The sequence below is a fragment of the Coffea arabica genome, chromosome 4e (assembly GCF_036785885.1).
Source record: "Coffea arabica cultivar ET-39 chromosome 4e, Coffea Arabica ET-39 HiFi, whole genome shotgun sequence".
NCBI lineage: Eukaryota > Viridiplantae > Streptophyta > Magnoliopsida > Gentianales > Rubiaceae > Coffea > Coffea arabica.
Window position 1 is genome coordinate 14,718,873 of NC_092317.1, and position 72,089 is coordinate 14,790,961.

The following is a 72,089-nucleotide window of genomic DNA, read 5'->3' on the forward strand; positions in this document are numbered from 1 at the left end:
AGTCAATTGCCTAACAAATATTGCTAACTCAGTCAACTGTTGTTAGATAGAGGATGTCTCTACCTCATTCACTTCCTCTAGCGCCAAAAAATTTGACGTGCGCGTGGTATACATATACAATAAGTTTATCCACAATCAAGTTTTACATTTATAATTCCTAAATACCCCACATGCGATTTATTGCAAGTATACGAATCGTGAGCGAGTATAGGGTATTAAGGATCGATCCCACAGGGAAGATTGCAATTACTGGTATTTTTCAAACTCCTTTATTATCTAGACTACTATAAACATGAAAGTAATGAAAATTAGCACTAGAAAACTCCTAGAAATATGGAATTCCTCACTACTCTTGCAAATGAAATTACCGATTAAGTGAATGCTATTATCTTGGTTAGTTATGACGTAATTTCTTAATGTATGTGAAATCTACTCTCGTAGTGAATCAACTATACTTATAGCTAAACCATACCTACTCTTGTGGTTATGAATTAACTACAAGTTCATTTCTTCTATGAAATTACATGAAATAAGTCACTTAAGCCATATAGGTGCACCTCTACTTTCGTGAGTGTACTCCCTAAGTTTATCACTTTTTTGAATTAGTGTTAAATTTCAATTCTCATTGTAAACTTAACACCTTTAGATAATCACAACTAATGGCCGATTAATCACGATTAGAAAAGCAAAAGTGATAAATAATTTGCTCAAAATAATATCATCAAATAATCAAGTAAACATCACTAACAAGATATAGCAAGTTCAACCATAACTCTAAACATAAACTTTAACTAAACATGTTGAAACACACCAAACTTGTATTATAGTTAAACATGAAATCAAATACAAAAGAGAAAGTGATAGGAGAGAAGTTACCCTTGTCACATGAGCTCTAACTCTCCATCTTTACTCCTCCAATCTTCATCCAAATCTAACTACAAATACAAGAAGAAAACACTACACTAATTACTATATACTACCCTAACTAATGAACTAAGGAAACTCTAGTGAAGACTGTATTTTTAGTGAGTTTCTATAGCTTTCCAAAGTTTTCAAAATATCCTTCAAAGGCTGCTATTTATATAGGAATTTAAGCCACAAGTGAGTTGTTTCTTAGTTGGCAAAGTTGGGTTTTGAACTCTCAGAGATTGCTTCTCAAAGTTTCCATGCTCATCTGATAATTTCCAGCTGGAATCTTTTCAAAAAAAGTGGTAAAAAGGTTGTGTGAAAAGAGCACAAGTTGCAAAGTAAGTTGCAGCTGGAATCCACTAAAATGTGGTTAGAAAACGCGGCCTGTGCCCTTGTTTTGACCCCCCGTTTTAGTCTTTGCAGGTTTGCACTTTTTTGGGCTGAATTCATCTTAGCTCTGTTTTTTGTCTAATTTAAATTGATATTTTATTGATGTTAGAGGATGAACTAACTCTTATGCAAAACATAAAAGTTGTAGCCCTTTGAGTTAGCTTTCCAATGCATCAAGACTCATCCAATTTGGAGATTTGTGGACCATGAAATGACCAAATTACCCTTGACTGGTCAGAACCTTGTTTCAGCTTTCAACCATGAACATGCACTTCTGTATTTCGACTTTTTAACAATGAAAACAACTGAAATGAACTTTGATATTATCATACCTAATGTATATCTATCTCTTAGATTCAAAATGGTTCAAGAATCACCTTAATCCGATGACTGTAGTTCAAGATATAGCCGAAATACCATAAGGTATCAAAACTGTGAAACTTGCTTCCTTTTATTCTTGATTGCATTTCCTCTTTTGCACTTCATATCTTCTTTAAACTACTTCAAACCATCATCAATCATCTAAATATCTTCTCAACTCATGCCATTTGATGATTGAATCTTTAAACCTACAAAAACATGAAGTTTTTGCCATTAAAATCCATAGAAATGCAATTTTTACCACTTAAACCATAAAATGCATATTTTCACTAGAATCTTAGTTAATTAGCTATAAAACTAACTAAAACACACCAAAACTAAATAATAAAAGATACTTAAAATATGTAAACTATGCACTTATCAAACTCCTCTACACTTGAACCATTGCTTGTTCTCAAACAATCAACACATTTCCAATAACAATGATTCAAGAGGTGAAACAATATATGCACTTTTTCGAATTCAATTCCAAATAACTTGGCTAACAATCATTATGCAATTGTTCAATTTACACTAAATACTCATAATAACAAGTAAATGAAAGATAATTATACCCTAATTTTAACAAGTTAAATCTAATCTCTCATCTTAACCTAATTTCACAAGTAAGCAAATCACATAGTCAATTTATAGCTTTTCTCCTCCTATAATTATTTTTTTCTCAAAATTTTTAACTAAGAGGGACTTACGGCCGGATATCTTACTTAAATAGTGAAAACGTCTTTTGACGTGAAGATCGACACTTTTAGGTGAAGAACTTCGGTTACTCAACATTTCACTTATTTAAATTGCTATGCATACTCTTAATTCAAGTATCTTTTTACGCGAGTGTCAACATTTGTAGATGTCAACCCCCAGTTACTTAGTACAAGAATCATTGGAATAGAAAAAACTCTTATTCTTTTTTTTTTCTTTTTCTTTTTTTCAAGTAAAAAACAATAGATAGACATTCCCCCGTAGAAAATATATAAGAATAATTGAAAGAAGAGTATAGCTTTTATTGACTATATCAGTCACTTACTTGCAAAATTAAGTAAAGAGGAGAAATCTCATTAAACATGCAAAATTATAGGCATAATTCTCCCTACTTTACTGGATTACTTTCTAAAATGCAAAAATTCCAATTGCACGATAACAATTTTCAAGTTAAATGAGAACTAAAATTTTCAATATACATATAAGGTTTCAACAAGTGGAAGAATTAGAGCACTTAAAGTTGGAACAAATTGGCCCTTTTTAAATAAAATTGCAATAATTTGAAAATTTTTTGAGCCATAGTGAAATATTAGAAAAGATTTTGACAAAAAGTTTGACAGAATTTTCCCTTGTAACTGGATGAAACTCCTTGCTAACAAACCCAAATTCAAGAAAATTTTTCATATGTCAATTTTTTCAAACACAATTCCAACATTTCTAAAACATTTAAAGCCACAAATTATCATCACATGGCATAGAATAGCAAGTCAATTATTTCCCTCCCCCACACTTAAATTTCACATTGTTCTCAATGTGAGAAACGGGAAATAACGAAAGTAAGAGAAAGTAGTACTCCCTTGCGCTATCCAAATCCATAACAATGTGATGAATTTCCAACTTTACTTGAGAAAGAGTGGAGAGTTCAATTAATGCACCCTGAAAAAGGCAAAAATAAAACTTCTTAAGAATAAAAGCTTGCAACCAACATGAAGAAAAGTGGAGTTGAAGGAGGGCAAGAGGGAAGAATGAGGAAAAGTGATCCGAGCCCTCGTTTTTTAAGTATTTCTGAAAGGATCCGAGGTCGGATCATGATGACTGAGCTCGGATCAAGAAGCTCGAATTTTTTCTCTGATTGCAAAAGTAGATTCGAGGCCTTGATCTTTACGGATCCATTGAATTTGCAATTATTGCAGAACTTTCTGCAATTTTCAATTTGACCCAAATTCGAAACACACTTTCCAATTCGTGCTCTACAATGAAATTTTCAACAATTCAACACTTCATGCACGTGGAAAGTGACTTAAACATGAATCTCAACATCTCAAAACAAATACAAAACATGTAGAATGCAAATTGAGGGTTGAGGTTCTTGGATCAAATAGTCCCCTTGACACTTTTAATGCACATGGTGGTGCTCAAATGGTCTAAAGAGTGCAAATAGGTCATGAACACATTTAAACACTTGAATTCACTTCAACTTCATGCAAATGACTAACTTAATCTCATAACATGAAATTAAGCATTGTAAACTCAAAAATGAAGGTTAAGCTTCCCTTTTTCACATCGGTCTCCACTCCTTATAAGCTCTTTTGCACTTGAAATAATTAGCATGACTTCTTGGCATTGCTACCTACAAAACACATAAAAATACTAATCAAATAACTAAAATCTACTAAAAATTGTTGGGTTGCCTCCCAACAAGCGCTTCTTTATAGTTATTAGCTTGACTATATCACCTCATTTTTCAAGGAGGTTTTGTTAACGAATAATCCACCATTATAGGTCGTGGTGGATCATCAAATGGTGGCTTAATAACGAAAACCATGTGTTCTAAAGATATGAGAGGTGGAAGAAGTTTATCTATCTCAAGTGATTCATTGATATTACTTTGAATGTGTAGCACTTGAGAACTCACCAAAGGAATGTCCGTATGACTTTCTTGGCGAACAATACCTTTAAAACCTATATTCTCAATACATTCCTCAAGAGGGGTGAAAAATGAGTCGATAAGACTCACCTCTTGATGTTCAAGGTTAGCTTCAAAAGTACTATCTTGTAAAATGAATATTTTCTCACTGAAACACACATTAGATTCATCACTTTTGTCAAAATGCAATCCACTTTCACTTGCAACATGCTCATCATTCATGCTAGGACCATTTTGCATATCATTAGAGGAAATAACTTCACACAAAACATGTAATTGTTGTTGTATTCTACCAAAGTGAGAAGCTAATTCATCTAACCTTTCCTCAATTCTAGAAAAATGATCAGAGGTCGCATTAGCTAGCTTTTCCATGGCCAAATCAAATCGATTAGAAGAATTTTCTACAACTAGCTCCCAAGATGCATTAGAATCATTAGCTAATTGTTTACTTTCTAGTTCACAAGGTAAAGATGCATTAGCTAATCTTTCTATTGCCATTTCCCAAGATGATTTAGATTCAAATTGGACATATTCGGGTTGGTAATCATAAAAACATGGAGAATCGCTATAAGTACATTGATTATCTCAACCATAGGCATAAGAATCGCCCCTATTAGCACCATATTGATCAAAACAAGGATTGTAATGCCCTAATTCATCATAACAATCCACATTTTGTGCTTGTGCACATGTATAAGTAACATGATAACCTTCACACAACTCACAAATCATGTGATTAGAATTAAAAGCATTAACATTCCTCTTTTGCTCAATTTCATGCATAATGGTGTCCATTGGAATTTGTAACGTTATAATATCAAGTTTAGCCTTTAAGCACTTTAAACCATTTTCAAATGACATACCTTCGATAATTTCTTGGTTACCTCTATCCAATAAGCTTTGCATGTAGTAACCATCCATTGCGATCTTCCACTTCTCAAACATTGTCCTCTATATTGACCTACCTTCCTCATCACCTAAAATTCCTTTTAAACAATCTCAAAAGCAAGATTAGTTAAGAAGGATAGATTCAAAGACACAAACTAAAACAAAAAAAAAACAAAAATTGACTCAACAAAACACTAAAAATGACATAAAACACACAAGATACAGCAATAACAACAAAAATAAGAAACATTATTTAAATTAATAAAGTTGCTCTTAGCACCGATATTGACAAATCTTCTCCGGCAACGGCACCAAACACTTGACGTGCGCGAGGTATACATATACAATAAGCTCATCCACAATCAAGTTTTACATTTATAATTTTTAAATACCCCACACGCGATTTATCGCAAGTATACGAATCGTGAGCGAGTATAGGGTATTAAGGGTAGATCCTACAGGAAAGATTGCAATTACGGGTATTTTTCGAACTCCTTTATTATCTAGACTACTATAAACATGAAAGTAATGAAAATTAGCACTAGAAAACTCCTAGAGATATGGAATTCCTCACTACTCTTGCAAATGAGATTACCGATTAAGTGAATGCTATTATCTTGGTTAGTTATGACGTAATTTCTTAATGTATGTGAAATCTACTCTCGTAGTGAATCAACTATACTTATACCTAAATCATACCTACTCTCGTGGTTATGAATTAACTACAAGTTCATTCATTCTATGAAATTACATGAAATAAGTCACTTAAGCCACATAGGTGCACCTCTACTCTCGTGAGTGTACTCCCTAGGTTTATCACTTCATTGAATTAGTGTTAAATTCCAATTCTCATTGCAAACTTAACACCTTTAGATAATCACAACTAATGGCCGGTTAATCATGATTAGAAAAGCAAAAGTGATAAATAACTTGCTCAAAATAATATCATCAAATAACCAAGTAAACATTACTAACAAGATATAGCAAGTTCAACCATAACTCTAAATATAAACTTTGACTAAACATATTAAAACACACTGAACTTGTATTATAGTTAAACATAAAATCAAATACAAAAGAGAAAGTGATAGGAGAGAAGTCACTCTTGTCACATGAGCTCTAACTCTCCATCTTTACTCCTCCAATTTTCATCCAAATCTAACTACAAATACAAGAAGGAAACACTACACTAATTACTATATACTACCCTAACTAATGAACTAAGGAAACTCTAGTGAATACTACATTTTTTATGAGTTTCTCTAGTTTTTCAAAGATTTCAAAATATCCTCTAAAGGCTGCTATTTATAGAGGAATTTAAGTCACAAGTGAGTTGTTTCTTGGTTGGTAAAGTTGGCTTTTGAACTCTCAAAGATTGCTTCTCAAAGTTTCCATACTCATCTGATCATTTCCAGCCAGAATCTTTGCAGAAAAAGTTGTCAAAAAGATTGTGTGAAAAGAGCACAAATTGCAGAGCAAGTTGTAGCTGGAATCCACTTAAACGCAGGTAGAAAAAGCGGCATGTGCCCGCGTTTTGACCCCTCATTTTAGTCTTTGTAGGTTTGCACTTTTCTGGGCAGAATTAATCATTGCTCTGTTTTTGGTCCAATTCAACTGATAATTTCTTAATGTTAAAAGCTGAACTAGCTCTTGTGTAAAACATGAAAGTTGTAGGCCTTTAATTTAGCTTTCCAATGCATCAAGAATCATCCAATTGGAGCTCTGTGGACCATAAAATGACCAAATTACCCTTTACTGGTTAGAACCTTGTTTCAGTTTTCAACGATGAACATGCACTTCTATATTTCAACTATTTGACAATAAAAACAACTGAAATGAACTTCAATGTTTGCATACAAAATGTATATCTATCTCTTAGCTTCCAAATGGTTCAAGAATCACCTCAATCCGATAACTGTAGCTCAAGATATAGCCGAAATACCATAAGGTGTCAAAACTATGAAACTTGCTTCCTTTTATTCTTGATTGCATTTCCTCTTTTGCACTTCATGTCTTCTTTAAACTACTTCAAACCATTATCAATCATCCAAATATCTTCTCAACTCATGCCATTTGATGATTGAATGCTTAAACCTACAAAAACATTAAGTTTTTGCCATTAAAATCAATCGAAATGCAATTTTTACCACTTAAACCATAAAATGCATATTTTCACTGGAATCTTAGTTAATTAGCTATAAAACTAACTAAAACACACTAAAACTAAATAATAAATGATACTTAAAATATGTAAACTATGCACTCATCAATAGAGGATGTCTCTACCTTATTCACTCTACGTGTCGAGATATCCTCTCTTATACTGAACTGCTGCGAGTTCTCAGCCATCCCTTTGATCAACTCCCATGCTTCTCGATGAATCTAGTTCACCAGCGCCCCTCCACTTGCAGTATTAATTAGACTCCTGTCTCTGAAAAGTAGCCCCTCATAGAAATACTGGATGAGCAATGATAAGTGAATATTTAATGTACTTTTTGTACAAATTTGGCATGAACTTTTGGTATGTTTTGAGAAGATTAAAGCCATATTTGAACTCTTTTTGGTGCTAATTGCTTAAGTGTTGTTTGAATAATCAAACGTGTTAAATGACTGGATTAATGCTTTAATCTTTGATATTTTGAAAGATATTGACATGTGAACTTCATGTACAAGATAAAGAAAGAGCAAGGATCATTTGAAGGATAAAATACAAAAGAAACTAGGAGTAAAAATGAAGAAAAAAAGGAAGGAATCGAATATCTGGAAAATGATCACACGGATCCAAGATCGGATCTGTGTGTAACAAGGAGAGATCCGAACCCTCGTCTGTACTTCTGGAGCAATGGATCCGAGGTCAGTCGATCGGAGCTTGGATCCACATGAAAAAGGCCTCGGATCAGTCTTGATTCGAGCTCGGATCCAATTGCATCCCTCGGATCCAGGCTCGGATCTGACTTTTTTCTCTGCAAGTGGCACAGTCGGTTTTTCTAATTTTCACACTACTTTCCAGCTATATTTAGTAAGGAAATTTGGTTGCACATGCTTCAAAAGATAAAGGGCAGAAAAGATGGCTTATTGTCAAAGTCAAAAACATTTGTTATTGACTATTTTAACAAATGTTAGATTTGGAAATCCAGAGGTGAAAATTTTGACTAGAGAAAAGGAGCTTTTGAGCTTCTTTTATGGAGAATAAGAGGGGAAGGTTAGAAACCTTAGGGGAGAGTTTTTTCTTGTAACATTTTTCTCTCTAGCTAGAAGTTCTACAATGAGTACTTGGAGACTTCATCTTGGTATCATCTAGTGCAAGACATAGCAGAATTTTGAGAGCTTCACCATCAACTTGGCTAAACTTTTCTTTATACTTCTTCTACTTGTAACTTGAGATGTTTTCCATTAATAAACTTATGAGTTTGCTTGTTATATCACTCATGAATAGCTAATTTTCTATATCTAGGGAGTAGTTGAAACTTATGACCAAGTGATATGAATTGAATGTGATTTACACATGTTGCATCTTGTATTAACTTGTCTACTTTTGCATGTTTTATTACTTGTTATTGTTTGGTCACCAATAGCAGATTTATAGTTGTTATTACTCAATGAGAATTGGTAATAATAATGGATTACATGAGTAGAGCTTGAGTTGTTAATTCATGAGAATAGAATTACACTCAAGTGGATTAAATTTACATTTCATACATGAACAAGTGCAGTTTTTGTTTCACCAAGAGATTAGAGAATACTAGGTTGTTTTAGACCATTTTTATCATGAAAATGAAATTTGGCATTAATGGAAATGAATCCTTAGTTAAACAAGAGTAGTAACAAGTTGTAAATTCATTCATTTGGATCTTTGTGCCATAAGTGGAATCTACATCTCTAAATTCAAATTTTTAGTGAATTTTTCTCCTTTTGTATCTTGCAATTGTTAAATCAGATTTTAGGTAGCAGCTAATATAAATTCTCTGATCAAATTCTTTGTAAGTTTAAATAATAGAGAAAATTAAGACCTAGTACTTGTAGATTGCTCCTCATGGGATCGACCCGATTAAATGCCCTAAACTATTAGTTTGGCCTGTATACTTGCAGTCAACGGGTATAATTCAGAATTTAACTTGCACGTATATAAAAGACCCGTCAAGCAATTGCTCACTTATTTGGTGCTGAGGACACTTAATGCATAACTTCTTGAATCGCTCCCAGTAATCATAGAGTGTTGACCTTGGTCCCTAACTTTTGATATTTACAAAACAACGGATAATATTAATATCTCTTCAAGAAATATTTTCAGTTGTGATGCAAATCAGGTTCAAAGATTAAGCACATTTGAAAAAAATTGAGTATGCTGAACCTGTCGGACGCTCAAGAAGACAGTACCGGACGTCCGATAATCATTGCACAACTTCGGACGCATGCTTCGGACGTCCGATAGGATTATTCAAAATCGACGAAACCATCGGACGCTGAATATGTCTTCACCGGACGTCCGATAGAAACAAGATAATTTCTCAAATCTCTTTGTTTGCTGTCGGACGCATAAAAAGCTTGCACCGGACGTCCGATAGAATTGAAAAAAATTTCTCAAACTCACTGCCTGCTGTCGGATGCAAAAAACAGGAGTACCGGATGTCCGACACTCCAACGGCTAGTTGAATCTTCAGCTACTTTCTATCCGTTGGAAGCATTAATGAGGCACTTTCTTGATCTTATATAAATAATGGTTGGTCAGATAGTTCAAACAACTTTTGCACACTGAAAATACAAAAGATCTAGAGTGATTTTAGTGAGAAAATACTCTTCAAAGAAGATTTGTAGTCTTAGTGGTGTGAGGTTCATTGTAAACTTTTCATTTGTGAGTGAATATTTCATGAGTGTAGCTCTGTGAGAGTTGTCCTGAGGGATAGTAAAACGTCCTAACTTGACCGAGTGGAGTTCGGGGTAAGGAGAAGGTGAACATTCCTTTGTACACAAGAGTGATTGTAATTCATTAACTTGAAAAAGCTTGGTTGAATTAATCTACAAGCTCGAGAGGAGCTGTGTAGTTAATTGGTTTGCAATTCTTTCCTTTTTATTTCCTTTTTGTTATGTTTGTGATCTTTACATTGTTTATCTCTTCCACTTGGTTGTTTTCGATCCTTACAATTGGTATCAGAGATTGGTCTCCTAGAGATTAAACTCAATCGATTTGGGAGTAATAATGACAACCAATAATGCTATGTTTTTTTAAGGACATTCTGTCATTAGACCACCTATGTTTAATGGGTCAAATTATGTGAGTTGAAAAGAAAGAATGATTATTTTTTTGTAATATATTGATATTGAATTGTGGTTTATTATTAGCGAAGGTCCATATAATACCTCTCTTATAGATGAAAATACTCAGAGATCTAGACCAAAAACAAGAAGTGAACTGACTGTTGCGGATAGAGCTCATCTCACATTAAATGCAAAAGCCATGAATGTGTTATATTGTGCTTTAGACTCAAATGAATCTATTAGAGTCAAAGGCTGCAAGTCAGCCAAGGAAATTTGGGATAAACTGAGAGAAATTCATGAAGGTAGTGAGAATGTTAGAGAACAAAAGAAGTCCATTCTAGTTACAAAGTATGAATCCTTCAAGATGCAACCTCATGAAAACATTGATGAGATGTATTGTAGATTCAATGACCTCATTAAGGATTTGGAGATGCTGGAAAAAGAATACTCTCTAGGTGAGAAAAATAGAAAAATTCTAAATGTCTTGTCCAATGATTGGAAAAATAAAGTGACTGCGTGAGCAGGCTAAAGATTTGAATACTATGCCTATTGAATCTCTTATTAATTCTCTAACCTCTTATGAGCAGAAACTTAAGTCCAAAGTGCAAGAGGAGGAAAATGCGAAAGTAAGAAGGAGCATTGCTCTAAAGACTTCACAAGATGAAAATGATACAGCTTCCGTGAGTGAAGATGACATGGAAGGTGATGATAGTGATACTGCACTCATCACACGAAACTTCAAAAGAATACTCAACAAGAGAAGATTCAGAAAAGGTGGACCTAGCAACTCCTTCCCGAATCAGTCCAACAACTTGAGAAACAAAGGGAAGCTAGAGTTCAACAAAAAGCAAACTGATAAGTGCTTTGAATGCGGCCAACCTGGACACTATGCAAGTGAGTGTCCAGTGATGAAGAAGAAAGAAGGAAGAAAACCAAGATTTAACAATTTTCAATTCACATGGAATGAGTGCAACTCCGATGGTGAAATTGAAGAGAATGAAGAATCTGCTCAATTGACTTTTATGGCCATTGGAGATGATGAAGTAACATATTGTAACTCTCAATTTGAAAGTGATGATGAAACTGATGATGATCTTGAATCTTTTATTATAAAATTGCATGATAGTTTGAAAGAATCCTATGCTAGAAACAAAGAATTAAAACAGAAAATTAGTTTTTTACTTCAAGATAATGCAAATCTTTTTCAACAAAATAAAAAGTTGAAAACTGAAAATGATTACTTCAAAAAGAGTGAGACTGTTTTACACTTTGAGCTTGATAGAAAAATAAAACTTTGTGAAATGTTCAAAAAGGAACAAGGTGATTTGATAAGAAGAATGGATAATTTAAATGAGTTGATCCAACATAAAAAACAAGATTGTTTTCAAAGTAATAATTCAAAACCTCATTTTAAGATAAATTCTGCTGCAAATGAATTTGCTATTTATAAGAGAAGACAAGTAAAATTTATTAAACCTGTTCATGTAAATAACTCTTTGGTTATGTGTAATTTTTGTTGTCAAAAAGGTCACATGAAAAGTGATTGTTATGTGAGAAAAAATATGAGAAGAGGCATGAAATATATGTGGATAGTTAAACATGATGCTAACTCTAACAAGTAGGAGATATTGATAAGATTGATGAGATTCTTGTTTATAATACTTTTTTATAATTTTCTTTTGATGTTTCTGATATTTTGAACTGAGTTTTCCTTCATATTTTTGAATATTACTGAAGTTTTATGATGACAAAAAGGAGGAGAAATGAATGCTATGTGTAAGGGGGAGTTATTCTGAAATTATAAGTTTGAATGCATTGAGTGAGGGGGAGCTTTTGCTCATATGCTCAATCTTTTTCTTTTTTTTTTCCTTCTTCTATCCATTATTTTGTCATCATCAAAAAGGGGGAGAATGTTGACCTTGGTCCCTAACTTTTGATGTTTACAAAACAACGGATAATACTAATATCTCTTCAAGAAATATTTTCAGTTGTGATGCAAATCAGGTTCAAAGATTAAGCACATTTGAAAAAGACTGAGTATGCTGAACCTGTTGGACTCTCAAGAAGACAGTACCGGACATCCGATAATTATTGCACAACTTCGGACGCATGCTTCGGACGTCCGATAGGATTCTTCAAAATTGATGAAACCATCGGACGCTGAATATGTCTTCACTGGACGTCCGATAGAAACAAGATAATTTCTCAAATCTCTTTGTTTGCTGTCGGACGCACAAAAAGCTTGCACCGGACGTCCGATAGAATTGAAGAAAATTTCTCAAACTCACTGCCTGCTGTCGGATGCAAAAAACAGGAGTACCGGACGTCCGACACTCCAACAGCTTGTTGACTCTTCAGCTACTTTCTATCCGTTGGAAGCATTAATGAGGCACTTTCTTGATCCTATATAAATAATGGTTGGTCAGATAGTTCAAACAATTTTTGCACACTGAAGATACAAAAGATTTAGAGTGATTTTAGTGAGAAAATACTCTTCAAAGAAAATTTGTAGTCTTAGTGGTGTGAGGTTCATTGTAAGCTTTTCATTTGTGAGTGAATACTTCATGAGTGTAGCTCTGTGAGAGTTGTCCTGAGGGATAGTAAAACGTCCTAACTTGACCGAGTGGAGTTTGAGGCAAGGAGGAGGTGAACCTTCCTTTGTACACAAGAGTGATTGTAATTCATCAACTTGAAGAAGTTTGGTTGAATTAATCTACAAGCTCAAGAGGAACTGTGTAGTTAATTGGTTTGCAATTCTTTCCTTTTTATTTCCTTTTTGTTACGTTTGTGATTTTTACATTGTTTATCTCTTCTACTTGGTTGTCTTCGATCCTTACATAGAGCGACTCTCCTAGATGCTATTTGATACCACATATCTCCTTCTTTAGACTTGCAGCTTGAGATGCCAAAAAATATTTTTCAAGAATTTTTTCTTCAGCTACTCCCAAGTGGTGATACTACTTGGAGGTAGGTAGTACAACCAGTTTTTTGCTGAGTCCTTGAAAGAGAAAGGGAATGCTCTCATTTTTATCTGCTCTTTCGTAATTTTCAGGGGTTTCATACTGTTGCAAACAACATCGAACTCTTGCAAGTGCTTATGAGACTCCTCACCTGGTAAACCATGAAAAGATGGCAAGTGATGAATTAGACCGGATTTTAACTCAAATGGGGTGTTATCATTCAAACTTGAAAAAGTAATGCATAATTGTTGCTGATTTAAACCAGGGGCAGCCAACTCCCTTAGTGTTCGTGCATTAGCCATAGTAATTTCTTCTCGATCCAAATCACTCAAAGTATTGCCAAGCGAACTTGTTGCTTCAACTTTCAGATCAAGTCTCTGAGATGCAACACTAGATTGCTCCTTTCTGAGCTGTCTGGTTTCTTTTTGTGTTCTCCGCGCGATCTTCTCTACTTTAGGGTCAAAAATCAATTCACTTGTACGAGAAAAACAAGGCATACACTAGAAAAGTATCAAAAAATTAGAACGAAAATGAACTTAAAAAGAAACAAATAAACTAACGCCAGTCCCCGGCAACGGCGTCAAAAATTGATAGACTATCGATTCCTGTGCAATAATAAAAATAAATCTAGTTGCCAATTAAAATAATCAGAACCCAATTCTAAGTACTGGAGCAGGGACTCTAGATGTACAATGGGTTACTTGATTCATCCTGTTTCCAAAGAGTTTGCTTAATCCGATATACCAGAATGGGATTGCTTATTCATAAGAAATTATTAATTTGTATAAATGACAAGTAAGGTCGTCTCCTCAAGGACTAGGAATATTTGGCTCTTTTGAAATTTACAGTAACAAGGGAGGTGTTGTTATATAGAAGATGACAATTAAAATAGTTCAAATAAAATCAAATAGCTAACTAAGAATTAAATGACACTTTACTAAAATCAGATTAATGATAACTAAAGATCTAGCCAAGAAATAATTTCGGCAATGGTTCACCTAATCGATCATCGATGCAAAGGCAATTCCAATTATTTACTAGTAAATAGATTATAACTGCCAAACAAGCGATGATAGTCAACTCCTTCTTATTGTGTCGGTGATTAAGGTACGCCCTTTAATCACTGCTCTAATTCAGAAATAATTCTAGGTACGCCTGTAAGATTTAAATCCCCAATTGCTTTACATATTAGAGGAGTCCTATTCTAACTAAATAACGCACTACCAGGGTTATTTTAGATTAGCTTGCGTATTCCCCTGATACAAATCCAATCATGCCAATTGTCACTATTTCAGAGCAATTAAACAATTACGGATTTAATGCTCCAATTGACAATAGGGTACTAAATCAAGTCATTATCCGGATCCAAGATAATCAATTAATTGAACAACCATAAGCACTGCAATACGAGAATATGCAAATACCAATAAATAAGAGGAATAGATAAAATTAATTCGATCTCACAATTTTTAGATGAACTAAGACCTCCGTTGTTCCTTGACTAGAAAAAGAGATTTAGTTCATATCTGTAGAGAAAATCCCATGCGAAATTGCAGAAATACCAGTCACGGACATTGTCTTCGATTGAGAAAATTCAATTCGTTTGAATAATGAGAAAAAGCAAAACTACAGAGAATGATTAATCATCTCCACTTTGTCTTGACATCCGAAGGGAGAAAAACTACTAAAAGACGAAAAGAGAAAAGTCAAGAGCCCCAACTGAAGTAGTCCAAATTGTCTGCTATATTCCTAACTAAAATCCTATCTATCAATTGTCTACCCTCTACAGCTATCAAAAGAAAGCAAAGGAAAAGCAAAGTCCTAGTCCTTATTGACTTCCGTTTCCTCTTTTGCCGCGGCCAACAGATTAGGAGATCTCCTAATTGGCACATCCCTTATTTGTGCTAAGCTTCCCTTGTCAATTCAAATCAACCAAGCAACCAATGGAATGTTTGCGGCCCCCCGTTGAACTTCCAATTGGCAGTTGGTGTCACGCGTCTTTCCTGTATTTTTTGGGCACGTTGAGGCCTGACTTGATGCGACTACGCCAAACAACAATTGGAGTGGGAAATTTGTGCTGTTTCACCACATTTTGTTCCAACTCCCTGTAATAAGCACAAATACCAAAAGTGAGCAGAATCTGACAATTAATTCACATTTGGTAAGATAATAGGAGAAATTAATTACAAAATAAATAGTAAAATTGCAACCTAACAAGGACTGAGTGCCGTCCACGCCCGATCGTACTCATAACCGCATTAGGTCTCCAAGGTGAACAGCCATTGGTCGATGGAACAATGTAGACAAGCAAAGTCGGCAGGATCCGTAACCTCGAGAAAGATTGGCTCTGAGGGCTGGGCACGGGGTTCCCAGTCCCGAACAGGCTGTAAAAGGGCAATTTACTATTAAAAAGAATAAATTGTGTTTTCTCATTCACAGTTTTGTAACTTGCTATCTTTTTGCTTACATTTCTTGCAAGAACCCTCAAATTCATCTCCTTGTTTCTCTATTCCTAAACTACGTATGTCTACTAGGCCGTCAACAAGTCTACAAGCACTACTAAAAGCAAAATCTTTTAGTAGGATCGGTTTCAAATATTGGCATCGTTGTTCTTGATGTTCGTAACATGCTTGCCTTTTCATTTCTTGCGTATTCTTGTCTCCTATTCTACCTTTTTTGTCTCACTCAACGTGATGCGTGGCTACTATTTGCACGACCAATCATTGGCACTCTTTTTGACCGTAAATGGGAGAAAGCCCATGTTGTCCTCACCAACCTTGCACAATCTTATAGCCCTCTAATCAATCTAATGTTTGGCGCAAGACCGGTGGTAGTTGCATCATCACCAGAGGTTGCTAGAGAAATACTCAAGACTCATGATTGGGATCTATCCGGAAGGTACATTTCACAAGTAGCTACTATATTGCCACAGATTGGAACTTTTTACACTGGCATTGGTGACACAATGCCACTAGAGTTGAAGGTTTCTACACACTACAAGAAATTTGGTCATCAGTGACAACAACATGTCATCACAAGACATAGAAATGTCGTCACTAATGACTTTTATTGACGACTTTTGAGTCGTCACTATATCTCCGTCGGTAAAAGTATATAGTGACAACACAAAAAATCTTCAGTGAATGGTTGTCATTAGTGACAACAATATGAAAGAGTTTTATACGACTTAGCCTGTTGTCAAAGATGTATTGATCAGGGTTGTCACTGAAAAGTGTCAAAAGTTGTCACTTATATGATCTACTTATTGACAACATTTGTTGTCACAATTGAAGTTTAGAGTTAGTGACAAGCTTTGTTGTCACAAAGAGTTTTTGATTCTTGTCTTGTAATAGCTCTTTTTTGTCATTAGTGATCTTCAACATTGTCAGCTCCATTTCAATAAACTCACAATTTAGCATGGTAAATTATTATCTAAAATAAATAGAAAGAAGTAACCTAAACAATTGATAATCAAAAATAGTTGTTGCATTAGGCTACATGCCAATAAAGCATATTAAGGACTCAAATATCATATTGAGGTGCACATTACCCAACAAAGGTCTATAAAAGTAACATTGTTCTGACAGCCCTCGACAATATTGTCCCACAGTTTGACACCCCGTAGGGCCGTGGGTTTTGTTCTTGGCGGTGTTGGACAACACAACAGGCACTCGCAGGCTACCTTACCAAAAGGCCTCGTCGAGGTGGGTGATACCACAACAGACTTATTAAAACAGCCCAGGCTCTCTCCCTAGCTGATGTGGGAGCATGACACTCCACCCTCCTAAGGAGACCCAGCGTCCTCGCTGGCACATCGGGGTCGGGAGTCGGTTTTGATACCAACTCTGACAGCCCCTCGACAATATTGTCCCACAGTTTGACACCCCGTGGCGCCATGGGTTTTGTTCTTGGCGGTACTGGATAACACAACAGTTACCCGCAGGCTACCTCACCAAAAGGCCTCATCGAGATGGGTGATACCACAACAGACTTATCAAAGCAGCCCGGACTCTCTCCCTAGCCGATGTGGGAGCATGACAATTGTGCCCAAATATCACATATTCATAAGGTACGTTTACAAAAGGAATTAAGTTCAAGAAACCAAAGAACATCTAAGCGAACCCTTGCACGAGCAAATTGCGACTTTGTCTTCAACGTCCTTTAGTCATTGCTATAGATAGCTCCCAAAATTTTGTTTAAATAGCATTTATCTGTAATAAAGTAGTAAAACAAGTAGATAAGGGGAGGATTAAAACACTGAAGGAGAAGTAACAATAGTTAGGTTGCTTAGCTAAAATATGCAATCCAATAAGAACTTCAATAATTAAAGCTGTACATTCAAAATCAGCCCAAAAAAAAAAAAACCAAAATCAACCCCGAACTATTGCACAAAATCAGCTCAAGAAGTAAGTACTGCTATTAAACTTCAGCTTCAAAGGAATAATATAACAAGTTGATAAGGCAACAAGCACTGCTATAAGTACTGCTATGAACAATATAACCAGTTGATAAGACTACAAGCACAACACTAAAGGAAAAACAACTTTGATTCGCTTGCTTAGCTAAACATTCAAATAAACTAAACTGAACTAAACCAAAACAATCCAAAGTAATGCATAGCAGAGGATACAACGTGTCAAGTATGATAACCAAAGTAATGTCAATCACGATACAAGGTGTCGAGCTACCCATTCATATAGGAGAAACTGAGGCAATGTGTACCTCATTTATATAAGAGAAACTGATGCAATGCGTATCGTGAGAAAGATGTCTATGGGTTTCTCAATCTTTACAACCCATTTCTCCAAACCACTAGAGGATGAATTACATGGAGTGGTACTACATAAACAATATTAACATTATCAAAATCCATATGCCCAAATTACTCCAATCACAATAACAACTAAAAGCTACTGAAAAGCATTGGCATTGCCGTGTAAATGCTTGTTAAAGCAGTAAATACTGTAAATTGCCAGACTTAATAGCAACCATCCAAGATCAGAACTCATCACTATCCCAGCTTGTGCTCAAACACATTACCTCAATAACACCATCATATCATACAAAAACTCAAATCATTTCAATATTTCAAAACAACATATGCTAAGCTTAGAGAGCACAAATTTCTGTAATGAAAGATCCAAAGTTCAAAACTTTCAAAGCTAAATAAGAGAACTTTAAAAGCAGCAAATTAAAGAAAAACAATTAAGTCACCTCTTCAATAATCTTCGTTGCCACTCTATCTTTAACACTCCCTCCTAGCTTCAAGAATTCAGTATTGCTTAAAATCTAACAAAGTAAATACTCGTCATCAATTCAAGTAAATAATAAGCTGAATAGAACTGTGAAAAATAATATGTTTGTTGAGAAAAAAATTACCTCATAGCCAGTGGCATCAGATAGGCTATTGATTTATCAGGTACATTTATTTTTCAAGAAAGAAAAACAAGCACCCTGTCCTCTTCACCATATCCTATTTTATGCCCTAAGGTAGAATACTTTGAAAACCATTTCAAATTAGACTTCAAATCACAAACTACTCCTAAGTATAAACTACTTCGCCATACTTAAGTAACCAAAACTGAATTGCATGGAGAAATAAAAGATAATTAAGGTAAGAACATAGATGATAATTTGAACCAAAAAGCACAGGAATTACCCATCCACAATGGCATAACATATGTATAAACTACTTCACCATACTTAAGTAACCAAAGTTGAATTGCACGGATCACATACAAAAGTTGAACTAATGTTAAAAGGATCACATTTGAAAGTAGCATGCTAACAAAGTCTAAAGTAACTGTAATTGCATTATGTAGCAGCAAAGGACAGATCCATAACCAACATTATGTTAGTCATCAATACCTCTGCTAGAATAAGACCAAAAAGGAGGAGAAATATTATCATCTCCATGCAAAAAAAAAAAAAAAAAATCCAATTCACCAATATTTACAACCATCAAGCCACGAGATTTTCTCACAAGTTACCAATCAGACAAGGTTTAATACTCATACATGATTTAGAGGTTTGTGTTCCAGAATGAATTTATAAGTTAGCAGAAAAAACTCAAGCCTACCATATCTCAAGTTGCAGGACTACATCCATAGCTAATATACAGCTTTTTAGGCAAAGTACAAATGCAATGATGTAGTGCAACTTGTCTAGGTTTCTAGAAAAAAATGAATAAATGGAAACAAAAGAAATGGGAGTCGATTTGTGAGTGTGCACATTGACACAAAGATAGAGCACTTCCAACCGGGAAACATTAGGAAAGAGCTTGAAGTCTTGACAGATAAACCATTAGGTTTAGGCATTGAAGCTTGGTCAATTTGGTTCATATTAAGATACCAAAATATGCAAGAAATGCAGACTGCCAAGCATCACCTAATGGCCTTATCAAAAAAGCTAAACAAAACAAGAACCAACTGAAGCTCTAAGTCCAAAATAATAGAAAGCAACTAAACGACAACAGACACAAACAAAAACAAGCCCTATTAGAGAATACACTTAAAGACTAGACCTATCTAAGGACATAAAAGCATAACAAAGAACAAGGAACAAACAAAGCAAGAGTGCTGATACGTAACAACAAAATCAAGAGTGCTGATACGTAACAAGAGTGCTGATATGTAACAAGAGTGCTGATACGTAAAATCAAGACATAAACAATATGCATGAAGCCTCAGAACCAACTTAACAACAAAAGAAAGTAAGCACAACCCATATCACTCAAAAACAGGGGAAAAAGAGAAAAAGAGTACTTAAGATAAGATTAATTGCATATCCCACCAAACAACAAAAACGCAGCCAAGGGAATAAAACATTTAACTTAGAGAGAAGTTAAAAAAAAACTATCTGAGGACATAAAAAGCAAACCAGAGTGCAAGAAACGAACAAAGCAAAAGTGCTAAGACATAAAATTGAGACATAAATAATTGGTTAAAAGAGGATAAAGAACAACAGTAAGGCAGAGCAGCTACACAATTTTGTCTAGTTTTTCCTCTTCTTTAGATTTTTACCTAGTCAACTCCTTCCCACAACTCTCAACCTCTTTGCCCTTGTCGGTACACAATAATCCAGCCCACCACACCAACACCACTCCTTCTTTTCTTTCTTCACACCACCACACAAATGAAACCCACAATGCTAAAGAAATTTACCTAAAAATGCTATAGAAAGCATAACTAAGGTAAGAAACTTTAGAAAAACTAGACAAATGATGGAGAAGAAGAGAATTTACCCAAAAATTGAATGTTGGGAGCACAAAATTGGGTTAATAAAATTTGGGGGAAACCGATTATTGAGCAAAAAAAAGAGAAATTTACCTTTTTACAGCAAATGCGTTGAGGAAAGATATCAAAATTAGTAGCCCAATAAGGAGGAATGCTCGAGCATTAGTAAGAAAGAAATTGAGAGAGGTCTTTTTTTGACAATATACATTTAATTTTTGACTCTACAAACTGAGAGAGAAGAAACAACAACCTCGGCAAGTGCAGAGAGCAGCAGAATCGGCAGGTGAGGGGCGTTGTAGAGGCCAACGGCATCGAAGGACACAATTAAAATGGCGGACAAGGCGGTGACTATTCGAACCAGGAAGTTTATGACTAATTGGCTTCTCTCTAGGAAGCAATTCATGATTGATGTTCTACATTCGTGGCGACCTAATGTTTCCAAGGATTAGTTGAAGGAGAAATTGGCAAGGATGTATGAGGTCAAGGACCCGAATGCCATTTTTGTCTTCAAATTTAGGATGCACTTTGGGAGAGGCAAGTCAACTAGGTTTGGATTGATTTATGATTCTGTCCAGAATGTGAAGAAATATGAACCCAAGTACCGGCTTATCAGGAATGGCCTAGATACAAAGGTGGAGAATCTAGGAAATAGCTCAAAGAAAGGAAGAATAGAACCAAAAAGATCCATGGTGTAGAGAAGACAAAGGCTGGTGACGTTGCCAAAGCTGGAAAGAAGAAATAAATTTCTTAGGAGTTTTAGGGATTCTTGAGTTGCTGAAAGTGGTGATGTTTTTGCGGCAATCTTTTTTTGTCATTTGTGACCTTTAAATTTAATTTTTCTGCTTCTTTGCACTTTCACTCCCAGGGAAAGACATTCACATGTTCAAATCCTGATCTCAATCTATATCTAGTTTTGACTTTAGGAAAATACAAAAAAAAAAAAAGAATAGGAAGAAATTTTGTAAGTTTTGCCTAATAATAGTGTATTTTTTTAGATGTTTTATATTGAAGAATCATGAATGTTATGTGTTAAACTTGCATGAAGTTATAGTATACATATTAATTTGTAAGAGAAATATGTATTAGCTTTGACTTTTAGAAAATCAACATTAAATTTGCAAGGAATTGTAGTAATTAGTAATCCTGATTTCATTAATTAACTTATATAACACAACTAATTCCGCTTTCATCAAAAATGAGTTTGTACTTAAGAAGTTTCAACATTAGACCAATTAGCAACAAGCCATCACTAAAGACCAATTTTCTTACAGTGAATCAAATAGTAACAAGACTAGGTTGTCATTAATGACTATACATTATTATCAGTAACAACAATTGCAAAGTTGTCAAAGAAAGGACTATTAATATTGACAACTTTTAGAAGTCGTCACTATTGCAGTTCCCGCTTTCTCCATGACTCCTAGCGGGAATCAAATTGTGACGACAATGCTAGGTCGTCATTGATGTGTTGGCTTCCTTGACTCAATTGTGACAACTTGCTGTATTGTGGTTAAAGGACCCCATTTTGTGACGATTTTTTTTCATTACTGAGAAATATTGTCACTAATGACCAAATTTCTTGTAATGATGGCACTGCCCACACCGGGCTTTTCTGAGCTAAGGCACTCATATCCCATTTGCCATCAGACAAGGGAAGGCCAAGGAAACGCTAGAGTTTTGGGATTCAAAAGAAGGAGAAGAGGTAAACATTGGAAATATTTTATTTGCATCCAGTGCTAATATAATCAGAAATGTTATGGTTTCCCAAGATACTCTTGTGTCCTGGAAAAATGTTAAAAATATGAGATGGTCTACAAGAAAAATAATTGAGGTTATTTCATGTAGAATGAGTTTTCGCCAATAGAAGCCGTTGGGTCGTGCAATAGAGTTGCAAAAGAAACTGAGCTGCAAAGTTGCATGGGTCCACATGGGGATTCAGCCCAAAGCTAATGAATCTGTCTGTGGATCCAATTTTGAAGCATGTAGTGGAGTATCTGGACACATTCCAGTCCTTGAATTTGCGGACAGATTGTTAAGCTAGATTCAAGGCATGCAGAAGGTTGTCACACGGATCCTCGAAGCGGATCAACATCCACGCCTAGCTCGCTTAAGACGGCCAGGAGCATTGTTTAGCCTGTTTCCCATTTCCTTTTTCCTTTCATTCTCGAACTTGTTTCCTATAAATAGAGATGTGCTAGGACTTTTGTTATCAAACTTTTGGCATTATTATCAAATTTTAACACAGTTGTGTTAGATTAATTTCTGTTCTTGAGTGTAATCAAGTGATACATTCTTAGTAAATCTTGTGTGGATTCTTGTTGAATCCTGGTTTTGCCCTTAAGGTTTTGATACAGCGTAGCCACACTTCATGTCAAGAAGTCTATCCAGTTGATCGGAAGATTTCCTTCAATACAACGTGCCCATGCTTTTTATTGAGAAATCTTCTGTCTGAAATGAAATTCAGTGTTTTTCAATTTTTTCGCTATTTTTTCTTCTTTTATTTTGAGAAACTGTTGTAGACTATAAATAGGCATAGCTTAAGGTTTATTTAGCAGCCTTTTATCACTTTTATCAAATTTTGTTGGGTTTCACCAATAAAATTGAGAGTTTTCACTTGTTCTTTGAATCTTTGATTCGGATTTAGAAAATAGTTCGAGTGACTTTTCCCTTGAATTATGCTTCCTGTATCAATAGTGACAGCATAGGTGAATTGGTTCTCTGGAAATTAGTGTACTCATCTACCCTTCTTTTTCGATTAATTTACGCGTTGTTCCATCAATGAACCCAAAATATTGTAAGGTTTGTTTTTGGTCAAACCATATTCCCAAAACATAGTTGTATATGTAAATTTATAACCAAAGACTAATCATGATAGTTCTTGTTTCTCAAGATTTTTAAAGAAAAGTTCTACGCACTAATACGCCATGCTTGCTTGATGGTTTAATTGGTTGTTAGTTTCTATGTGTATATTACTAGTTGCTTTTCTAAAACTACTATATTTTACTGTTATATATGAAATACATTGTCAATGTAATTTCATTAAGTAAATCTCTTGTATAATGTTAGTGTTGTATAAGTTTTGCACTAACGGATCTGCATACTTAACATGCAAACGTTTGTTACATAGTATGAGTCAGTAATGCACATAAAGCGAACTAAATTATATGGGTAAAATTATTTTTTTATACTGATAGTGTATCTATTATTAGTACATTTCAGTTATGCCCAATTGCAATTTCAATTTCCTATACTATGGATTTGTTAATATTCAAAATCCAAAGTTCTAGGCTGGGAGAGAAAACATTTGGACAATTATCACTACTATCCAACTATTCTTAAATAGTTGAATTTTTTAAATCCAAAAACAGTAGTTTTCCCACCCAATAATAAATAATCGAACAGCCAGGCAAGTTGTTTTACGGCTTTTTTCTATTTGTTACTTTACCATATAAAACAATTCATGCTTAATGGTTTACAACCTAATATTAGCCTATATTTAATGGATTAACCTTTCTGCCATTGACAACTCCCTCTATTCTCTAAATTGAAGTTTCTCTCCCCTTTCCCCACAAAGCTATCCAAACAGCTTTTATGTCCTCCATGGGAGAGAGATCTTTATCTCCAGCCAAGACTTCTCTCCCTTTACTTTTGTTTTTCATAGTTTTCAATAAAGTCTATCTTAGAATATTTTAGTGAGAGTTTCCTTCTCTTTTAAGGTTTCATAATAAATGTTTTCTTTTCTTATTAGGCTGTTGGTGATTTATTTGAATTTAGAATTTGTTAGAACGTCATATTGTAGTCTTTTAATTCTTTCTCAAATTTGTTAAATCTAGTGATTTTCAATTTTTTTTGTAACTATACCATATGTAATGTATTCTCGATCATCAGTGTAGACTTTATGGATTGAATTTTCTTATCAAAAAAGAAAAATTCTTTCCTATACTAATAGTATATACACTACAACTAGTTTACATGCTTGATAAATAATTTAAATTTGAAATTGAATTTAAAATTCTACACATGTAGTGTACAACTAAGTTGTATTAATATATACTATTAGCATGTGAAGAATTAATCCAGATTAAATATGTTACAATACCTTGGTATGATGAGGTAGTAGAACTGTTTGCATTTCTTCTCAAGGAAGGACGGCTCACGTTAAATTGTCGCAGATAGTGCTACTTCATGTGGTTCAACAATTGAGCAAATACTGAACTTACAGAAAACTACACCTATAATTGCCAACTCATGCATAAGTTCTATTTGTCCACTAAACCTTCTTTTATCTTATGCAAAATTGCACTCAGTACTTAAAATGCTCTGTGTTGATTATTCTATTAATTCGCCCTGTTAGTATAAAGAAATTAGTTGTGGCAAATTAACAGAACTTTGCACTTTCTTATGAGATAATGGGTGCAATGACTAATATACTGCATAACTGAAATTTCAATGTATGAATTGACAAAAAAAAAAAAAAAAATCTTCCATGAGAAGAATAAACTTTTTTATGGTATTCACTAGTCGTGCGCTCTACCCTTTAACAGATTAAGGCCGAAAACCAAGAGGTAACGTGTATTTCGCAAGTACTTGTCGAACAATTGCAAATCGAATATCAAGAGCAGAAATTAAGTGAAGGTATGACGGAGTACCTTTATGCTTCGAGATGTAGATTTTGTTCATCAGCTAGAGAAATTAGGTTAAAGATAAATGACACTTCTATAACATTTGGCAACAGCCTTAATGACAAACTAAATAAAATCCAAATACAAGTAAGAAACAATTGTTACATGTTTTCAGACGAAAGAACGCTTTCAAATTTTTGTTGGGATTGAGGATGGAATCAAATAGCGAGAAGAAGAAGTGTCGTCTACAAGTGCTGCTGCTAACGAAAGGTCGTTTTTCTATCAATTCCTCCAGCAGTGCGAGGCCAAGCTGTATTATTAGATCAAAGTAGAATAATCACCACGTACGAATTCACTATATATAATTTATTTGGACACCGCGCAGGTATACTTGGAGTGCTGGTACAAGCAGAATTGCTGGCTTCTATGATCTTTACGTCAAAATCTACCCAACCTGCCCCATATCCGATTTATTTTGTATGTGGCAAGAGCCGAACGGGAAGACCATCTTTGGGAACAGGAGATGCTTGATAGATAACCTTCTCATCAGGAATAAGTTTCTCCAATTTAAATCTGGTGACCACATTATACATAAAGACTAGTATCTCCAATCTCGCATATTCTCTTCCCGGACGCATTCGTGAACCTCCACCAAAGGGTACAAATGTGTACAGTGCAGGTCCACTTCCTTCAAATCTCGACGGATCAAATTTGTCAGGATCTGGAAAATATTTGGGATTTTTATGTGTCGTGAACACGCACCAGAATGTCTGATAAAAAATAAGGACTCATCAGCTTTTGAGTGTTAGATAATAGTGCTTGTGCTATATTTTACTTAGATTAAGAGCGATTAGTAACATACTTTCCATCCTTTTGGAATTGTGAAACCAGCATATGTGAAACCGTGGGTGACTTCTCTGAAGGTCCCTTGGGAAGGTGGTATCAACCTCATTACTTCGCAAGCCACATTCCAAGAGTATTTCATCCTCTGTATGTCGTCCCAGTTCAGTAGCTCTTTCGGACCTTTGGACTTTGCAATCTCCATGAATTCTGTTTGCTTGGAGCAAATGCAACCTCCGTTAGTGAACGGTTGAAAAATTAACGAAAAGTTTCGTACATGAGACTGTCCAGGTCATGGTCAACATCATCAGAAGACGTGCAAATACACTTTAGAATTCATAGTATTACCATCATAGACCTTTCCATAAATGTGGGGGAAGATCAGCAAGATAGCTGAAGACAGGTTAATGCAGCACTTGAGGTATCATAGCTTGGAACCAGAAGACGGATCATAAGGTTAGCAAAGTCCGTTTCAGTCATGAGACAGCAGTGTTCATCAGCTCGAAGTAGCATTCGAGTTAAGAAATCGACACCTCCAGCTCATGGTTCGCTGTCACGGATCGCGGTCGCGGTTGTTCCACATCCGTCGCGGCATATCGATTAAATATCAGGTGAGACGCAAGTTAGAGCATATAAAGTTTTTTTAAAAAATTAGAAAAATTACTAAAAATAAAAAAATACTATAACCAGTACAACTATCAAATTAAATTTGATAAAACCTATGTTAACATAAATACTAGGTAAGTATTTAAAGAAAGTGACGCTGCTCTAATATTGAAAGCAAAATTTTTTGTTGTTGTAAATATAGGGAAAACTTTGCAACTGATTCATAATTACAGAGGATACTTTGTAATTAGCCTAAATTCCATCCCCACATAAAAACATCCTCGTCTTCCTTTTCATCCAAAAAAAGGTTCTCATTAACTTTGTAGTATCGAACTATAAAGAACTTATGTATAAAGTGGGAATGGGTGGCAAAATTTGATGGTCTTTTGTCCTCTATGTGCAAATCACGTGCAAATGCTTTCTTTCATTTTGCTCTTCTTCTGTTTTCTTTTTGTCCCTTTTCATCCCGTTTGGTTTTTTTTTTTTGGTTCATTCCAAGCAACCCACTTTTCCAACTTTTTGATGGGACTCGATGGCTCAGATAATTATTAGCAGATCAACGTCACAAGCCATCTCCCACTCTGCACTTTCCCCTCCATTTCTTCATCATCACCGCCTCCATTACTCCCTTTCTTCCTTTGTTTTCACTTTCTTTCTTTTTCATCACCCTGATCATCATCATTCAGAAATAAAAAAATTACACCCAACCAACTCCACTTCTCCATTTTTTTCTTCTTTGAAAGCCTACCTTTTCATTTCTTTTTTTTCCTTTCTTCTTTCTTCCTTTACCCACCGAACCAAAATAGAAAACTACAGATGATTCCTTTGTCTCACATCTTTCTCCATCCATTTTTTCTTGGGTCCCTAACTCTATTTTTCCATCCATTTGCTATCCTCCTCACACTACAAGAATTTTGGTCATCAGTGATAACTACTTTTCGTCACAAATAATCAAAAAGTCGTCACTGATGACCATTATTGACAACATTTTAGTTGTCGCAAGGTCGTCACTGAATCTCCGTCGGTAAAAGTATACAGTGACGACTTTAAAGTCGTCAGTAAATAGAACCTTTTTTATGACAATCTATGTCGTCAGTAAAAGATGAAAGTATACAGTGACGACCCTAGGATCGTCACTGAAGGAAACCTTTTATGACAACATATGTCATCAGTAAAAGTTATAAATATAGTGACAACACCTTCTCTTGTCAGTGATGCAAGTGATGCATGAAGCCACGATAGTGAGGGGATAGGGGAATTAGTGACGACTTTGTTGTCAATAAACCCCTGATCAACTGTGGCACCCTTAGAGTCGTCACTGAATGAAACTTTTTATGACAACATATGTCATCAGTAAAAGCTGTAAATCTAGTGACAACACCTTCTCTTGTCAGTGATGCAAGTGATGCATGAAGCCACGGTATTGAGGGGATAGGGGAATTAGTGACGACTTTGTTGTCAATAAACCCTTGATCAACTGTGGCAACATTCCCTTATCAATAGACAGTTTTGATTGAGTGACAATAACAATTGTCAATAAAGACATCCTGCCTAGAAAAATACTACTCATTTACAACACCTTACACATGACTTTCCTACTACAATAATATCTAAAAAATGAAAATATCAGCAATGTTTAATAAATAACAAATGTAGGCACCCGTTACAATAGAATATGCCAAAATAATATATTAAATATTCAAATGTCATAAATAAGTGCAACATCATAGTACAAATAGTTTCATAAGTTTGAGTAGAACAAATACTAATATAAGTTAAGGCTGCACTAAAAAACATATTCCAAGTCCCAAAACATTTCCTGCGCTTCTGAAACATTTTCTAAACTTAAGACAGCACTATAACCACAGTTTTTGAGCCGACATGTAAGCCGTACTGCTAATCTTCTTCGAAACCTCCAAAATGAGCAATATATCTGCAATAAAGTAGTAAAGTTATTAGTAAAATTATCAGGTGACAAAAGCAAAACAGTCTCTAATTGCTAAATAAACAACAAAAGTAACAAGCATTCATTAATCTGATACCACCGTAATGAATGCAGCAATTGCAGCAGAAATAGAGTGATAAGGGGGAGAGAAACTAGACTTGAGGAAGAAGAAAGAGAGATATTATTCAAAATGATTTTTCCATGTTGCCCAATCCAGATTTCTGCATTCTTATACAGCTCAAGAATAACAAAATAACTACTTGATTGTTGACTCAGCACAACAGTCTAACTAACAAGGAAGATTCCCTTTAACTACTTGAAGGAAATACATTTCGCATGTACTATACTGGTATTCTTCAAGTGAAATACTATACTAGAAATACATTAATTCTTCAAGTTGAAACTGACAATCTACTGCAGAGAGACCAAACAGTACTATACTGGTATTAAAGGCTAGACGGACACAAATTAATGGAAGGGGAGAAGATGGAGAAGGGGAGAGTATGTGTAACAGGTGAGCAAGGAGGACTAGGTAGGTAGGTGGCAGTTCTTCTCATGACTGGTAAGACATAACAAAACTGTTTACCCCAATGAAGAAAAAGCAATCTTTAGAACTGAAGTCTGTAGAGCTGAATCGGATTCCACCCTGCATGCCATCTGGAGGATTGTAAATGGATTGATGGTCTGTGGAAAAAAAAATTAGTGCACAGGAGTGTGTGTAGGAGGAAAGAGTTGGTGGATTGGATTGATGATCCGAATATGATTGCTGAAGACATCGGTGGGGTAGAAAAATCTTGTTTCTGCAAATTTTGCCTGGATGTCAAGAAATGATATGTTTTTGCTGCAATGGATGGAAACAGGGAAAAACTGGGAACTGTGATAATTGCAGGCCTTATCTACTACACAAGATGCCTTGGTTGACTACCAAAGAACAAGGACTGTTAACGGTTGTAAAGAGGAGGTTTGTCACAAATGAAGACCAATTTTGGCATCAGCAATGTTTCTTTAATCTGTCAAAATACTGTCAAAGATGAATAAATCTTCTGTTTTGTTCGTCCATCACTACTATACTACCACTCTGCTATACAAGAGGAATATTCCTTTTAGAATAGTCACGTAATCAAATCAGTAATCTTACAATACAAGTCAGCGATTGATAAAATGTTCACGTAATCAAATGCAGTATTCTCCCATCCCAACACAAGTCGGAGATTGATTAAATTGTTCACTTAACACTTGGGACTGTATATCTTGTTCCGTCAAAAGTTTTTAGCTAACTCATTGGCCATGAAAAGTTTTTAGCTAACTCATTGGCCAAATGACAATAATAATCTTTTCTATTCTTTAGCCCTTCTGTGCTCCTCAAATTAATATCATGAAACAGAAACACTATTGAAGCTTTTTTTTTGTGTAATGTTATTGTTTCATGATAACAAAGCTATGATAAAGCCACAAATGTACTCCTAGGATCAAAACACCATCTGATTAGAACCTTGTGTTGACAGAAGTAATTCTTAAATGTCCCTCCTCAGTCTTGATATTACAAGTTAATATTGTCGCCTACCAATAACTAATTTGCAATAACTTATGTTAACTTTAAACCATAGCAGCCATTATATCTATTTAGACAAGTATATATAGTTGAAAATTGCTTACCAATCAGTTCGTTCAGATGTGCCTTCATCGTCTTACTTGTTGGCTTGCAGCTGTGCTTTCAAAGATTTAAGGAGATCTTGCATTTCACTTTGTTGGTTCTGCATTTCACTTTGCTGGTTCACAAGCTTCTCCATAAGTTGTTGTTGAGATTGGACTGTTATTTCCAACTCAGCTGAGCGCTTCTCCGCTTGTTCTGCTCTTTTCTTGAAATCATCTATCTCTGCAAGCTTTTGGGCAATTATTCCAGCTTTGGAGGGACCACGGCCATGTACGTATCCAGTTACACGTCCAGTTACTTCAATGGAAATGTCTTCTTCAGTCCTATTTGCACCACTGGATTCAGATTCCAACTTTTTCTCCTTCATCACGCTCTGTCACAAAGGTAAATTCTGAAGTTAGACTTTCATAAGAGTTGTACAACAATATTAGAGTACCAATTCCATTTTTCTTACTAAGTTCATAGCAGATGTTTCGTCAACCATTGCATTCTTCTTCTTGCTGTAATGGGTGATGTCATAAAGTTCTATTGGTCCAACTTCCCTCCCTTCTTGTGCTTCCTGTTACAATAAGAAGTTAAATAACCTGCCTAAACAATCCAAAAGACATGTCTTCAAGATAATCAAATACCCGGTAAGCTTTATGACGAAGAAAGGATTTTGTTCCAGCTGTATGAGCAGTTTTTTGCTTTGATCTATTGATCTTGTTCCTCTCACTTATCTTCTGCACTTATCAAGTTCAGCCGTGATCAAAATTTAACACACAAAAAATATGAGAAAGAACAATAGTAAATGATCAAAAGTCGGCCTCTATACCATAAAATTTAGACTACAGAAATAGTCACAAAGGTAAATCCAATCAGATTCTTCAACATATTGTGGACGATTTGCAAGTGCTTCCTCTTTTGTACTAAATTTCTTGAAAATCTTGTGAAAATTGTATCGTCGACTTCTGTACTGTGTATTTAACTGCTTAAGAAGTGCTGGCTTAACATGTTCTCCTTCATCATAAGCAAAACTATTCTGAAATATGAGTGAAAAATTTATTGTAAATGTCAGAAAAAGTGCATAAATGACCTGTTGCAGAACTAGTTGTTACCAAGTCAAGAAGAAAAACAAGCCTTCAAAACAATTTCACTTACATTAACAAGTTTTAGCATTCCTTCTCTATCAGATTCTTGGAGTTTGGACCATTTTTCTGCTTTCCATTTGCCATATTTACGAATGACACAACTTGCCTCTGAGATGTACTGTTGTGCCCCTTCTCCAATTACTCTTCCACTAACTTCAGAGACCTGGACTTTCACCTTTTTGCCGGCCTTCTTTTCCTTGGACAGTGCAATATTGCGAGTATATCCTCTTTTCCTAGTTACATTGATACCACCTACCCAAAACATAGTACACAGTTATGAATGTGAGTGGAAAATCTGAAATGAAATTAGCTTTGTAATATAAATTACAAGTAAATCTCATATACCGGTATCATTCTGTTGAACATCATCGCTCTCATTATTCCGGTCACTTCCACAACCAATGGACTGGTTAGATCCGACTTGTACTGAAGTAGGAGTAGTATTTTGCTGCTCAATAGATGTAGGAGTTGTCAACTCATGTCTTGATGATCCTGTAGCAGTTTTGCGACCATTTGAGGTAGTAGGATCCTAAAATCCAGCCATCTACACATTAGAAATGTATTTTTGAAATATTGCCAAGTACCAAAAGTAAGAACTAACCTCAGTCTCATCAAATAGGCGAATTTGAACTGACTTTCTAGATAGGCTGAATTCAGCACCATTATTGGCATTGCTAGCCAGACTACCTTTTGGGCCACCAACTTGCTATAGTGAAGTAAGAAATACACAGCAGGGCAGATGCTTAATTGTTTAAAACCAATGGTATAAAGAAGTGAAGGTACAAGTACATAGCAAAGTCAATTTTCATCACCTGTTCACCTATTTTTTCTCTAGCTTCTGCTGCATTAGGTATTTCAGCACCTCGAGTTGGTCGCATAGGACATTTTCCTTTCTTCCCTGGCCCAGCCATGTAACTACATGATAAAAAGATATCAATCAGCCATGCATTTAGACTAAATATGTCTAAAAAGCCAGGACAAGGTACAATTATCAGCATGCTCACCCGAAGGAGGAACTTAATTAATATGCCTTGTACTCTCCACATGTACTTACTTCGAGCCAGAAAAAGTCCCCAGAAACCAGTTCCAAAAAGGTCTATACTCAACCTAAAACATCCATTTACAGGACTTCTACTAAGTTTCATACAGCCTTCCATTCAATAAACCCTAAAACTACTCAAGACGAAACAAAGTTACCAACCACCTCAAGTTAAATTTTCCTATAAAAACTTGCACTGTATAACTTCAGTGTATTAACTGTGAACACCACTTGACCAGATAAACCCCACGCACCACACCCTCCCCCCCCAAAAAAAAAGAAGGAAAAAAAAATCTAATTAACTCAGGGCCAGAAAAATTCCCCAGTGTATGCTTCCAAAAAGATCCACTGGAAGAATACCATATAATAGGTCTTTCAATAAAATTCCAATGGATACCATTCAACAAATCCTTTTGCTACTATACACATTTCCATGTTACCCCTAAAACAGAGGGACACGTTACAAAACTTGTGCCAAAACCAAGATCCAGTCTATTTATAGGGATCAGAATGTACAAAGCCGCTCAGTCTAGACTTTCATGTAGGAATACTATGATTCAGGGACAGATGTCAAATCAAGATTGTGCCTAACATAACGTAGCGTACATTCCAAACAGAGACTTCCAAAACAAGTAGTCAACTCGTCAAGATTTCAATGACCTGTTCTCCAGCCAAATTAATTAAAACCATCCATCAATCCTTTGTTTTCTTCATTTCTGCAGAAAGTGAAGCAGTCAAATTCCAACTAAATCTTCCCTTATTTTGGGAAGGCAAATGTTTGTTTTATGAGATTCAGACAGTCAAGGTGGACGAGAGGAGCAAGTCTCTGTCTAGCTACTCTAACCGCGGGCAGGGGGGGGGAGTGACAGCAACTTTGCTTTAAATAAGGACCAAAGATGTAGTCTTTGGCTTACCAGATTGGAGAAAGTTAAAACCTTTGGATCAAACAACAAACACAGCATCACATCAAACGCTATCTCAGCGACCGAAAGGCAAAAAAAGATTAAAAAAAAAAAGAGTACCGGAAACAGTTGCAACAACCAAAAGGTTTCATCTTGTTGCAGGGGTTCAAACAAAACCATTAATCACTATAATGTGAGCAAAACAATATGACCACTTTGCAAAAAAAAAATTACGGCAAAACATTTGGGGGAAAATTAGGGAGGAAAAAGAGAATCGGCATACCTTTTTTGGTAGAGAGTTGCTGCTAAATGTGGTCTTCTATTTGATCATTTCCGAGCCAAGATCAATTAGGAGATGGCGAGGAGACGGGCGAGGAGATGTTTCGGCGAGGAGATGGCGAGGAGCAGTGTGCTACGGTTGGTTCTAAGTGTTAGCTGTTGGCTTTAGGATACTGATAGTGTGTGTTTTGTTCGGTGATACTGGTAGTGTTAGCTTTAGGATACTGCAGGTAGTGTTGGCTATTTCGTTCTAAGTGTTCTAAGTGTTTCCGCGCCTCTCCTCAAAATATTGACTTTGAATGAAATTTCAATTCCTTAGATTTCCCCCTGGTTCAGTACCAAAATTTCAATCAACGTTTTTTAGTTTCCAACATTTTAGTTGAATTAATATTTTACAAATATAATATTACTTGCTACTTTTAAATATTTTTGTGAAAATATTCATAATGGATGAGAAAATTATGTTGAAATATTACAAGCGGTAAATGCACCTTGGATCTGCTTCAAATAGTTAATTTTTTATGACATCAAACAGTTGATCCGATATTAATATTACAAGTGAATTTTTAGCTTCAAATTTTAATTAAATTTACTAATGTATTTCTAATCACTACTTCTTAACATATTTATCAAAAAATTATAATGGATGAAAAATTTTTGCTAAATTCAAAGAACTAGTAAATATATTCTTTCTCAAGTTGTAATAGTTTAGATAGTTGTTCTAACTAGAAACTTTCATTAATTTTTTTCAGTTAAAACCTATTGAGTAACTATGACTAGTTTAATAAATCATCAAATTTTTAAAAAATTAAATTAATATTTAAGTAACTATGACTACTTTAATAAATCATCAAATTTAAAAAAAATTTAAATTAATATTGAGGCTCACAATTAAATAAAGTCATAGTTAATAAATCATCAAATTTTAAAAAACTCATGCTTTTTTTTATTTTTAATTTGGTTTGAAGCATAGATTTTATTGCTATAGTATTATTCTTTATTTTTTAGTACAAAAACACAAATTTTCATCAATATAGGTGGCAAAATTTGTTAATTACATATAAGTGAAAATATACTTTTATAATTACAGCACTAAAGTACATCATTAATTGAAAATAACAAAAGTCAAATTCTATGGTTATAACAGACTTTCATTAAAAATAATCAAATGCTATTAAAAAGACGTTATTGTTAAGTCAAAATCAAAGAAAATTTAGTGATGACATAATGTTATCACTAATTTATTCAAGATTATAATGACAAGAAAAGTCGTGACTAATTAAATTGCTAGTTTTTAATATTGTCAATTGCTAGTTTTTAATACTTTTGTGAAAATATTGATAATGGTTGAGAAAATTTTGTTACATTACTGCAAGTGATAAATGTACTTTTCTTCTTTTTCAAACATTTATTTTAATGTTTAATTTTGTTTAAAACTATTGTACTAGTATAGATTTGCAAGACAAAACTTAAGTTCTCAATAGTTAAAAAATTCATTACAGAGAAAACACAAAGTAGTAGTTGTAAAATGTGTATAAATTACAGATATTTTAATGTGTATAAATTACAGTTTATTTTAATGTTTAATTTTGTTTGAAACTATTTTACTAGTATAGATTTGCAAGACATAGATTTATGGGTAATTTCTTTTTTTTTTTTGCTTTCACATATTTCATTTATGTTAAATACAAAACCTACCAGTTTCCCTTTCATAAAAATATTAGTGCAACACTTTTTGAATTTTACTTACAAACATTTATGTATTTAACATAAATTAAATGATTCAGAGTGAAATGCCCATAAAGAGCAGAATATTTGTTCATGTAATGGAGGAAACCCACAAAGAGTTGGTACTTTATGGGCCATTTTTTTTAAATAAAAATTTAATTTATGTTGAAAAGATAACCTGCCAATTTTCGTTTTGTAAGAAATCAGTGTAACACTTTTTAAATTTTACTTACAAACATTTATAAATTTATCATAAATTATATGTTTGAGAGTATATAAAATGCCCATAAAAAGTTGGTACTTTGAATAGATAATGCTTATTTGCCCATAAACTACACTCCTGAAGGCTATTTTGTTAATTACTTTGTAGTACTTTGTTATTCCTTTGCTAATACTACTTGGCATGTAGTACAAAGGATACAGCTGGCATAAATTTCTTATTCCATTGATAAAAAGACTTGCATGCCTTATAACTATTGTAATGAAAGATATATTTTTAGAGTTTATAACAAATTATTACTTAAGTTTGAGAAAATTATAAAATATTTATGCATAGTTTATCAAGATACCATTCACAATTTCCTAATAAAAAAATAGGGACTAAATTGTAAAAGCTAGGGTGCCATAATACAAATAATAAAATTGGTGTATTACATATGGGGGTTAAATTGCAAAAGTTAGAGTACCATAGTAGAATTAATGAAATTGATGAATTACATATGGGGCTAAATTACAAAAGTTAGGGAGTAATAATAGAATTAAAGAAATCGGTGTACTACATATGGGGCTAAATTGTAAAAGTTAAGATATCATAATGGAATTAATGGAATTTTTTACAACATTTGGGGCTAAATCGCAAAAGTTAGGGTGGCACAGTAGAATTAATGAAAGTGACTTAGAAATAAGTACTTTAAACAGTGACGATTAATTCTTGTCACTAATCCGAATAGGTACAGTGACAGTGACGATATTAGAAGTTGTCACTATATAGATCATTTTAGTGACAACGTTTTTCAAGGTCGTCACTGAAGACTTAGTTTCTTCGAGCAATTATGACAACTTTTTTTGTCGTCACTAAACAACACATTTTCTGATGACTTTTGTCATCACTAGAAAATGTTGTCACTAATGAACATATTTCTTGCAGTGTAGTTTGTGACGAAAATAACGGGTCGTCACTAAACATTTAGTTGCTTTGATGCAATTGTGACAACTTTGGGTGTCGCGACTAAAGAAGCCCATTTTGTGACGACTTATTGTCATCACTAAAAAATGTTGTCACTAATAATTTTTTTTTAGTGATCAGTGACGACAACAAAAAGTCGTCGGTAAATAGACCAAGCAATAGTGATGATGTTCTTAATGTCGTCACTATTGTGTGTTCTAAACACTCCCGCACTCTTGCTAAATCTTGGCGGGAATTTACTAGTGACGACTTTTCTAAGTCGTCACAAATGAGTTGGCTACCATTAGAGGTTTGTGACAAGTTAGAAAGTCGTCAATAAAGGGCCCTCTTTTGTGACAACTTTGTTTCGTCACAGAGAAAAGTTGTCACTGATGACCAATTTTCTTGTAGTGTCAAAACCCACTTTCCCACTCTATTTGTGGGTGTTCACCATTACAGTGCTTTAGAAATTGATTCACTGCAAATCCGAGCCCGAGTAGCAGCACTCATAAGACAGATCCTAGAACCAGAAAAATTTGTGCAAAATGGCCTCAAGTACGAATGGTTGTTGGATCTATCAGTAGAGATTGATGAGAAAACTTGATTACCAGCTAGAGTTGGCATTCTCTAAAGTCCAGGTGATGAAATATTTGTTTAAAATACTCGCTTCTTTAGCAATTAGGGAGGGAGAATTTGTTGAAACTCAAAGCTAAACTCTCTGCTCTATCTATGTCTATGCTAATTGATTGTTTTTGGACTTTGCTTGTGATTGATTTGTTTGTCGTCCGACACTGGGGACCTTGGTTATTTGACTCGGCCAAACTCAGCGAGTTTTACCGATTCCTTGTTGATGTGAGTTGACCGAGTCAACCCGAGTTAACTCCGATTCCGATCAAACGGTGACTCGGGTGTCGGTATCGTATTGGCAGCTTCCATTTCGATTATGACTCGGGTGAGTCAACTCGGAATCGGTCGATATGGCGAACCTTGCTCCGGCTCCTAGGGCACTCCTATTCTCTATGAGTTGCTCTTTCCTCTCTTTAATTGTCTTCACCAACTCATGCTTCACCATGTTTCCTACTTGCATTGCTTGATTATAAGCTATCCCAGGCAAATCAATTGGGATAGAAAACAATCGAGATGTAGTGAAATTGAAGGACACGCACAATGGTTTGACTATTTTAGGATCATCTAAGCCTAAAAATAGTTTGCAATTTAATGAAAAGGTGTATAACTTCGACAGTGGATAAATCTTTACTTTTGGGAAAGGCGCCCATTCAGTCTCAATGTGTTTTCGAGATGTGGAATCCGTGATGGTGACGTAGTCCTTAAGAGAATCAGGCCCTAGAATTTCTTGAAAAAATTTGTGATAAATTGCACTCACTTCTTGCAGTGACCTGCCTGCAGAATCTGGAAAGGTTAAAAGCTTCATGAATGAAACAGGCCACCAGGTAGTAAGAAAATTCTCCTTGTTTGAGAATAAAAAATTGTTCCCTGATGGGCCACAAAACACGGACATCTTTTCTGCAAGCAAGGAGGTTTTGAATACTTCTTTTGAGTATTTTTTTCATTCTATTTTGCACAAAAGTTTGTGGTCCTGATACGCCCATCCTAATTGTTTCTCCAACTATTGGCCATCCTATCGAACCTGGTCGCAGTTTTGTGTTGCTCTTCTTACGATTCTGAAAGAACAAGAGAATAAAAAGAGAAGCAAAGAGGACTACGAGGGATAGCAAAAGCTGGAGAAAGGGCTCTATTTTCATTTCTCTTAGAGCAACAGAAAGGAAGAGTGGCACGAACTGCAAATCCAGTTATGCATTATATATAGGTAATGATGGAAATGAGAATGTGGGACTTGAAGAATTAGGGGATGGAGCAGGTGCGGTTATATTTTATTTACATTTCTTTGGTTGTTGTGTATGTTATACTTCCTCCGTTTTGAAAGTGTTATATTTTCCATTTTACGATGTCTAAAAACATTTGTCATATTCAAAAAGTCAAAATAATTTTTAGTCTCTGTTTCCAACATTGCCTTCTTTCTAATAATATGCATGTTACTATTCAAATTTAAATTTTGAATTGTGAGCGTAAAATTGAAAAAAGAAATACAAATATTACAATCAAACTACTGATAAGAGTATATTTTACATATTTTTAGTGTGCTTATTATTAGTTTTGGTGTGTTTTATTTAGTTTTATAAATAATTAACTAAGATTCTAGTGAAAATATGCATTTTGTGGTTAAAGTGTGAAAATTGCATTTCTATGGATTTTTATGGTAAAAATTTCATATTTTACCGGTTTAATAATTCAATCATCAAATGGAGACCATTGAGAAGATATTTGGATGATTGATGATGATTTAGAGTGATGAAAATAAAATATGAAGTGTAAAAGGAGAAATGCAATTTGAGAACAAAAGAATCAAACAAAAGTCAGCTTTGGCATCTGTTGGTATTTTGGCTATATCTTGGATTACATACATTGGATTGAGATGATCTTTATACCATTTTGAAACTAAGAAACGTATCTACATTTGGTATGAAGACATCAAAGTCCAATTCAGCCGTTTTCATAGTCCAAAAGTTGAAATACCAAAATTCAACTCAGCTTTCCAAAGTTGAAAACAGAGCTCTGACCAGTTTTTGGTATTTTGGTCATATCCCGGTCTTGAGATTAAAGATCAATTCAAACAAGGTTTTTCAAATTGATGAAATACAACCAATCTTGTGTACAAAGGAAGGTTCACTTCCTCCTTACCCCAAGTTCCACTCGGTAAGTTAGGAAGTTTTACTATCCCTTAGGACAACCCTCACAGAGTTACACTATTGAACTATTCACTCACAAATGAAAAGTTTAAAATGAACTTCACACCACCAAAACTACAAATCTTTCTTGGAAAGTGTTTTCTCATTAAAACTACTCTATATCTTTTGTATCTTCAGTGTGCAAAAGTTATTTGAAATTTCTGACCATGCTCTATTTATATTAGACCAAAAAAGTGCTTTATTAATACTTCTAACGGATAGAAGGTAGTTGAAGAGTCAACTAGCCGTTGGGAGTATCGGACGTCCGGTACTACCGTTGCTTGCGTCCGATAGCAGACAGAGAGTTTGAAGGATTATCTCAATTCTATCGGACGTCCGGTATGTCCGATGCTTGCGTCCGATATGATCTACACTGCCTATCGAACATCTGGTATTATTTTTGTGAGCGTCTGACAGTTTTAATCTTTCTTTATTTTCTTTCAATTGTTCTTTGAATCAAATTATTTTAGAGCTAAAAAAGTTTTCTTATTGAAAAAATATTAGTATTATCTAATTATTTTATAAACATCAAAAGACAGGGATCAAGATCATCATTCTCCCCCTTTTTGATGATGACATAACAATGGGTGATAAAGAAAAATGAGCAGAATCTCCCCCTTACTCATAGCATCCAAAACCAATAGGTACTAGCATATAATATCATCGAAAGAACTTGATACGGTCCTCAATCAACACGTTTCGAGACACGTAGCACGTTTGCCCAAGGATCTAGTGAGGTTGTCCAACGGTTGGGTTGCGGAACCTAAAAGCAACACGGACGACACAAATTGGTAGAACGTGGTAGAACAACGACTCCAACAGAGGTGACTACTCTAATGGATAGGTCGGTAGAACAATCAAGAACCTACGCGAGATTGCTCAAACACCCTTGCCAAAGCAAGTAAAGGAACGAAATTCTCACAATAAGAAAATCGAAAGAACAATTTGATTAATCAATCGAGTCTACCTTTTATGCTTACAAAGCAGACCTTTATATAGGCGAGACTAATGAAACCCTAATATCCGAACCCTAATATCGAAAAGTTAGATGGTCGGCCACTCCTTGGACAAGGTGGGCCGATCCATGGACTCAATAACAAAAGGCCTAGTGGTTCGGCCATCCTTAGACAAAAGGTGGGCCGAATCCATGGCTAACAAAAGGATTAATCTAAACTTAAGACTCCTAACACTAAGGCCTAATCGGCCATGGCCCACTTGGCTCTTCACAGGTTCTTTTCACGGGCTTGCATCATCGTGTAAACAACTGGGTTATCACCTTCCAAGTCTTCAATATCTCGATAAACTCCTTGTTGGTCTTGCACATTCCGCACAAGGGTTTGGAGTGATTCCTTGAATTGCTTAGCCCGTGCACGTGTGACTGGGCCCAATGGTACTTGAACTGGGTCATTGCGTGGACCAAGGTCCGTGCACACATCAGTCCCCTCCTCTTGAGAAGAATTTGTCCTCAAATCTGGATGGAGATGAATGATACTAACAAGAGTTAGGAGTATGACACCTCAAATCGACAGTGCGCTTGGAGGTCAGCCACGTTAGGAACAAATGATAGGTCACGAGCCAAGTTAAATGCCGTTTGGTCAACTTCATGAGGCTCTCAAACAAGGACATGCGCCAAGATAGGAAAGAACGTGTATAAGGCTTGCAAAAATTCCAGATTGCGACCCAAAACTCTCTAATTAGTCTTCGAGCATGGACTATCATGATGTTACCTACACAATAAATCACATAGTTAGTGGTCATAGGTATAAAATTATGCAATAGCTTACCAGTCACGTGCACAAGATAAGGATCTTCATAATGATGCTCGTTGAAGCTAGAGAAACCCTGAATTGGGTTGTACAAGGTGGTATAGTTCGGCCCTTCTTCGCAACATGCAGCTGGAACAAGCATGAAATCAGGTTGCAACTCTTTGGTCAAAGCTGAAAATTTTCGGACAGCTTTACTACCTACAAAAATGAAATAAGTTTCAGCTTGTTTCAAATCAGAAATTGGATAAAGAAGCAATGGGACATCATTAGCTAAATGGTAAGAAGGTGTAGAACAAGATTTAAATGTGAAAACTCCCTTTGACACTTCAATGTGCCTTCCACCACTTGATTTAACTTGAGAATCTAGTGCGGGTTCTCTACACTTCTCATCAAAATCTACATAGGAACGACGCGATTTAGGACTAGTAACATGCTCAAAATAAGCCAAAAATGATGAATGAACCATAGGTAGAGAACAAGAAGTAGAATCTGGAATTTTCCTTTTGCGATGAGCTCGAATGAATCCTCCAATGGTTCGGACAGGTTTGAATGGACATTGTTCCATGGATTGATACCATAGAGATTTAGCTCCTAGGAGACAAACTCCATGAAACTCGCAAAATATCCAAATGACTTCGGAATGGAACATGCCATGACCAACTCTACTTGACTTTGTGTAATCTGCACAAAAGAAGAGATACTGAACAAAGCAAAGGTAAGTTCGTTAGGAAGATAACAGGTCCTCACATTTTTGCTTAAAATCAGCCCACTTTCTCTCTTCTCTTCTTTTTTATCACCCATCTCATTAGATTTGTCCATCTCTTTTTCTAGTTTAACAGCTGACCCTTTTATCTCATTGCTTTCAACTCCCTCGAATTTTATTTTTTCAGGTTCAATTTCCTCATCTAGCTTTTTCTCCATCCTATAACGCTCAATCTCCCTTTTCATGTATGCTAGATCAATACAAAGCTGGTCATAAGTAAGTGATACAAGTACAAAATGACGACCATTAAATACGAAGGAATACTTATTAGTATGTCCGTCATATTTAACTTCTCGCCTCGACATCCATGCTTTGCCCAACAACACATGTGTCACTTGAATTGGGACTACATCACAAAACACCTCGTCCATATATTTGCCGATTTGAATAGGTACAAGTGTGTGCTTAGTAACCCAAACATCACCATGAGTACTCATCAACTTGTACGGTTGAAGATGATCAATGGTTGGAAGATTTAATTTCTCAACCATGATAGCGCTTGCAAGGTTGACTTCACAACTCCCATCAATGGCCAAGTTGCAGATTTTATCCTTGACACCACAACGAGTATAAAACCAACCAAGCAACTGAGACTTGACGATGTCCAATTGCTCATCTACGTCGCGTAATGCCACTTCTTTGACTCCCTTAGGATCAGGAAGACAATATTGTGAGTTAGCTTTTATACGTCTTGTACTCGCCATAATGTATAGGGGAACCTGCAAAACGTTAGCAACGAAAAGGAATTTTCCTCCCACACACAAGCTCACGCATGTACACTCTACTCTCGTGTATCACTCATCCTCGTGTTTTACCACTCAAAACACTCTATTGGTCTTACCAAGTACCTTTACCTGTTGGATTAGATAGTTGAGAAATGCCGCTCAAGTCCAATAATTGCCACCAACTTTTTCCACAATAATAACCAAGAAGGCAAGACACAAATATGGGTGGAAAAGAAGTAGTCGACTTTGGAAGGGAAGTAGTGGCGAACAGCAATAAAGGGGCGCTAATGTGAACACAAAGAAAGAAACCCCAGCTTCCTAAAGTGTAGGAATGGGTTCCTAAAATATAGGAGAGTAAGTAGGAGAGTGTTCCTAAGATGTAGGAGAGAATGTAGGAGAGTATCCAAGTGAAAACAAAGTAGTTATCCAAGTGGTCTACTTAGTTTCCTAATTGATTTTGGGAAGCAAGTTGGTTTTGGAAACCCTTTTGAAAACCTTTCCTTCTTGAAACAACTTTTCTCGTCGGTGTAATCTTACAATTATACTCATATTGTCTTACAAAAGCAGTTGATAAATCCAACCATGTCCTCATCCTATCAAGCTTTAAATTGGAGTACCAATCCAGTGCATCACCTTCTAAACTTTCGGGAAACAATCGAACTGGCAAATTCTCGTTATCTACTAGCTTTTCTAATTTGTTTGCAAACATTCGGAGATGTGTCTTGGGATTGCCCGTTCCGTCGTACTTGCTAAATTTGGATGTTTTAAAATCCACAGGCAGTTGCATATCAGGAAACAGGCAGAATTCATTATAGTCCAAACTCCTTGTTTGCTCAAGCCTTGGCTCTTTCTCATGAACTCGTCAAACCGATCCAACCTTTTTAATTGATTCTTGTCAATTGGTGCGGAGGATTCTCCTACTTCGATCTTTCCTTGTGCAGCGATGTCTGGCATGAATGGTTCCGCAGTGAAATAATAATATGATCCTTGAGGTTCAAATGACATGTTTAGACTAACAGGTGGATAATTTTGAAAAATTTGTGTGTGAGGGGGATTGATTTGGATATTGGGTGCATAGATATGTCATAAGTTATGAGTGGGATAGGTGAAAGTTTTCTCAGGTAAATTTATGACATGTGGAGCAAAAGAGGTTTAAAAATAGAGTAATGGTAGTGGTTGCGGTTCGGTTTGACTAGTAGGTAGGGGATCAGACTGGACACCGCTACTACTACCAGCAACCAACTGATCAATCACACGCCATTATGCGGTCATCTTCATGCTTAACTCATTGAATTTGTTTAACACTTCGCTCAGTTGAGCTCCCAAATTTGCAAGGTCGGTTGATGGCGTTGTTGCAGACGTATCGGATGATTCAGGATGTGTATTCATGTTACACTATTTCTCAAAGCTTGGCTATATGATCGTGTAATGATGGGGCTTTTTCGTATGGCTATATTTGCAATTACCTGAAAATTTAGAAAAGACCCTATTTAGATTCCCTTTCCGATTAACTGCTGACAAAAAAAAAAAGAAAAAGAAAAAGATGCGAGTTAGTAAAAATTTAAGTAATTCGGATGCATGTCCTATTGGGGAGTCCTTTTTGTGCTAAGGGTAGGTCTAACATGATGCAACATCTTCAAAATGGGACCCGTTTATCAAACCTACTTTTGACCACCATTTTACCTAAAAGAAAAGTCATTCAAATTTCCAAATTTTCATTTTTATAAACATTATTTACATCATTTCTTGGAGACGGTCTCGTACAAAATCATTAAATCTTTTCAACCTACCTATTACAACATCTTTGGATTCTTTGATATAGGGATTTCTCATGTGTTCCACTTGATCGTACAGTTTCCCACATTTTCTTTTCAAATCTTGGTGTTTCTCTCGCATCTTTTCACATGTCTCCTTATGTTTCTCTGCAATCTCCTTGCTAACTTTGACAGACTCTTTTAGTTGCAAATTTTCTCTATCTTTGGGTTCAATAATGGCCATCAATCTCTTGACCTCCTCGGATGGTTCCTCTCGCAATTCTTGCATACCAAAATCCTTAAGCCAATCCTCATATTGCTGCGTTACTAAACCCTTTTACTTGAGTTCCGGAATATACTTGATGTGCTTATCATCGGACAATGTCCCCCAGGTCTCAATGATAGGAAATTTCATCGGAATTTTACTTGGACACATCCCTTTGTTGAAAATAATGGTGAATTCGGTTAAATCAAATGTATACGGCAATTCTTGAATGCGGCCCAACTATCGGAGAAACCTCTTCGAAGTATAAGCCATGACACCTTGGGTGCCTAACAATGGAATGAACTCTGATGTTTTGGTACGAAGTACAGGTTTAACACAATTAGTCCAATCTAAAATTCATCTGACATTCTGATTCGACAAGTTTTTTAAGAAATCCACATATTCAGATGCATTACTCGGCAAAGCATTTCCATTAACCCTCTTGTGATGCGTGACTATCCAATTACACTCAGACATCGGCAGACTATTAGGAATAGGTGATCGTCTCATAAAGTGCTCCATAGCCCATATGTGAAGAACTAAATTGGATCCATGAATGAATTTTTCACTCTTTTGGCAAGTAATGCAAGTCATAAGGATGTCGGCTAAGATAATCGGAACAATAGAGTATTGCCTATCTTTTATCCCTAAAAACAAATCAAACATGACTTTGGTGACTTTAAAAGCTATCTTCTTGTCTTTCTTCGAAAAAAGGTAAGTTCTAGCTATAACCAATCCATACACCCACGGTCTTTTACGTTCCCATATTGCCTCGGACGTAAATGAGAAATCTCCTAAGTGTCTCTCGAATCCATCTCTCAATTCAAATCGATCGAATAAGAACTTCACATCTATGCTTTGGTCAAACCCTTGTATTACGGATTCCTTTAACAGAGTGAAATGACCGAACTCGGTCTTGTTAGATACAAACGGAAATATTACAGCGATACCATGATTTGGTAAATTAAGGAGGTTAGAAACCTCCTCAATTGTCACGGTCCTTTCCTTCTTGCCTAATCTAAATGGGGAGCAAATAGGGTCCTACAAATGTATCAAACTTCTACTAAGTATCCATCTGGTTTGATATCTTTAAAATCCCTGACCAGTCCTAAGTGAGAGGCTACTTGGTTAATTTCACTAGGTGAAAGCAATGCGGGCCACCTCTGTACCTCAATCAGTGCTACTAACATTTGCTGGATTCGTCGAGGACGTTCAATCTAGAGACAAGAAATTGGTATCAAGTACCTTACCTACAGGTCCCCTTTTTCGGTTAAACTGAAATTTAAACGTGAAAATCCAAAACAAGATTAAATACCCATGGGATATAGCGTTGGCTTATTCTTATTATGGGATTCCCTAAATAGCATTCCCTCTAAAGTTTATGCATGATGCTAATTTATCAAAGTAATTAAATACGCAATTTGAAATAAAAACATGACCTAAGGGACCCTTCGTATGCCAGGTGAGCCTAAAATGATGTACAATTATTAACCTATAAATGCAATACATCGAATTTTAGACGTACGATAGGCTATCTAAGAGGGTAGGCTCTAAAAGAGTATCATGCCAGAACTCTTATTTTCTAACGTTTGTGAATGCAATAGATCAAAGAAAGGTTAGTTCAATTGATATATGACACATAACATATTGGAGTAAAAAAAAATAATATGAAAAATAGAAAGCAATTAAAGAAAGAAGGGTGTAATCCCTTCCCTCGTGTTTAGTATTCCTAATAAGGTGAGGTAAACTCTAACGTAGACAATTTCTAACATGGATACATGAGGTTGGGCTCACTAATACATTTAGACTCGATAAGGTTTCAGACTCCCAAACCTTCAAACCAAGAGGCGAAGGGTCATCAATCCCAAGGCCTTTAGTCGGTGGTTCGAGTGATCCCTCGAACATTACTACACGCACGTCGTGCCACGACCACATGTCCAAATGGATCGGTCCTAATCCTAATAGGGTGGGGTGGTGTAACAACCACTAAAAGTAAAAAAGAAATGAGAGGTTATAAAGTAACACGTATGCACATATGAAGTGCTCCTTTTGAAGGGAGGGATTAAATACCACCAAATGTGGGTGAAGGCTCTAGGGTGGCTATTCCCCTCCCTAAGATGCAAAACGCAATACATGAAAGTAAATAAACAAATTGTTCATCACATACACGGATATCGAGATGATTGAGCGTGCAAAATGCAAGAAACCCAAAAAGAAAAAAATGCAACCTAAAACATCCTGATGTAATATGTGAAAAGGTTAGAAAAAGAAAATGATCGGTTAAATCAAATGCTCGGACTCTCTAAAATCCCCAGTGGAGTCGCTAAACTGTCGCACCCCATTTTTGAAAAATAAGATTTACGGGTTTATAGAAATGAATTTTGATTGAAAATGAGTTTTTGATTTGTAGAGAATAAATAAAGAAAAATGGCCTAAAATGGGACTTAAAAAGTACGGCGAGTATGGCCCAAAATAATAGTTTAAAAAAGGGTTTTAATGAAAAATAGGAGTCGCTACTTAGAATTGAGTTAAGGTGTACCAAGTTACCTAAAATGAAATTTTAAATAAAAAGTAGAGAAAAATCCCTTTTTAAACGACTCAAAGTCTTCGAAAATCAAGAGAAAAGGGCTCGGAAGTCACGGTTGAAGAAAGGGAAGGTAAGGATAAAATCCAAAACACCCTTTAATTCCAACCAAAGTTAGTTGCGTGATTTAGTCGAAAAATTTTCTTAGTTTAATCTAAAAACTTATCACACTTGGATGTTATTATATGAATGCAAATCTAGACCTAATAGCTATCGGAAGGGTCAATATGTCTCTTTGAATTTTAGTTGGTACAAATCGCATCAATTGTGACGCCCAAAAGTGATTCTTTGAAGAGGTCACGAATATACAAAAATGAGACTTGAAAAAATAGAAAAAATTATAATATACAAATATACGTGATCTAAAAAAGAGGGATGCAATATACGGGTATGGGGGCTAAAATTCGTGACCCAATTTTCCCTTTTATAGAGGGAATACGAGCATGTTAAGGCTAAAAAGTCATACTCGTCCATATCCCATATTTAAAGGGCACTCCCTAACCTAATCAAGCAAATGCACTAACCGGTTTTTAATTTTTCTTACATGGAATGCAAGTTTAAATGTCATATTTCACACATAGGGATAAGGGATATATACATGTAGAGGAAATATCATGCAAAATGGTAAGGATCCTAAAGAAGTAGAAAATATGCAAGAAATGTAATGCTTGTCACACAAACATGTAAATCTAGTGCGAGAACGGCCCCTTAAGGGTTTAGTATTGGACTAACCCATGTCTATAAGTTCTCACTAGCGTTGGACTAGCGAGAAATCGAGAAAATAGGCCACAACTAGCATTGGATTAGTATGGTGACATCATATATTTAGTATAGCATAAGAAATCATATAAACATAATTAAAGTACGTAAATACATAAATTACATAGGGCACATAGCACGTAAACATGATATCTAGATGCAAAAAGCCTAAAAAAACGAGTAAACACGTAAACATACAAGCATGCAAGCACACAAGCAAATAAAACCAAATAGAGACCTAACTATTACATTCGGGGGCTCTAACTACAATCTAGGGGGCAAAGAATAAAATAATAACCTAACTATTACACTTATCTAACTAAATACATTTTTAACAAGAATTAAATCCTATCTATTACATAAACTAGTTAAATACATGTCTTGAATCCCCTATCTATTACAATTTGGCATTTAAATGCCTCTCAAATAATCAAAAATTAAATTAAATTAAATATACAACATTAAAAACAAATAAAGTGAATAAATAAATAAAATAAAATAAAATAAAAACATTCAAAAAAAACATGCAATTACACACATAAAATCGCATAGGAGCACATAGGAGGATTTAAGATAACACAAGAAGATACTTCCCTTAACGTAGTAGCTAATGGGGAATTGGATTTACCCTATTTAACTCCAAAATTAACAAAAATGATCAAGGTACCAATTTAATCAACAAATAAATCATAAAGAAATGGAAATAAATATGAAATCTATCAATTGAGGCATTCAAATGGAATATAATTAATAATTAACACCATAGTGAAATTAACAAACCCAATGATAAAATTCACAAAAACAAACCAACACCCAATTGTTAAACCCAAAATAAAATATTACCCAAATCTCTAAACCTTTTTGTTAAAATCCAATCAAAATAATAAATTTATCAAAATTATTAAACCTCAAATTCCCTACTAAAACTTATGAATAATCTGTGCAAAATCACATTAAAGCATGCCAAAAAAAGTTAACATTTTAAAAGGACAAAAGTTGATTGATTTTCCCAATTTTTTTGGCCATATCAGTATTATTTAAAAATATAGGGGGCAAAGTGCAATTCATTAAAAGTTTCCACGCAAAGCTTCGAAGACGCTTTCTTCTACAAATGAAAACTCTCTCTAACTCCTAGGTTCTCGAATGCAATCTTCCTTTTTATCCAAACACAACCAATGTCTCAACCAATCAGAACTTGGACCAAAGTAACAAGATCACTAAGCATTCTCTTCACTTTTCGACAGAAAACTTTAATATTTGAACACAAAGATTCAGAAGAAAAGAGCATGCAAATCTGAAAAATTTTCTGCAACTTTCTTATATGGCTGGTATGAAGAACCCAGCAACACCCGGAATAAATATAACATCCAAAACCATCATTTGATCATGTGTAGCAAAGAAAAATAAAACATTTTTCGATGAAATACAAAGGCTAGGCTCAATATCACAGCAACTAGCCACAAAAACTCCAAACCCAACACAAGGTTATGCAACTCAAGTTCAAGTTAAGAGGAACAATAGGATAATGAGAAAAGGAAATGAAGATTTTGACTCCTAGTTGCACGGTTATTCTCATGATTTTTATTCCCTATTCGATCACATCAAAGGATCACCAAGACTGCATCAACTGACCGAAGGAAAACACACATCGAGTATCACCAAATCAACGCAACAGAGAGATGACCATGGTTATTGAGCGTTGGCAACAGCAAAACAACTCAAGATTCTCAGTTTATGAACTTGGATTCTTGTGAAAAATAGTGTCAAAGCAACAAAGGGAGAAGCTAAGGTTACCTTGGACCCTTTGTAAAGTAGAATGAACGTGGAAATCACCCCAGAGGTCACGCCAATCTGAAAACGAAGTTCAGGAGGGTTTGCTGCAAAAGTTTCAGCGATGACAACCTCGTCACTTTGAGGCTCAATTCAACTAACCTAAAGCTATTTTCTCCGAAAACTTTGTGAACAAAAGTTCTTCTATTATCTCCCAAGAGAGTGTAGAAACAATAAGATCCAGCAGAAAACTAAAATCGAAACCTAATTCTTGCACACAATCAGGCTAGTTCGTCAGCCTGATGACGAAATTATTCTGCAGAAAATTTTTCTTCCTTTTCTATTCTCTCTCCCTCTCTTTTCCTTTCTGTTGTTTCTCCTCCTTGTTCTCAACCGCCTTCCTCTCTCCCTTTCTTGCTCTCTCAGATTCTCTTCTCTCCTCCTCTTCTCTTGTTTCTCCCTTTTCCCTTTTCTTTTTCCTTCCTTACCAAGGTTCGCCGTCGCGGATCTCGGTCGCGTCGCGGTCTCGGTTGTTCCACATCCGTCGCGGCATATCGGATGAATATCGGGTGATACATACATTATAGTATATAAAAATTTTCAAAAAATCTGAAAAAATTACTAAAAATAGAAAATATCATAAAAAGCACAATTATCAACTTAAATTTACTAAATACCTACATTATCATATATAGTTACTAATTATTAAATAAAATAATGCTGTCATTACCATAAGGGCCTATAGCATTAGCAATAAAAAATTTGCATTATTTAGATAATAATAAAAAATTTTATTATCTAAATATATTAAATTTTTTCTAATCAAGTTTAATTATGCAAGGTAATTTGCATTATTTCGATAATAATAATTTTTTTATTATCTAAATATATTGAATTTTTTCTAATCAAGTTTAATTATGCAAGGTAATATGCATTATTTAGATAAGAATAAAATTATTTTTTTATTATCTAAATATATTACATTTTTTCTAATCAAGTTTAATTATGCAAGGTAATTTGCATTATTTCGATAATAATAAAATTTTTTTATTATCTAAATATATTAAATTTTTTCTAATCAAGTTTAATTATGCAAGGTAATTTATACTTTGACAATTTGCCCAATTCAATTTTTTGTTTAACTAACTGCAACAAACTCTTTTTTTTTTTTTTACTTTTTCTAATTAATTTACCTAAAATCATTTTAACCAACATAATTGAGATACATGAAAATAAATAAATTACATTTATGATCATTAAAATGTATCCAAATAATCACTACATATTTTCTAACTAAAATTTAGATAAGAGACTACTAATACAAATTAATCATATACTTAATAATATGTAAAAAGTGTCAAAATGCATTACTTAAATTTACAAATATCTAAATATCATGTCTGAATGCTAAGTTAAAAAAATTAAAATTGATAAGTTATTTTGAAAAAAGATACGGACCTTTTGACTGATGCTTGGATTTAAGATTAGGAACCTAATCTCTTAATTACTTGGGCCAAAGCTGGACTTTACATGCTTCTAATTTTCCTTCAATTTTTTTCCCTATGGCTGGGTTCGGTACAAAAGCCCATCTTCTGTTTAGTGCAGCCGCAAGTCCTTCAGTTTGTTTAGTGCACTTGCGGATTCTTCCCTTCGGTTTGTTTAGTGCAGCCGCAAGTCACTGGATTCTTCCCTTCAATTTTAGCCATTTCTTCCTTTGACTCTTCCCTTCATTTTTTTTCCCAATTTCCGTTGATCAGTTTTTTCACCTCCTTCACGGCCAGATAAGGTGGAAATTGAAGAGCCGGCCGTCACCTTTACTCTTTCTTTTGCTTTCCCTTTCCCGCTATTGTTGTCTTCCTCCAACAGCCTGCCGTCACCTCTGTTTTGAGCCGCAGCCGGACGATGAAAAAATTGCAGAACCGATCGGCTTGTTTCTCCAGCCGGCCGTCACCTTTATTCTGGAGTGAACCTCAAAAACTAGTGATGGATTGCAGAAATTGCAGAACGATGAAGAAATTGCAGAAATTGCAGAACGATGAAGAAATTGCAGAAATTGCAGAACGATGAAGAAATTGCAGAAATTGCTGGTATGCTTCTCTTTATCCCCACTTTTTCCTTGTCTTTGTGGCTGCAAAATGAAACAATAAAGCATGGGAAAAGACTGTAACAACCGTGTGGACCACCCCTTGTAATTGTAGTTTTGTTTGATTTTGTAAAAGGCTCTGCAACAGCCGTAGCTAACTGTGGTACGATGCCTTATGTGTTCTTTCGGTGTCGGTTCCTTTTTTGTTTGGTTTTGGCTTCCCAGTTGGTGTGTAAATTTGTTAGCCGGTACATATCCGAGTTGAATCCGAAAATTTGGCTGTTATCTTGCTACACGGTGCTAATTCGGACGATATCGGCTGATTCGGAGCGATTCAAATCGGATATGGTGTAATCGGCGTTTCGGGTATCGGTATCGGAACGCCAGGTGCCGTTCCGGTTATGACTCGGCCGAGTCGTCTCGGACTCGGCCGAGTTGGCGAACCCTGTTCCTTACTTGCCCGAAGCTCTCCTCCAGTTTTTTCTTTTTCCAGATTTTTCTCCCAATCCCTCCGCAGTCTTTCTCTCTTTTTCTCTCCCCGGACTCTCTCTTCCTCCTCCTTTCTTTCTTTTCTCCTTTCCTTTTTTCCTCCTCCTCCCTTGCTTGCTCTCTCGTAACGGTCTCCCGGTTTCTCTTTTTCCTTTTTCCTCTCTTGCCCGAAACTCCTTTCCTTGTTTTTTCCTTTTTCCCTCCAGATCCTTTTCCCCTCAAGCTCCCTCTCACTTTTCTTTCTTGTTTCCAGATTTTTCCTCCAACCCCCACATGTCCTTGCCACCTAGCCCCTAAATGTTGTGGTGTACAAAAAGCCAAAATCACATGGCTCATTTGCATTCGACTTAACTATCTTGCATGCATTCCACCTTTTTTTTTTATTTTTCAAGGTAAAAAATTTAGGGTAAACAAAATATTAAATTCCTATTTGAGATTGCCTTGCCAATTTTCATTTATTTTGAAGAAATTAAATTTGAAAAGATTAAAAATAAATTTTGTGAGACTTTTCTTTTCCGGAAATTTAATGCAAAAAATGTTTGTTTTGTTGATTATTTTTAAAATAAGATGAACCTTATTCAAAAATAGCTAACTATCATTTTACGAATTTGGTTAAATAAAAATAAAAATAAAAAATAAGAATAAAATTAAATTAAAATTAAATTAAACAAAATTGAAATTTTGGTGTCTACACCGAGCAAAACGATCAGAAATTGTATTAGCTAGCTTTTCTATAGCTAACTCAAAGTGATTGGCGGATTTTTGTATGGCTAGCTCCTAAGACGGTCTAGAATCATTAGTTAATGTTTCACTCTCTAATTCCCAAGGTAAAGATACATTAGCTAACCTTTCTATTGTCAATTCCCAAGATGGCTTAGGTTCATATTGGACAATTTCGGGTTGGTAATCATAAGAACATGAAGAGTCACTATATGCATGTTGATTATGCCAATCATAAGTATAAGAATTACTCCAATTAGGTTCCTTTTGATCAAAATAAGGATTGTAATGCTCCAATTCATCACAATAACGTTGATTTTGTACTTGCCAACATATATAAGTAGCATGATCACCTCCACATAAGTCACAAATCTCATGATAAAAATTAAAAATATTAAAATTCCTCTTTTCTTCAAGCATATTTGTAATAGTGTCCAATTGAACTTTTAATGTTATAAAATTGCATTTAGCCTTTAAGTATCTCAAACCATCATCAAATGACACACCTTTGGTAATTTCTTGGTTACCTCTATCCATAGAGTTTTGCACGTAGTAACCATTCATTGCCGAACTTTCACTTCTCATGCATTGTTCTCCAAATTGACCTACCCTCCTCATTACCTAAAATTGCTTTTAAACAACTTAAGAACAAGATTAGTAAGAAAAATAGGTGATAAAACACATACACACATTAAACACAAAAATAAAAGAAAATAACATTCAAGACTAACTCGACAAATACACAACAAACTAGGCTCAATAAATACACAAGAATAATTATTAAAATATCTAAACTAATAAAGTTGCTCTTCACGCCGATATTGCCACAAATCTTCTCCGGCAACAGCGCCAGAAACTTGACGAGTTTTTGATTGTACAAGTTTAAATCCAATTTATACCCATTTTGACTCCAAGTATACAGGTCAAATTAGTAGTTTAGGACATATATCGGGTCGATCCCATGACAAAGATTGAACAATTACCGGCACTACTAAAGCTTCTCTATTATTTGAACGATCAATGAATTAAAAGAAATAAAATTATGCTAAACTTGTGCAAGAAAATAACAAATGGAAGCTCCTTAGGTTATGATATTCCTAACTACTCATGCAAGAGTTAGTCCATCATTGAGTACTACTATCTGGGTTAGTTATGACGTAATTTTCTTATGCATATGAAATCTACTCTCATAGTGAATCAACTATATTTATAACTAATCCATACCTACTCTCGTGGTTATAAAATTAGCTACAAGTTCATTTCTTTTATGAAATTATATGAAATGAATCACTAAAGCAACAAAGGTGCACCTTTACTCTCATGAGTGTACTCCTTAGATTTAGCACTTCTTGAACTAGTGTTAAATCTTAATTTTCATTAAAGAAACAACACCTTTAGATAATCACAATTAATGGTACCAAGTTAATCATGATTTAGAGAGCAAAAGTGTTAAATAACTTGCTCAAAATAAAAGCATCAAATTAGCCAAATAATAAACACTAATAATCATAGAAAGTTTAACCAAACCCAAAGCATAAACTTTAGAAACACATAATAAACATACAATCCAAACTTGTATATTAACTAAACAATATAATCAAGTATAAAAGATAAAGAGTTTGGAAAGAAATGTAACCCTTGTCACATGAGTTCATCTTCTCCATCTTCATCTCCTTCTTCATTTTTGTCTAACTAATAAATAAGAAGGATTGACTGACTGATTAAACTATCCTATCCTATTCTAATCTAACACTAAGAAAATGTAAGAACTACATTTGTGAGGACTTGTGAAATCCCTTATATTTTTTTTTAAATTCCCTTTAATTTAGAATTTATTACTTTACAATAGCTTTACTACTCATTCACTTCCCCAATAGTTACAATTAATTATAGAACCAAGGGTTTCTTCTTTACTTTCATCGTTAAGATAAACTAGGGTGTTTACGTCTTTTTGTAGTGTGAGTAATCGGTACGGAGTGTATACTAAACTTGGTGGTTAAGAGTGAGTTTTAGATAAGAAAAAGTGAGTGATTAGAAGTAATAATAATAAGTTAGAGAATGGTAAGTGAAAACCCTAGTACGTGTGAGTTAAGGAAAAACGGTGTGAACCGATGGGTACCGTTTGTTACCGAGTAAACACACCACTTGACCAACATTTTATTAACTTAATTTCATTGTCATTAGTGCAAAAATATCAGCCCTAATTACCCTAGAGAGAGAGCCAAAATTCTTGACTAAAAAGAAAGGAAAAAGAAGAAAAAAAATTCAAGATGAAATCTTGTGGTGACACTTGGAAGTCATCCAACCATCTTTGACCAACTCAAGTCTTAGTTTCTTATCCTTTCTTGGAGCTTCATTCTTCCCTCAAAATCCTCCATGGTGGCCGAAACTCAAGGAAGAAAAAAGAGAGAAGAAAACTTCATTTCCATCTTGATTTGTAGTTTAGTTTGAGTGAAAACCAAAAATCTTAACCGATTAACCCCTTACTTCGGAACCTAGAAAGCTTTGTGTGCTAAAGTTTTGGAAGGAAAGGTGGCGGATTTCTCTTGCAAGCATCTTGGTGAGGTATTATGGCTCTCCTTCCTATTTCTTTCCCTTAATCTTGTTTAAGTTTTTATAGCAACTTATACTCTTGGCTAATGATGGTAATTTAAGTAGTTTTGATGGATATGGTGGATTTTTTAGTTAGAGTTTGAGTTGTTCAGCTGTATTTCTTGTTTTTTAGATAGCATATGATATCTATAAGCTGGGATAGGGAGTTGGGATAGTGGTTCAAGACATGAATGAGAATGTAAACCTTGAATTCATCAAATTTCCAGCTTTAAAGATTGAACTGCCTTGCTTCTGACCAACTTCATTCGTCCATGTTAGAGGCCACATTAGGCTTAGATCAAAACATGAGAGTTGTAGGAAATGATGTTATATAGCTTTCTGTGAAATTTCAGCTCAATCGGAGAACTGTAGCATGTGAAATGACTGAAATACCCTTGACTACCAAATCTTCTTTTCCCCGGACGGTTTTGAGCTTTCACATTTCTGGCTTCATTTTTCACTTTGATCTGTATGAAATCAACCTTTGACCAAAGCACAAAAAGTTTAACCTATGCTTCAGCTTTCCAACACATCTGAAAATGCCTCAATCGGAATTGTGTAGCCTAAGTTATTGCCATTTGAATCCAGTGCTGATAACCAGACTAACCAGGAAATTCTGGTTCTGTAATCTGCAAATTCGACCCAGATCAACTGTGAACTGGGTTGAGTTATCTTCATAAAAATTGTAACTCTTTGTCTTAGCTTCGAAATGGCTTAAAGTGCATCCCAATCCGATAAGCATACCTTCGGTTGTGACCGAAACGCTAAGAGACGTTAAACCTGTTATTTTGATATTTGTCTTAAACATTAGTTCCGGTCAATTTGCTAGCATTGTTTTGTAATTGAGTGACATTGAGCCTATTGAAAGGCTATTGTAATATGGTTATTTGTGTGTGATTTTGAGGCTGAATTGAGAAGAATAATGAAGTTATAAATGGCTGAAAAATAGGTAAACACAAAGGGCGTGCTGCCCAAATTTTCACTCGAGGCTTGGTAGAGATACTCGAGACTTGAGTAAGGGTTTGAGAACGAATCTCACTTGAATCGTCTAGGGTATTCAAGTCTTCTTTCATAGAGGTATATAAGTTAGAATTCGGCGAAACTTGTACCCTGGAAAATGAAAGTAACGACTAATAGAAATACATTTTTCTCGTCACTTCGACTCAAATGGAGATTTCAAAGTTTAATCGTTCCAAAGTTTCAAAGTTTTAAGAGCGAGCATGAGTTTACAAATATTCTCCAAATGAGTTTCAATTACTTGATTCTTGTTAAACGAAACGTTTAAGTTTCGAACCTTAGTTGATTTTCAAAACTCTTCAACGATGTTTTATCGCAGATTTGGACTCCCAACAAGGAGTAATACCTGAACATGATCCGTAGAAGCACTACATCTTTGGTGAGTGCTTCCAAATACCTGATTGAACTTGGTACTTGTGTTTAATACGTGACCAATGTGGTTACATGATATATGAGTGGATTGATAAGGTAAGAGTATACTTTATCACACTTGCTCTAATGTGATATATTCTTGTTCAATGATTTCAATTGAATTGATATACATGTATTTGAGTTGTATTTTGTCTGGAATTCTAGAAACCCTATAACTAGTTAATCGAGTCGAGCCGGCAAGGGTTTGGTCGATTAGATAACGAACCCTGGGTAGTTAGTGTTGTCGAGTGGAATGTTATCTCCTCGACTAATCGGTATACTCGAGTATTACCATTAGTGTTTATTGAGAATTTTGGGCCCAATAGGGGGTTTGGTTGGTGGACGGAGATTGTAGTTAAGTGGTTCTCTACTGGATTGGTTACTTTACATGAAAGTTGACAGAGTGTCAACTACTACTTGATCACGCTCTGGTAAAGCAATGGGAACTTGGCCCTTGTGAGCCATTCGTATCCTTATCCTTTGACATGATTATTAATTATCGGGTTATTGTTTCTTTTGAAAAACTTTACATTCGCTCATTTTGAGAATTGTTATTTGAAAAGTTATTGCTCACTTTTATGAACTTGTTATGCTCGCTTACTTGTCCTTTTAAATAATGGTCAACTTGCTATTTGGAACCTCATTGAGCTTTTAACTCATTCCATGCCATTTGTTTTCCTTACAGATGATACGAATAAGGCGTGATCAAGCACGAAACGCGAGGGCGTGCGCGCGGGAGAAAGGGTTGACTTTTGAATTAATTGGAGCCACACATTTTAGCTTCTCTTGGAAGCTTCATTAGAGCCCAAAACACACTCACTTTTGCTCCCATTCCAGCCGTGCACTTCAAGAGAAAAAGAACCAAGTTTCTTCTTCAATTTCTTCTTCAAATCTTCACTAATCCTTCACCAAATCATCTCAAATTTTAATCACACTTTGCTAAACACTTGGAGAGCACTTCAAGCTAGAAAAGGAGGCTGCTCTCACGGTTTTTCTTGAGCAAATAAGGACCGAAATTTCTGCCTTAATCATCTAAGTAAGTAAGTGATGATCGACCTTCAAAATCTTAATTTATGAAAGTTGTATTGCACATATAACCTCATATATTCATGTGGGAAGCTTTATTTATGTTGGATTTTGGTGAATGGGCTCTATGAACTCCCACAATTGCTTGATGGACTGATTTGCTGCGTTTTGATGTTATTAATGTTGGATTAGTGGTTAATCTAGTGGAAATAGGTTGTATTGTTGAAGGAAAGTTCAAAGGAAGTGAAGAAGGAATTTTTCCATTTCTGCGCCTGTCCATGCCATGGCCCTTAGGGGAATTTTTCATGGTTCTAATGACTTTTTTTTTATGTATATATGTACTATAGGTTGTGTAGAAAGTTTCATCAAAAAATTACGTGATTTAGTTGGCCAAATGTTGTGATTTCGAAAGTTCCTTCAAAACTGGAATTTTTCCCGTATTGCACAGGCAGTGTTTTTCAAACAGCTATAACGTTTTGCTCCGACGTCGAAATTGAGTGCCATTTGTGGCACTGGAAAGTAGACATTCTCAGTTTTCCAATGGTATAAAATTCATGTCCAGACTCCACCTGAGTGAACGGTACCACTCATTTGAATTGTGGTGTCCTGTTTCGCTGCTTCACTGGAGTCCACGTCTTGAGCTGCAACTTGATGCTCAAAGATGAACTAGTTGTGGACAGATTTTAAAAATGATTTCTTCTGAGAAATTGTAACCTTATGAATGAAGTTTTCAACACCACCAACTACGCTCAATTCCAAGTTGCATTGAGTGAGATATCGCTAAATTACAGACCTGGATTTTTGCTTGAAAATCCTCTTTTGGCTAGTTAAATGGCCTAGCTTGATTTGAGACTTGTTGTTTTGGAAACTTTGATGTCCGACATCTACCAAACTTTATATTAGATGTTCCTTGGACTTTTTTTCACAAATAAACCAGATTTGGGTTGGTTGCATTGGACAAAATGTTTAATAAGGAAAGAAGAGCTAGAAGACAGTTTTGCCTTGGGAAATTTCTTGAACTTTGATGGTTTAGTTAACTACCTTCCCGTGTGAATTTTCAAATGAAATTTGATAGAGGAGTAGTCCTCATATGGAGGTTTAATTGTACAAAATTTGGTGATATTATAAGACCATTTTGATATGCAAATGATGTCCCGAAATTGCTCTTCGAATCTGGAAAACTTTCCTTTTCTCTTAGTCGAATGGCCAATCTTGACTTGGGACTTGTTATTTTGAAATTCTTGGTGTTAATCACCTACGAACATGTATCTTGAATGTTACTTAGACATTGTCAACACAAATGAACCATGTTTGAAAATATTTCATTAGCCAAATGATTTAGAAAAGGGAAATGGTAGCACAAGGCAGCTTTGCCTTGAAAATTTAGAAACTTTCGTGACTTTGTTAACCAACTTTCCGTATGTATTTTTCCATAAAATTTGACAAAGGAATAGCCCTTATATGATAGTGTAATACTGCCAAATTTGGTGCCATTTCGAGTCCGTTTCAATGCTTAACCAAAGTCCCAAAGTTTGTGATTTGAACCTGGAAATTGCCTAAAAGTTTCGATTTTTCAGCAACTTTAAGCTACTATGTCTTGGTGCTCAAAATTCCGATTCTTGTTCTGCTTGTTATGTTTTAAACTTTTTTTGTGACTCTAATTGATTTCCAAATTTCAGAGGCTGGTTCACATTGTGTGAATTTTGCTGAATTTCCAAAGTTTGCCGAAAACCAACACCGAAACTGTCTCGCAAGCCAAAACAGCAACTTTGAGACAAATTTTGAATACCTTCCGTTTGGAATCATGGAAAAGTGTCTTCTAGAAACTTTTAGTACTTTGGAAGTAGTTTCCAATGGTACCAAGTTTTTCAATTTTGGACTCATAGAGAGTGAGATTTGATTTTTCAAAGTTTACTTGCCGAATATGAAATTTTCGAACTTAAAGGAAATTGAGGGTTTCAAACTCTCCATTTTCCTCCGATATTGCTAGACCGTTTTACACTTCATTTCAAAGGCAAAAATCAGATTTCTCTTATGCTTTTGAAACCCACTTCCGAGTCTCGATTATAAATAATTAAGGTTAATTCATGAATTCTCCTTAGATTGTACACTAGTACTGTGACGGCTCCACCTCCCCCTAGGGCGTACCCCAGGGTTTAGCGGATCGCCTGCCCAACTCTTGTCAGGACTCACTCACTCGTATCTCAAAAAAACTAAGAACGTACATCCATAGAAAATGAATAACACATCCACTTAATAAATACATTGATACTCAAATCCAGAAACAAAGCTTCTACACACCAAAATACTCCAAAGTGTTTACAAATCGAGTACAATCAACCCTAGTCGGGTACTAGCGTGAGTACATCTTCAAATTCAAAACAACTAGATTACGCTAATCTGTACATGTCCCATGCCTCGCTCGTACCCCCTGTAAGGAAAACAAATGGCGTGGAATGAGCTAAAAGCCCAATGAGGTTCCAAATAACAAATTGACCATTTTGAAAGTACGAATATCAACGTAACAAGTTAATGGGCATCAAAAGTTCATAAAAGTGAATAATAATACTTCAAGTAGCAAATCTCAAAGTGAGCGAGTGTAAAAGTTTTTCAGAAGAATCAATAATCCAATAAACAATAATCATTCCAAAATATAAGGATACGTATGGCTCTCAGGAGCCAAATTCTCATCGCATCACCAGAGCTTGATCAAGTAATAGTTGACATTCCGTCAACCTTCAAGTAAGTAACCAATCCAGTAGAGCACCACTTACACTACTCTCCGTCCACCATTCACACCCCCTATTGGGCCCAAAATCCTCAATAAACACGGGTGGTAATACTCGAGTATACCGATTAGTCGAGGAGATATCACTCCACTCGACATAACTAACGACCCATGGTTCGTTATCTAATCGACCAAGCCCTTGCCGACTCGACTCGATTAACTAGCCAATGGGGTTTGGGTTCCCAAGAAGTCGATGAGATAACCTCTCCAATCGACGAAATTAAGATAAAAGTATGGAAACGGGAATGAGAGGCACCTCCCACTCGGATTGAGTGTGGTACATACTGCAGCTCCACACTTACAAATCAAGTACAGGTATATCAAGTTAATTGCAACAATAAACAAGTATAAATCATGTTAGGGCAAGTGCGATAAAATACACTCTTGCCCGATCAACAAATCTCATATCAATTATGTACAAGTATTGTGAACAAGTGTCCAGGTCAACCAGGTATTTGGAAGCACTCACCCAAAATGCGGTGCCTTTACGAGTTACGTTCGGGTATTACTCCGTGTGCGAAGTCCAAATCTGCGATAAAACATTGTTTAAGAACTTTTAAAAGTAACTAAGGCTCGAAACTTAAACGTTTCGTTCAATAAGAATCAAGAAATTGAAATTCACTAGGAGAATATTAGTGAAACACTCGCTCGCTTTTCAAACTATATAACTTTGTAGCATTATACTTGGAAATGTCATTTGAGTCAAAAGTGCAAGGAAAACGTATTCCGAGCAGTCATTATTTTATTTGAAAGAAGATGTAATATCCTAGATGGTTCAAGCAGTAATCACTCTTAACCCTTACTCAAGTTGCAAGTTTGTCTACCTAGCCCTTGAACGTAAATTTGGGCAGCACGCCCTTTGTATTTTCCTATTTCCAGTAATTTATGGCTTCATTCTTTTCTTCAATCAAACCCAAAGTTATACACCAAACAATCTCAGTCCAATAGCCATTCAATAGGCTCAAGGTAATACAAGTACAAAATCAACTAATGACATGTACGGAAATGAAGTTTAGCAAAAGACAGATTTGACATGATTTTGCGTAACGGACACAATCGAAACTACGCTTATCGGATTAGGATGCAATTTGTGCCATTTCGAAGCTAAGACATAGGGGTACAATTCTGATGAAGACCACTTTGTCCAAATTCCAGTGTAACCTAGTCAAATTCCCAATTCACAGAACCAAATTCCAACTAATTAGCTAATTAACTATACTACCTTTAAATGGCCATATCTCAAGCTACCAAAGTCCGTTTAAGACGTTCTTAGAGGCGTTGAAAAGCTAAGACAAAGTACTAAAACTTTCATGTTATGGCTAAAAGCTAGTTCAGTACGTATCAAGGTGAACAAATGCAACCAACTTAGTGTACTGGCAAAACTGTTCGCTGATTTTACTCCTAGGGTAGTCAGGGTATTTTCATCTTTTCACAGGCTACGTTGCTCCGATTGAGCTGAAATTTTGTAGGCAACCATAAAATGTCATTCTATACAACTTTTATGTTTTGTTCCAAGCCTGATTCGGCCTCTAACATGATGAAATAAAATCAGGCAGAACTGAAGCTAAATTTTCCAGAAATCTGGAATTTTTGTTATTTCAAACTATAATTCATATTTTCACCTTGAAACTACCACTACTATCACCTTTACAAGATCATATACCACATATATGCATTATACAACACCTAACCCACAAGAAACCCTAACTCAAAAGCCATCCATCCAATCATCAAAACTCTTAGAAACAAGCATCACAAGCACTATACTAACATTAATACCCAACTTAATCATGATTAATGGAGAATGAATGGTTGATCAGCCATTATACCTCAAGACAAGACCTTGCTAGGATGATCCTTCTCCTCTCCTTGAAATTCTTGGTTCCTTAGGCTTCCCAAGCTTCCAACTAGTGATTAATCGGTTTAGTTTTTCTTGGTTGCACTCAAATGGTTGGATTCAAGGTAGAAGATGGAAAACTCTCTTCACTCTCTTGCTCCTCTTGCTCTCAGCCAAAAACAAAAAGAAATGAGGGAAAAATTGTAAGGACTCGAAAATTCTATTATTTAAAAATTCCTAATTTTTGGCTAAATTAATTTTTTAATTGGATTTTGCCACAAATAATATTTTCTAGCCTTATTAGACCTAAGTACATGGTTTTATAGTTTCGTTATATTTTTAAAGTATCTCATTTCAAAAATTATTTTCTTAAAAGCTTGATTAGTGAGAAGTGAAAGCGTGTCTGAAAACTTTAGTCAATTGGGAGTACAATAAGCTCAAAAATTTGAGACATATACAATGGTCCTAAAATAGGCAATTTTAGGTTTAAAAACTCAAGTGATAGTTAGTAGTACGATCGTTATAAGAATTTCTCGAAGGTTTCATTTTATCGCGCCTAAATTGGGAATACGTGTTTTCACGTGCACGCTTAATTGAGGGATCTTGGACCATTATTTTGGGACAATTAAGAATGAATAATATTTATATGAATATAGGTGCCCTAGAGGTTTAGTGCACTAGTGCAACAAACTTAAGAGAAATCGAACACAAAACGCGCGCGTAAGCGCACTAGTTGCAGTTGATTTTTACGTACTTAAAATATTAGACGGTCAGCGTTCCTTGTACGCAATAGAATCAGCAAAACATATCATTTCTTCAAGCTCCATGGACGGCTAGCAGTCAAAAAGGGAGCAACCAAAAACTTTCAACATTTCCTCTACAAAAACTCACTCAAATCACCACCAAACCTTCATAGATTCACACCAAACTTCACATACACTTCGCTCTTCACTTGGACAACATTTTGAGCTTCAAAAGGGAGGAGCTTTTACGGTTTCTTGGAGCCTTTTGAGGACCGAAATTCTCTGATCTAAAGCACTAAGGAGGTATAACATCATCCAACACCTTAAGCTTGCTTTATGGTAGTAGAAGTGCATCTCTAAGCAATTGCATGTATTTGGATGACTTGATATTGTTGGAAATTTGAAAAGTGGGCTCTATGAATTCCCACTCTTGGGTTGTTGCTGATAAGAGGTTTAATGTTGGATTTAATGGTAGTTTAGTGGTTAAAATGATAGATTTATGGAGTATTATTGTTGGAAACTCAAAGTGGAGGTCATGACAAAATTTTCCGAAACTGCCCCTGCTTTGTTCGGCCATGATAAGGCCAATTTTTGATGATCTAATGGCTTGAACCTGATGCTTATATGTTGTATTAGATGTGTAAAAATTGTCATTGGAAAACATTAACGTTTGGATGGGCAAATGAATTTATTTGTGGACTAGTCAAGCTGGAAAACTGTTTTCGGATAACCCTGTCCATCGGTAGCATTTTGACCATAACTTTGTCTTCCGACGTCGAAATTGGGTGCTGTCAGTGGCATTTGAAACTAGACATCAATACCTTTCCAAAGGTATAAAATACGTATTCTGATTCCATATGTAGGAGCCGGACCATTCATTTTAAGATAGCTGTCCTGTTTCTCTGTTTTGCTGGAATGATTTGTGGAGGCAGCAACTTGAGGCTCAATTTCGAGCCGGTTGTTTGCCAAATTTCATAATGTTTCCTTCTGTGAATTTTTATCCCTATGAATGTATTTTCCAATGCCGTAAACTATGCTCAATTCCGAGTTAGGTCGACTGAATTGTGATCAAAACAAGAACACTGCTCTGTTTTGGAAAAAAACCCAGTTTTGGACAGATTTGAGATGAGACTTGTTGTGGTCTTACTAAATGAAATTCTTGGTGTTAAACACCTACCAAATGTACCATGAATGATCCTTAGACTTTCCTTTCGCATATGAACCATGATTGGAGGATTTTCTTAGCCAAACGATTGGATTTGGAAAGAAAAGGATTACAGGCAGATTGCCTTAAGAATTTTTCCGAACTTTAGTTGGTTCGTTGACTACCTTCCCGAAGGTATTTTTCTGTGAAACTTGATAGAGAGATACCCCTCATATAAGAGTAAAATACTGCCAATTTTGGAACCAATCCAAGTTCATTTCGATACCTAACTAAACTTCTGGTGTTGGAAGTTCAAATCTGGAAATTCTTCTCCAACTTCAAGCTACCGTATTTCGGTACTCGAAACTCCGATTCTTGATCCTCTTACTCTGCTATAAACCTCACTTGCAACTCTATTTGAGTTACAAATTTCAGGGGCCGATTCGCAACGAGTGAATCGTGCCGAATTTTCAAAGTTGGCCAAAATCCAACTTAATTCTGCCTTGTGAACCGAGTCAGTATCTTCAAGCTCATTTTTGAGCACTTTCCACTTCGATTCATGGAAAAGTGTCTTCTAGGAACTTGTAGTAATTTCTAAGAGTTTTCCAACGGTATAAAGTTTTCCAATTCTCGACTTATACCGAGTGAGTTACGATTTTTCCAAGATTCATAATAAAACTGAAATTTTCCAACTTTCAAGGAAATATAGTTTTTCAAGAACTCTTTATTCTTTTGATATTATCTAAACGTTTTATCCCCGATTTCCTAGATAAAGACTTAAATACTTTTGAATGTTATCAAACACCTCTCGAACCTCGATTTACGAGTAATTGAGGTTCATTTTCACGGAATTCCCTAGATTAATACTAGTGAACGAATTATTCCTCGATATTTGGGATATGGATGATAATTCACTATTATTTGCTCAAGCGCACACGAGGACCTTCAAGAGGATCCCACGGTGGACACTTGAACTTTCCTTGACCTTACTTACACCTAATACTTGGTGAGTGTCAGGTGTATGTAAACTTGTTACATGTTTAATTGCTATTAATGATTGGAAATCTTTAAATTGGAGTCGAGTGTGTACTTTACCACACTCGTTCTCATTAGAAATGAAATAGTAATGATTGAAATGTATTGAATGAATGATTGAAATGCATTGAATGAATGATTGAAATGGATTGAATGAATGAATGAAATGTAATGGTATGCTATAGCTGCATACATCGTTGGAGTGAATCTCCTCGACATACAAGTGCACATGGGGACGCCCAAATCTCATTGGCCGACCTTGGACTCGAGCCGGCATGGGTTTGGTCGGGAACCTTGGCGAGTCATGAGATATATAAGCTCGACCTAGTAAGAGGTCTTGCTTGGCATACTCGAGTAGTATCGCCACAAACAAATGACAGGCGGGCCCAAAACAGGGGTATGTAAGGTGAAAGGGGACAGGTTAAGTGGAGTTCTACGGACTAAACCTACCTGATTGACGGAGTGTCAATTCGTGGAGGTTATTGAATGTGCAAGTGGAATATAGCTCCTGAGGGCTCCAGTATCCTTGAATTGTTTCTGGTCATATTTCCAATAAATTGTTAATTACTAAAATATGATTGCTTGACTTGTAAATTGAGATTGTTATTTGAGCAATGTGCTTGTATGTGTGTTCTTGGCCTCACGAGCGTTTTGCTCACCCCGTAGATTTGTTTTCCTTAACAGGACTGGATCCGAGGACGTATTGGAGAAGCCTTCCTGATGTACTTTTGTTTAGGGTTTCTATCTTCATTTTGACTACGCCTCTTGGTTTTGGGTTGTACTTTTGTAATTGGAGTGTAGTACTTGGGCATGAGGTAAATTTGGGTTTAAAGTTGTATTTTGAACACCCGATGTACGGGTTGGATAATGGTTGACCATGGTTAGCTTGAACGCTTCCGCATCATTGTATTTATGTTGTTGTACTTATGACTTTTAGAGTAGTAATAAGTTTGAATGTTTTGCGTGAGTCCTGGCGAGAGCTGGGCAGGCGTCCCGCAGATACCCTTTGGTTCGCCTTAGGGAGAAGTGGGGGCGTCACAGTTGGTATCAGAGCGCTAGATTAGAGATCTATATGGGAGACATATTGGATACTCTACCCTTAAAACCTAAGACCGGATAATTTAGTTATACCTTAAGAGGTATTTGGGGCATACTAGAGCTTGGGTTAGGCATGCATAAACGACATCCGAATTAGATAGCGATTTAAATTTCTAACCCGAAAGGTGCTATTATTTTGTAGGGATGGAAAACGGAAATGGAGTTCCGGCAGCTAACGGGAATGGCCATGCGAATGGTCATGTAGTGCCTCCTAGGCCTATCTACTACCGAGCTTTAGGTGGGGGAGCTCGTGTACGCTACTCGCCTGTTACTCGATACCCCCGATGTGCTTGTAGGGTTACCTTTGCTTACCCGAACTACCTTGTGCTTGCTCTGGACGACGAGCGTCGTCAGCTAGTGGATCTTAATAGGGATCTTCAGACAGAGGTGGACGAGCTTAGACAGATGGTTAGCGCTCAGGGTGAGCGGATTGCCGAGCTCGAGGAGGTGATCGAGGGTGAGGTGGCCACATCTGCTGTGGTCCGTGATGAGCTTCAGAATACTAGGTCTCAGCTTACTAGGTTGAGGGAGGAGGTCCGTAGTAGGGCTTCCGATATCGTAGCTGATGCCACTAGGCTAGTGGAGGATGCGATGGAGGTAGCTCCTAGTCCTGAGGAGGAGGATCCAGAGGAAGATCCTGAGGAGGAGGTTCCTCCTGATAGTCCTACTGTGGACTAGGTCATGGCAGTTTGACCACTCTTTTGACTCTTTTGACTAGTATAGCTAGAATTAGCAGGGGTGATACTAAGTGCTGAGACCATTGTATTTTGCATGACTGTGTGGCTTATTTTGGAAGTACTTGCTTTTACTTTAGTCTTCTGTGACTAAAAGTACTCTTGTGGCACCTGTGTGCTATATTGTTGTGACTACCCCATGACTTGCTAATTGTATGAACTTGATATGCTAATTAATGTAAATTATTGTTATATCCAATATTTTCTTGATTGGTTCCTGCTTTCTACTTTGCATCGCATAATTTATTTATTTCTTGCACTAGGCACGCCTAGGTCATGGAAGGAGTAAGAGGTGGTCGAGGCCGTGGGCGAGGGACTAGACCAGCCCAACCTCAGGGGAATAACCAGGGATCAGCAACTGGACCGACCCAGGGCCAGGAAAATATAGAGGGTAATCTTGTGGCTACTGCCATTAATAGGATGACTGATATCCTAGAGCGTTTGGCTGATAGACAAGACCCTGGACCGTTCAACCAACCTGGGGATCAGGGAAGAGGAGAGGATAGAGCCTTAGAGAGGTTCTTGAAATTTAACCCGCCTAAGTTTCTTGGCGAACCTGATCCCGAGGTGGCAGAGAATTGGTTGGAAAGGATGACCAACATTTTTGCTGCTTTAGACTACACTGAAGATAGGCGAGTGAATTTCGCTGCTTTCCAATTTGAGGGAGTAGCCCGTGCTTGGTGGGATTTGATAAAAGGAAAATGGGAGAGAACTCAAACCCCTTGGACTTGGAAAAACTTCACAAGGGAATTTAATGAAAAGTTTCTTCCGCCCTTAATCCAAGAGAAGAGGGAGGATGAATTTATTAAGCTGAAACAGGGAACTCTTAGTGTAGCGGAGTATGAAGAAAAATTTACTAAGCTTTCCAAGTATGCCCCTGAGCTAGTGGTCAATGAACGAAAGAGGATTAGACGGTTTATTCAGGGACTTAATGTGGAGATACAAGAGGGCTTGGCTGCAACCCAAATCTCTACATTCACGGAGGCACTAGAGAAAGCTCAGAGGGTAGAAAATGCAAGGATGCAAGTGAGGGACTTCCACAGTAGAAAAAGAAACTTTCCTAGCCATACCTCTGGTCAAGCAAGTAAGAGTGCACAACCTTCCAAGATGGGAAGAGGAGTTGGAGGAGTGAAGTCTGTTGGAGCTTCTAGGGGAGCTCTAACTAGAGGGGGCCGTAGTGGGACAACTCAAGTTAGGGGAGCACCTCCTACTGGATCGGCTGTGACTCCTCAAGTTACATGTGGATACTGCGATAAATCCAACCATTCTGAGAACGATTGCTGGAGAAAGTCGGGGAAATGTTTATTTTGTGGTAGTACTGAACATCAAGTCGCCAATTGTCCAAAATCACCAAAGACAGGGGGAAATGCTCAAAGGCCAGAAAAGTCAACTTCTAAGCAGACCAGTGCCGGAGGGAGCCGACTGAAAGTACCGGCCAGGGTTTATGCACTGGATTATCAACAAGTTCCTGAGGCAACTGAGGTGGTAGAAGGTACAATCCCAATCTTTCACCGTTTAACTAGGGTCTTGATTGATCCGGGTGCAACTCATTCCTTTGTAAATCCTAACTTCATGAATGGGATAGACTTGAAGCCAATTAAGTTACCCTATGACTTGGAGGTTAAAACACCTACTGGAGACAAAAGCTTAATTGCTAATCTGGAGTATAGGAATAGTGAAATCTATGTAGGGGAACGAAAATTATGGGCCGATTTGATCGGTTTGACGATTAAGGGATACGATGTAATCTTGGGAATGGATTGGTTAGCTTGTTATAATGCTCAGTTAGACTGTAGGACGAAGATTGTAGAGTTGCGTATTCCAGGAGAAGCAACTCTGAAACTGGATGTAAGGGGTAGATTAGTTTCGTCTGCACTTATTTCAGGAATTCGGGCTAGAAAATTTTTAAGTAAAGGAGCTCAAGGGTATTTGGTTTTTCTTATTAACACTCCCAGTGATAAGATGAATTTGGAAGACACACCGGTAGTAAAGGATTTTTCAGATGTTTTTCCTGAAAAATTGGAGTCTCTACCCCCGGAACGGGATATAGCTTTTAAGATCGATGTGATTCCGGGAGTGGCACCTATTTCTAGAACACCATATCGGATGGCTCCAGCGGAATTGAAAGAGTTAAAATTACAACTGCAAGACCTGTTGGAAAGGGGATTTATAAAAGAGAGTGATTCTCCGTGGGGAGCCCCAGTTTTATTTGTTAAGAAAAAGGATGGGAGTTTGAGACTGTGTATAGACTATAGAGGTTTGAATGACATCACCATTAAGAATAAATACCCACTGCCCCACATTGACGAGTTGTTTGACCAATTGCAAGGAGCTGTAGTATTCTCGAAATTGGATTTGAGACAGGGTTATTACCAGTTGAGGATTTTGGAGAAAGACATACCCAAGACTGCTTTTAACTCGAGATATGGGCATTTTGAGTTTGCCGTGATGCCATTTGGGTTAACAAATGCTCCTGCTGCTTTTGTGGACTTAATGCATAGGGTCTTTAAACCTTATCTAGACCAATTTGTGGTGGTTTTTATTGATGACATATTGGTGTATTCTAAGAATGTGAAAGACCATGAGAAACACTTGAGGGTTGTTTTACAAACCTTAAGGGAACACCAATTGTATGCTAAGTTTAGCAAGTGTGAGTTTTGGTTAAAAGAAGTGACATTCTTGGGACACATAATTTCTAAGGATGGGATTAAAGTGGATCCAGCTAAAGTTGAAACTGTTTCGAAATGGAAACGACCGGAAAACCCTATCGAGATTCGGAGTTTTATTGGATTAGCAGGGTATTATCGGAGATTCATTCAGGATTTTTCAAAAATTGCTGGACCCATGACTGAATTGATCAAGAAAAATGGGAAGTTTATATGGAGTCCTAAGTGTGAGGAAAGTTTTCAGGAATTGAAAAGAAGGTTAACAAGGGCACCTGTGTTAGCTTTGCCAAACGGAAAGGATAGTTTTGTGGTTTACACGGATGCCCTAAGGAAGGTTTGGGATGTGTTTTGATGCAAAATGATAAAGTGATAGCATATGCCTCTAGAAAATTGAAACCGCATGAAAGGAATTACCCGACTCATGATTTGGAGTTGGCGGCTGTGGTCTTTGCTTTGAAGAAATGGAGACATTATTTGTATGAAGTAACATTCGAGGTTTTTACAGATCACAAAAGCCTTAAGTACTTGTTTTCTCAAAAAGAGCTGAATTTGAGGCAACGTAGATGGATGGAATTTTTGGAAGACTATGATTGCACTATTAAGTACCATCCTGGGAAGGCCAATGTAGTGGCCGATGCTTTGAGCCGTCAAGTACAAATGGCTAGATTGATGATTAAGAAGTTTCAATTATTGCAAGAAGTGAGTTACTGGAATCCTCGATTGGAACCAAGGAAGGTAATTTTGGGGAATATTATAGTAACTTTCACTTTATTGAAACGTATTAAGGAATTTCAAAAAAAAGGACACGGAAGTGCAAAAATGGGCGGAAAAAGTTAAAATGGGAGACAAGACAGATTTTAATCTGGGGTCAGATGGAATATTGAGGTTTCAGAATCGAGTAGTTGTGCCAAAGGATGAAGGGCTTAAAAGAGAAATCTTAGAAGAGGCACACCGATCAAACTTTACAGTACATCCAGGAGGGAATAAAATGTACCAAGACTTAAAGAGTCTGTATTGGTGGGAGAACATGAAAAAGAAAATTGCCCAATTTGTCCAAACCTGCTTAATTTGTCAACAGGTTAAAGCCGAACATCAGAAACCATCAGGACTTTTGCAATCTCTAGAAATACCCGAGTGGAAATGGGAGAATATCACTATGAATTTTGTATTGGGATTACCAAGAACACAGAGAGGCCATGATGCGATTTGGGTAATAGTGGATAGATTGACCAAGTCGGCCCATTTTCTGCCGATTAACATGAAGTACCCGTTGGAGAAGTTGGCTAGGTTGTATTTGGATGAGATCATTAGATTGCATGGCATACCTGTGAGTATCGTGTCCGACAGGGATCCGAGATTTGTTTCGAGGTTCTGGCAAAAGATGCAAGAGGTATTGGGGACTAAGTTGAACTTTAGTACCACTTATCATCTCCAGACTGACGGACAGTCGGAAAGGACAATTCAAACACTTGAGGACATGTTAAGGACTTGTGTTCTGGACTTTGGAGAAAATTGGAGTAAGTTTTTGACTTTAGTGGAATTTGCCTACAACAATAGTTTCCACTCTTCTATTCAGATGGCCCCGTATGAGGCACTTTATGGTCGGAAATGTAGGTCTCCAATTTGTTGGGACGAAATAGGTGAACGGAAAATCTTAGACCCGACCACAGTGCCTTGGATTGAGGAAGCTAATGAGAAGGTAAAGTTGGTACGACAAAGAATTCAGACCGCTCAGAGCCGTCAAAAGAGTTATGCTGATAATCGGAGAAAAGATTTGGAGTTTACTGTTGGAGATTTGGTATTTCTCAGAATCACGCCCTTGAAAGCAAGGTTGATGTCTGGAAAAGGAAAGAAGTTACAGCCAAGGTTTGTAGGACCTTACAAGATTATCCAACGTGTGGAGAGTGTAGCTTATAAATTGGAGTTACCGCCGAGTTTATTTCGAATTCATAATGTGTTCC

At 36.0% G+C, this 72,089-nt stretch overlaps 1 protein-coding gene and 2 pseudogenes across 1 annotated transcript; 1 reads left to right on the forward strand and 2 right to left on the reverse strand.

Moving 5' to 3' along the window:
• Positions 1-20,741: 20,741 nt before the first annotated feature.
• LOC140006071 (small ribosomal subunit protein eS24z-like) lies at positions 20,742-21,422 on the forward strand (annotated as a pseudogene).
• Positions 21,423-25,734: 4,312 nt separating this feature from the next.
• On the reverse strand, positions 25,735-44,611 carry LOC113740834 (beta-amyrin 6-beta-monooxygenase-like; annotated as a pseudogene).
• LOC140005812 (uncharacterized) lies at positions 30,344-33,781 on the reverse strand. Its single transcript, XM_072046768.1, has 9 exons — positions 33,664-33,781; positions 32,252-32,354; positions 32,041-32,145; positions 31,785-31,968; positions 31,450-31,691; positions 31,124-31,330; positions 30,939-31,031; positions 30,764-30,868; positions 30,344-30,682 (listed from the first exon to the last, which is right to left on the reverse strand). The coding sequence occupies exons 2-9, from the start codon at positions 32,348-32,350 to the stop codon at positions 30,344-30,346; spliced, it is 1,374 nt and encodes a 457-aa protein (XP_071902869.1). The 5' UTR covers positions 32,351-32,354; positions 33,664-33,781.
• Positions 44,612-72,089: the final 27,478 nt, after the last annotated feature.

Bases quoted from the DNA above. Each gene is read 5' to 3' on its own strand.
- LOC140005812 (XM_072046768.1), bottom strand. From the start codon at position 32,350: ATGGCTGGGCCAGGGAAGAAAGGAAAATGTCCTATGCGACCAACTCGA. The intron at 31,331-31,449 runs GTAAGTGAAATT...CTCATATTTCAG, and splicing joins GAATGCTAAAACTTGTTAAT to AATAGTTTTGCTTATGATGA. The intron at 31,032-31,123 runs GTATAGAGGCCG...TGATAAGTGCAG, and splicing joins TCTGTAGTCTAAATTTTATG to AAGATAAGTGAGAGGAACAA.